The following is a 54,355-nucleotide window of genomic DNA, read 5'->3' as shown; positions in this document are numbered from 1 at the left end:
ACCAATCAAATGGCCGGAATATAATTAGGTGTTGTATAATGCATTTTACTATATAGTTTAACTCAAATATTATTTACAGGTAGAATATTACATACTTAACATATTGAACAATGAATGCCGTACTGCACTTTTAAACTGACATGTTCAATAATCGAATGTATCAATTACTTTCTCAAAAACAAAGAAGATATTTATTTATTTTGGAATATGCGAATTTCTTTTCCATTAATTCTGTTTGCTTCTTTATATTGCTTTTGAGAATAAGTGTTATTTTGTCATATAATCTGTAGCAAATCCGAATAAATGTTTGAAATTGATTGTTCACTTGAAATGAAAGATATCAATAAATGGAGAAATAAATATATGTATATATAGATATATATATATATATATATATGTAAGTGTGTATGTGTGTGTGTATGTGTGTGTATATGTATGTATATTAGATCCTCCTGCAGGCAGGAACTCGCGAAGAAGCCTCATTGGCTTATCAAAGCCGCAAGCCGACCGAAGTCAGTCTCTTACATTCATATTTAACGCCCATGATTATGAATTGTCCAGAACTTGACTGCTTGAATGATCCAGATCTTGACTGCAATCAACCGGGCAGTAAACAAATCAATGTTAAAAGACAATTAGTTTGTATTTTTGGTATATGCATATTATATGATATTTTTCTCAAAGTCGAAATTTCATCATGGCTATTGCCATGACAGCAGCCCTAATTATGGATGACTTACCTGATTATGATTGGTTTAACCAGTGCAGCTTCCAATATATATACTGAGACACTAACGTTGTGCTTTTAGGTTACTTAATTACAAAGATATGACATATTCTCAAATTCCAAGTTTTCATGAATGTGTTGCCATTGCAACAGCGCTGGTGGTCACACCAACTATTAATTTAATCGCAAACAAGCTGATTGTGATAACTGAGAGTCCTACCTAACCGAAAAACAACTAATGGGGTGAAATCCATAAGAAAAATATGGTTTGCGTGAAAATCGCTAAGGGATTCGCTTTTCTTTTCTTTTTCTTTTTTCATTTTATTTTTTGCGGGGGGGGGGGGGGGGTCATTTGCTGCGCAAGTTGCCCTATTTCGTGCTTCTGCATCAGTCCTCGCTTTTGCTACCGTATCTGTTTACTCCCTTGTTCTCCTGTTATTTTCTTGATGACAAGATATATTTGAGTCAAACTGTATGAAGTGAGCGTGACGCATTTGCAAGTTACCCAATGGTAATACCAGTTCTAAATCCAGGACGATACCATGGTTACATACGGTTACCCAATTTACCTAGCTACGTTTATACCTTTCATGCTTCAGCCTGACCTAATGCTTTACAGAGATTTTAGCTGCTGATAGAGTCGACCATGTCAGAGTGTTGACTTGTATTGCACATATAAAGCTATAAAAACATCCAAACCCCGTCCTCGCCACCGTCCCTTCCTCATTACCATTCAGTCTTTCAAAATGCAACAATTGTAAACAACGTTGGCTGACAATAGATCAAAATTTGATATTTATAAAGATGATTCTAATATTTGTATTAAACTAAACAAACACTTCGTATGTGTGGGAACACAGTCAATGCGGGGGGGGGGGGGGGGGCTTTACACGCAAATACCGCAGTTACAGAGGATAAATAAACAGATCTAGTCATTTGTGGACTAAACAAAGTCTTGTAGTTGACGAATTCCCGATCCCGGTGTTTCCCAAAATTACTTGAATAAACTCAAAACCCTATGAATTATGCTTCGGGTTTCGAATTACTGTGCTATTCCCAGTCATTCAGATCCCTATATAAGATTAGTCACATGTAGTTAACGTGTTTGATTTAATAAGTATTGTCCCTTCCTCATTCAAAAAGGTCTTGAAATGTGAATAGGTATTGTTTGTTGAAATTTCAGGCTTAATCCCAGTTCATGATCGCTTGCATAGAATGTAGTTGAAAAGGGAGACAGCTTAAAGCAAGAACTCTCTTGCGAGCATAATCGTAAGCGACCTTTTGTGAATAAGAAGATTTCACGGAATCCGTTTTTCTTTTACTGCTTGCTTCGAAGTCATCGATAGTATCGGGGCATAAGCCTATTGTACATTTACGTCTTGGAAGGAAGCGACATTCTTACTGCTTGCTACAATGTAAACAAACACAAGCGTGAGCTTCTTGTAAATAAAGATATTCAGATCCGTTGTTCTAATGAAAGTAAAACAGGATGAATAGAGATTTCGTTGAAGGCAGTGTCGTTCACTGTTACCAATAGATTGTATCCAACCAACAATACCAATTTAAGCTCGTAGAAAGTTAACTCGTCAAATGGTTCAGTGGGTAGAGCAGTGGACTGGTAACCTGATGAATTGAGTTCGACTCCATCAATGATTATACACGTTCAAAATTTCTTTTTCTCTTTCAGCAGTCCACGTTGAAGTCTTGATATATTAATTCAACCATTGAATTTACTAGCTGATGTGGTGGCCGATGCTGTTAAGAGGGTGACGAAAGACTCATTCCTCGTCGGTCGTGTAAATCGTGGCTAGGGTTCAAGACAGGCCTCTGGCGATAATACCTTTGGCTGTAGGTATGGTACTTTTTGTGGCCTAGGATCCCGTACCATGTCTCCCTTGTTGTCGCAAAAGAACCCGGGAGGATGCGCAGAAGGTCGGTCAAATCGACCAGAAGCGTACTAGGTGGCGTGCGTGAATCCTTGCCTTTGGCCAGAGGTGGTGACATCTCTGCGACCGGCATGCTTGCAGCCACCGTCCACTGAATACGTGGCCTGATGAGGCGCTATTCTCCTAAAAGTGAATCTACGGATGCCTTTAAGAGCCATATAACTATTTTATATTAAAAAAATACCCTGTTTCAAACTAGCGCCATCGAATTCCTTAAAAGCCGTGTTTTTCTTATCACTCTAAAGGTGGAATGATTTTTATTGTAATGGGTTATTTATGGTAAGCCAAGCAAAACATTCAAACAGTCATGAGGTTCACAAGGGTTTGCAGGAACTTAAAGAAACTCATTGTTTGACATAAATGTGTTCAACTTGGCAAAGATTTACACTACCTACACCAAAACAAGTATTATATTCGTTGCAATGCCAGAGACATGCAAGCCAGCAAGACCATAAGATAACATTTTAATATACATAGAATTCAATCTATATCACTTTAGCAAGAAAACCAAAGTAGACCAGTGTCAATATGGTCCCATTATAAGCAACAGTGTTGTAGCAAGTTCTCATACCGGATGTTAGATAGTTTCAGAAACTGAGTGATGCTTAAGAACTTTGTTTGAGATTCAAAAAAATACCCCCTGTATTCTGCTTTGATAACTTCAGGAACAAAGTTAGCTTTGATATGCCGTGGACCGTTAACAACCACTGCTCTCGGTCTAGCTAGGGTTGTATAGCACATTAATTTTTTGTTTGTTTTGGGGAATGACAGTTGAGGTTCACTAGTTTAAGTGACTGGACCTTTTATTTTAGTACACAGCTCATCAGAGTAGTTCCTCGGTTGCACCACTAAACTCAATGGGACAAAATAAGATTATATGGTCTCAGGTGACATGTTTATAATTTATTACAAATTTGTTGAGGACAAATGATGTTAAATGCCATCCAAGGGTGCTCTGTTGCTTATATGAAGATTAACGAATATATTTTGGTTGACTTCAATAACAACATATTAACATTAACTATAAGAACTGCAGTGAGGAGCCGACGTCACCATCAAGTTAGCCTATACGAATATTCCAGAAATTAAGTATATTTAACGATACATATCTTGAAAAATACTGGAACAGCTACAGAAATATTATTGGACTCAAAGTTGTCTGTTTTCTTTGTATTATAACATATCAAGACTAAAATTCTGCCTTATTCATTATTTAATTATTTAAGAGAGTTATCAAGTTACAGCAAAATATATCTGTCGATAGTTCTCCTATTGATTGAATACCGGGGATACTTTTTAAGAAAAGTCACACAGGAAAGAACCTGGGCACGAAAACCAAACTACCGAACGTCTGATCCGCTCTCAACCCCAGTCCCCTTGCATCGAGACTGTGACTGTGTGATCATCGCCAGGTGTGTATAACCATTCCCCCGAAAGGGAACATATACTACACATGATTTTCGGAGATGTCTTCAACTCTTCGGTCTATCTATTCGTTGTACACGTCTCAGGATAAAACTAGTTTGATCTCGGAAGAATATTATCCGATTCCTTGCTCTTTATTCTATTTGTTTTAAAAGTCAATGGACTACATTCTGATGAATAAAGAATAGAATGGAAGAAAACTGCCATGACTGGAATACCAAGTAGTCCCCGTTATGTCCAACACGTAACACACTAATGGACTTTATCGATACTCATTGACGAACCACATCTTCTTTATTCGAAACAAGTGTATAACAATAGATAGAGATTAATGCCATTCAAGTGGTGCATTAGCTTACATATTACTGAAACCTGTACGACAAGATGTTTACGCTATGTGAGCAGTCCAGAATTCACAGTGAACGTTTAGTGTTTTAATCGGTTTCCGGTAACACGTATCGAGCTTTCAATTGATGACAAGATAACGACGAAGAGGCATTAAGCACATTGACATTAATATCCTCCTACTTGAGGTACGTATGTGAGGCACCTTTGCATCCATTATTATCATTTCCTGTAAAATCAACTTTGCTAGCATTTTGTTTCGCAATCTGGGAAATCAAACTCGACCACTTCGAGGAAACTTAAGGTCCCTGAAAAAGCATCGTGTAATGGTATCCCCTCGGCAGGACCAGGGACAATTATATACGAACACCCCTTTCATGGGTTCCAAATGAGAAAATAGAAGACTATAAATTAAATTCGTTGACAATTCGTTACTTGTTAGTGGATAGATCCAGTTATGTTTTTGTATTACGTTTGTTTGGAAAAGTAACGCAAACCCGGTCACGATGTGGTTCCAAGCGGTACCATTATCTTCTACAGGTGTCTACGTGATAGAGATGAACGACTCCCCCCCCCCACCCCACAAAAGGTAAGAACATGTTTATTCCAACCTGTAGGGAGATAGCAACTTAAAAGTTCTTTGACAAAGGTGATAGCTTGAACAAATCAAAATATTACAGACCGATTCTCATTTGCATTGATTTTTATAGATTTATTATTTATTGCAGGACCTACTTTCCGTTATAAAGTTGGGCTTCACAAAATAATGGTGGATCGAACATTTTGAATTTATGAGCATTTACCTAATAAGTTATGCTTTCAATGTTTTCAGTGTCAAGTGTGTAAATTCAGCTTGAAAATGGAAAAAAAAGGAAAAATTAACAGAAAAAAATAGAAAAAAAGAAAAAGAAAAATTAAAATACCTCCTGGCAACACTTTGTCATCATGACCTGACAAAATGACACACTCATGACACAAATTTCAGTCCTGATATCTCACAAATATTTCGATTTATTCCTTGAAATTGTAACGTTTTAAAAGTTCAACAGACTATTTTAATCTCAAAATATCAACTTTCTTGAAACCTCGGGATTATGATATAATTAGGTGATACTCAATAAAGTAGGAGAGTGCATGGGGGTATGTCCAATAAACTGTTCAATGATTTCGGTGTTTCGACCTTTTATAGAAGTTTTAAGGAAAATGCCAAAATTTCAACGGACTTTGGTAGAACTATGACAAAACACAAAAAGGCCAAATTTGACGGTTAGCTAGTTGTCAATTTCCTCGTAGAAATGAAACCGGGCATCGCTTTTACGTCGGTATACCAAAGTGCAATGCAGTCATACTTAAGTTGACTCGAATTTTCAATGATTTCAGCAGCCTGGGTTATTATTACACATGTTTAGACATGGCAAAACAAAAAGTGACGGATAAATCCACACCTCAGCGCCCCCTTCTCCGTCGGTCATGTAGACGGTGAATAACCGGCCCAGCGTTTATAGTAGGCTATATAGCGGAGTGTTATGGAGTGTTGGCTCAGTGGTTAACGCCGGTGCCTTTCAATCATAAGGTTCCCGGTTCGAGTCACTCCCAGATTAATGTATGTCGTCCAGTTACAGAGTTGTTGACAATTATCAATTCATAATCATGGACGTTAAATATGAATGTAAGAGACTGACTTCGGTCGGCTTGCGGCTTTGATAAGCCAGTGAGGCTTCTTCGCGAGTTCCTGCTTGCAGGAGGATCTTATATACATATACATAAATATAGAGAATTGTTCAAACGGGTGCAGAAAAGTGTGATGCAAAGTCATTCCTATTAAACGGAAATGCTTCGAACGCTTGAGCTTTTGTCATGGATGTTATGTTTTCATGTAACGCTGAACCTTCGTGGTTCACGACCCACACGCTTATGGTTGTCTGAATAATTCTTGCGTCAAATTGTGGTTCATTCTCCTCCTTTAGTTTCGACCTCTAACGACTGTGTTTAGTACGTTAGCTTTAGACAGATCGCCAATACACACGCTCTGTCTTTATTATTGATTACTTGCAGTGAGTTTATATATACCTTACACACACATGCCTCATCGATGATAGATACCATTCATTTTATCCCGACGATTTGAGCAAACAACACATAGGCAGTGTCTGTCTGTAACGTTACCACCCACCTCATGTTTATTAACTTAACCAAAAAAAATAAAAAAAAATAAAAAACCGCCGAGCTATTAGTCGATCTCATTTCCATTGTATAACAGACTTCTAGCTGAAGTTAAAGGTTAAAGATCAGGTTGTAAATGCTGTCAACGTTTGCCTAAACAAAATCCCGCAAAGCATGGTTATATTAAAATTTAGACGAGTATTTTGTACAAAAAAGGGAAATGTAGAGGCTCCGACACTATTCCGCAAATCTCAAAAACCTGCAGATGATTTTCGAATCAGTTTGATATAGTACAGCGGTTAAAGACACTGGCTGCTGACACAATTGACCAATCATGGTTGCAACAAGAAGGCAATCAATGCAGTTGAAAATCCCAATATTTGCATGATGATAACTGCAAATGCATATATATCTTATCTATAAAATTATTCGAGGTTGCCAAAATTCAATTTCATAAAAAAGTGGGGTAAAAGTTATGAAGTTGTATGTGAAGATTTGTATATGAAGTCTCGAAAACAAGAAGATATAAACAACATTGATACGGTAAAACTCCCACTGAAAACTCCCACTTTTCATAATCCACTGCACATGTATTTATGTGATATACAGGTTTTTGTTTGTAACATTTGATATGAACTGGGATCATAATGAACATATTAGTATTTGTTTTTATTTAGGTTTAGTCAGGCAGGAATGAAGAACTCTTCTTTTCATTTGATCTTTTGTTTTTGTGTCTTATTATTGTTATTGGATCGTCTTCCTTATTGAATTCAATTTTTGTTTCCTTTTCTATTTATTTTATTCAACTGCAACCCTTAAGCAGTTGACGTTCATCAGTTAAAGTGACTGGACTATGTAGTCTAACACACCGACTGATGGATCAGTTCCATCAGATGTAACACTAAACTCAACGGGGAAAAATAAGACACAGGATGGCCCTCACATGACATGTTTACAATGAAAATGTGTCAAGCACAGATGGTGCTCAATGTCATCCAACGATGCTCTCTGTTGTTTATATGATATTATAAGAACATTATGTTTTTGGCTGATTCATTAAAATTGATAGAAGAGTTGATTAACCTCAACCTTGAGATATGCAATGAGGAAGTGACGTCATCGTCAATGTTATTGCCTCCAGATACCTATCCAGAGATTTAGCATATTTTAATGCTTAAGATCTTGAAAACCGGAGTAGCTATATATTGAAACACCATCAGCACTCTCTTTTTCTTTTATGATCAAAACAAAAAATTCTCCATACAGTTGTCTTTCAAGGTCTTAAAGACGATCCCTTTATATCATCTTACGGTATCCTGAATCTTCCCAACGGACAGTCAAGATGGATATACCCAGTGACGTCGGGAACAGAATTGTCCGTTGTTTAAGACATCGACCCGGTTAAAGCTGTCCGTAGTTAAATCAGCCCTTTGAGTAAATGGTGATAGTTATTGCCAATGTTGCTTCTCCCTCGTATCCTCAAACCAACCCCCTGCCCCACTCACTCTACCCCATCCCACCCCTGCTCATAGCGATTTCAAATATAGGAGAGAAATTGATGGTTGATGAATATTTCATCAACCTCCCAACACCCAAAGGTAATGTTCGGCCCCCTTAAGTAACCCATGCTGAACTTTACTCCGCAATTCGATAGCATATTTCTATAGTATGGAAATATGATGCGCGGGGTGATCTACTATATATAAAATACCAAACCCTCACACCATTTGCTTTTACTGCCTACGCTTTTGTCAGTTGTGTATTCACGCGATGTTCTGATACGTCCTATGAAAAAACATTTACATAAGTACGTAGGGACTAAGTATATCAGCTGCTGATATACCATTTGCTGTTTTTTATCAACTCGGTGAAAGTATTGGAATTATGACCAGTTCCCTAGGGTGGATAAGTACTAATATCCATGTCTGAGTTCGTAAACAAGTACTTTTCTGAGCAGAAGTAGGGGCCAGAATGATATAAGCTGTCGTTACATCTCAGAGGAAACAGCCAACCAACAACAACCATATTTCCGTTAGTTTGCCTACTGACACGAAGAGTTGTACAGAGAGAGGAGATAAGGAGGGGTAGGGGTGTAGAAGGGGGGTGGGGGAGGAGATATTAGAGAATGTCTGCCAAACTCACCTCTCCCAACTGTTATTCAAAAACGTTAGTATGTTATTGAGATGCTTTTTAGCAAATAACTTGAAGATGACTCGATCTCCTTCGTAGAGAATCTATCTATAACCGCTTCGAAATGTACAGCCTGGTTAGTTAAGTAACGAATTATGTCAATTATAAACCAAGATATGAAAACTGATTTTCGGATTAAAAAAGTTTACAATTATATTGGCTTTGACAGAAAGTGAAATAATCTGGTAACATTTATGTCATATTGTTCAATCACATGGGGTAATGTGAAAACTGCTTTTTTTTGCGTTGAATTCTAAACACCCCGACAGAAACACATTGAAAGGTTACTGTAAAATGGGGTGGGTATATGATAACAATTTAATGCGTGACATCACTCAGTGAAACGTCGGGCAGATTGAAACGAGACAGTTATGTATATGTGATCTTCCCGCAAGCAGGAACTCGCGAAAGAAGCCATGGAGGCTTGTAGACTCGCAAGCTGACCGAAGCCAATCTCTCGGCACACGTCCATTTAACGTCCATGTCGGGAAGTTGTTATTGAACAACACCTTTGCCAGACGACACACATTGCTGTCGGCGGGGAGTTATATTTACAAATCTGTACCCATTCAAACAGTAAAGAAACCCATTAAAATCGTTATTCACGAATGATTTGTTTGCATGTGCTTGAACCGACACATCAAGCAGGGGACTTGTGTTTGAACACACACCTAGAACGGGGGAGGGGGGGGGGCAATCTTTTTTAATATGGGGACATCTAGGTGTACTGTAATTGAGGTGTGTATCCAAACAGTGTGTTTTGTGATATCTGAAACACAAAACACACTAATATTGGTGTATAACATAATATAATAGTGCCCTAAAAAAAGGTTGCAGTTGAGGGTGTGTATTCAGATTACTGCTAATTTGTGCATTTTTGGGGTTGACGAAGGGTGTGGTTAGCTGGGGCGTGCCTACGCTGTGGCCGTCAAACTATAGTTTAGTTTTATTTGATCATCATTTTAGTATCTTTCACATGCATGAAACTTTGGTCATTGTGTATCCCGACTGCGCTGCAATCACTGCACTGTCCAATACAGGCCATGCTAGATATTGGGAATTAAAGCCCCGTTTAAGTTAACAAGACTCTACCGATACCCACCAGTCTAGCTATACGTATTTTAGTGTAATGTTCTGCACTGGATTAAGCCATCAAAAGCAACATTTCATCCCACCATGAAGACAAATGTACTCCCACCATTCTTGGTGATAACGTTTCCCCTGATACCAAGAAGGAGCTCGCCAAAACCACTACAAACTTCAGTGCCATGTCATATCCAGCATGAATCATATTGCACTTTCTTCATCCCCACATGATCCAACCCATTTTAGAAACAGATTGGTGAGGCACCACTGAATGTTGTCAAGCATTTGAGACAAGAGAACATGGGGGTGATTAAAGCACTCCTGTATGCTTCAAATGTATCCTTAGACTATGGTATATGGGGCTTGAATTTTACATAACTACATGAGCATATGATGAAACAATACTGGTATACTTATGATTATACATTCCCACAAGGATATAATTGGTATTACCAGTGACTGACAGAAAGTTCCATTACGAAATTACCTTGCTTTTAAGCTGGCGGGCAAGCACAATAAGATGTCAACCTTCAACATGATCAAGGATTAAAACATTGTTACATATCAATTATAAGTGGTGCAGTTGAGAAATAAAGACAGCTAGGGCGAGAAAGTACATATATGAATGGGATTATATGGAATGCACCATAATATCGCATTCATTTAACTATTCATTTTATCTAGTAATACATGTTTGTGGGTGAGTAGGTGTCAGTTTATGCAGGAGCTGCAGATCTATAATTCTATAATTTAAAGTAAAACATATCATCACTAATTTTAACTGGTTGCTGTATAGTTGTTTTTGATTGATAAAATATCCTCCTTGCTCCATCATCCGAGGTCTGCAGCTGACTCAACAATTGGCATCGTAAGAGAATCAGTTAGGAGTTTAAAATCATACTCTTCTTAATGTTTCTGTACAAGAAGTATTTTAGTATGCTAAATATACAAGTGCCATTATACTTTGTGAATAACTTCGAATGTGTGAAATGGTGCTGGTGGGCAAACTGATTTCTCAGTAATCTGCAGCTGGTCATCAACAGTATGAGAAGACTTAGCAGTTCCACGTGTAGCTGATGGGTAAGTTATTTTAACAGTTAGAAATATCCATTAAGTTATCAGGTAAAAGTCGCTCCTATGTTATGAATATCCTTTACTAGAATAGCCTTTAAAGCTTGATAATAAATTTAAGTAGCAAAACAATCTGATCAAGTGGCTGAAAAACAAATAACTCAGAGTTCGTCACATTAAAGAAAGTCAACATTGCTACCAAGTTGTGTTCAATAGGATGCTAATGGCATGCCTTCACTACCATACTAAGTTGCCATTGTTCACTGTGGTAACGTTGACTAGTATTTCCACATCTTTCCTTTTTGGCCCATACGAATACTTGAGAAGGTCAATCAATGTTTATAGTTTGATATCACCCCCTGTTATAAGTAGCATTTAGGGTGTGCCAGCTTTTAACATTTCCAATGACATTTATTATTAAACTGATTTTTATTTCATTTTCTCAAGGCCCCCCAAAAAGTATTACAAGCTGTGGATATTGCCTGTATTTTCTTATTTTGCAAAACTTAATTAAGCTGAATGTTTGAAAGTTTAAAAGTAATTACTATTTTAAGGTAACCTTGAGTATTTTATTTCCAGTGTAGATTACAACTTAATCCATAAGATTACAATTATCCTCATTCTAAAAAAATATTGAATAATCTTCATCATTATAGGAATTTAAAGAGAGTAAATTCTCCATTTTCTGATCACAGTGTCATGCAAGGTATGAGGACTCATCTTCATTTTTTCAGGAAATGAGCACATAACTGACGGGTAAGTTATATATCTTTTAATTATCCAATATATATAAGGGGATAGCTCTGCAGGCTTAATATATTCATTGAACATTTATGTGTACTCTGCTAGCTCTCTCTGATATGAATCCAAAACCCTGTATATACTTTACATAGAGGCATGACCACTGATTGTCAATATTGAACCTCTGACTATACATACTCTCCTTCCCACTCAGAAGTATGAAAATAACAGGCATTTTAGAATGAGTGGTTCTGAAATTGATTTTTTTTTACTAATACACTTTCAGCTTCCCAAAATTCCCTTCAACTGAAAATAGAAACACTAAGGTATTTAGTTTGGAATTTCATCCTGGTAGATTTACTTTATAAATGTTCATTGGTAATTTACTATCCTTGTTTAATATCAATCAAATATTCACAAACAAGGACTCCAAAGTTAAATCAATACTCCAAAATATAGTTAGTACTCCCGCACTGTACTGTATACAAAGAATTATGTAAGATGTGCACCTATTGGAGCTCAGACATAGAAATTAACTTGAGTTGCAACTTCAAATAGTCACGAACAATTACTCCAAAGTTAAAATAGTACTCCAAAATAAAAATCAATACACCACACTGTACTGTATACCAAGAATTATGTAAGTTTTACTAGTTTCTTGTCTGAAATATGAGGTTAAAGTTGGAAAATTTTAATTCAAGGATTTGTTTTCTATGAAAAGCACAAATTTGAGCTAAGACATAGACATTAACTTGCGTTGCAACTTCAAATAGTCACGAACATGGACTCGAAAGTTAAAACAGTACTCCAAGATGAAAATCAGTACCCCCACACTGTACTGTATACCAATAATTATGTAAGGTTTCCTAGTTTCTTGTCTGAAATATGAGGTAAAACTTGAAAAATTTTAATTCAAGGATTTGTTTTCTATGAAAAGCGCATATTTGAGCTCAGAAATTAACTTCGGTTGCAACTTCTAATAGTCACACAGAAGGACTCCAAATTTAAAACAATACTCTGATGATTGTTTGAACCAACACCTTCATTTGGGCACTATGTAGTCCCAAAATAATGTTCTCAATCTATTTCTTTGAATATTTTTTTCAAGCCCACGAGAATCATTGATTATTGCCTATCCTCAGTTCACTACCCACATCCTGACCCCCTCCCTACAGTAATCAAACGCTAGATTCACTGCAGTTGTATAAAAGTCCCTTTAAAGTATATCTGCAGAGATGTACAGTGAGTATCATGTAGGTGTAATCATCATTTGAACCAACACCTTAATTTGGGTACTATGTTGTCCCCAAATAATGTTTTAGATCCATTCATTAGAATCATTTTTCGTGCCCATGAGAATCATTGATAATTGCCTATCCTCAATTCCCTACCCACATACTGACCCCCTCCCTAAAGAAATCACACTCTAGATTAACTGCACGCTAAGCTCCTAGGAAGATATTTATGTAGAGATGTACAGTGCTTAATGTATGTATAATCATTGTTTGAACCGACACCTTAATTTGGATACTATGTAGTCCCCAAAAAATGTTCCAAATCCATTCACTTGAATAACTGTACAGATTTCCATAGTAAAACAATGTGATATAACTAAAGTACCTATTAACAACTATTTAAAATGGAATTTCAGATACACATGGATGCCTATTTATATGCTGAATATTTAATTGCAATTATTGCTCCTCTACACAGTGTAATATACATGATTATGAAAGATCTTCCAGGGCTGAATCCCAACTGTCTCCTTTACTTTCCATTGAGTTGCCATGGAGAGAGCAAAGCTTTGATGCAGAGAAATTAATGTTAACAAATCTTATATAAATTACTAAGCATAAGTGTCCTTTATTAATCACTATTGCTCCTCTATGTAGTCGTTACTTCCTCTCGCCTCTTCCAATTCTTCCAGAACTTTGCAGGTGAAATTGTATTAGTTTCTCATAATTGTAAAGTATAGTGAAACCTAAAAATAATCGGCCAGTGGAGGCGCATCAGAATCATTGATTATTGCTCAGTTCCCAACCCACACCCTGACCCCCTCCCTAAAGTAATCAAACTTTAGATTCACTGTACGCTAAGCTCTTAGGAAGCTTTTTATGTAGAGATGTACAATGATTATAATGTAGGTATAATCAATGTTTGAACCGACACCTTAATTTGGGTACCATGTAGTCCCCACATTATGTTCTAGACTGAACCATTCATTCGAATAATTTGTCAGATTCCCATATTGGAATAACATGGAACGTGAAATGGTATTAGTTACCGTACCCATAATTGTAAAGTAAAGTGACACCCAAAATCGGTCAGTGAAGGCGCATCAGAATCATTGATTATTTCCTATTCCTCAGTTCCCTACACACACCCTGTACCCCTCCCGAAAGTCATTAACTCTAAATTCACTGGATATGTATACAAGTCCTATAAAAGTTTATATGTAGAGACGTACTGTGAGTACCATGTACGTATATATAATCATTATTTGAACCATGACACCTTAATTTGGGTACTAGGTAGTCCCCATATAATGTTCTAGATTCATTCATCATTCATTCAAATACATGAATATGAAAAATCTTCCAGTACTGAATCCCAATGGTATTCTTTACTTTCCATTGAGTTGCCTCAGAATGTGTTCTATATTGTCCTTAAATAATGTTCTAGATTCATTCATTATTATATAATTTTACATTCCCATAGTGACACTACAGCTACTCTGCTGATTTCAGCTGAACATAGTAGACTGATCATATTGATATAGACCTTATTACTATTATTAAATAGGTTTTTACACCACATAGATTGATGAGAATGCTGTTACAAACAGTATGGCTTATAACCCCCCAAAAATCTGATTAGGTTATGTTTTGTTTACTCAGAAGTAAGAGAAAAATCCATTAATTCTAAGCAAATCAGGTGGATTATAAACAGGTGCCACATGACTGCCCTTCTAAACCTTACTGGAGAAAATTGTTTTGCCTATGTAGTCTCATTTGTTTCAATCAATGTCTCATTTGAAAGAAATATTACAGACTGGCTCTCTCCAACCAAACTATGAATAGCTGACAGTTCTCAAAACCTGTTTACAATAATTTATACTTTTAATGTCAATGAAGAATGTCATATTGTTGATGTATCATGCGAAATAAAATAAAAGTAAAAATAGCACAACAGGATTTACACTACAGACAACATATAGGTGCAGATCGGAAACAAAAACTGTCCAACCTGTGAGTAATTATACAGCCTGTTCCCTCCACGTTCATCTGCTAAACCTGCATATTTACTATGTTACTATGTTTTTGTCCGTCATCATTCCCAAAGTTACAAAATGTTACCTAGTAAAGTGGCTTCAAAGGATCCGGTAGTGCTGTCCCACACCTGGGGTATCGGTGTGTTAACCCTTCGGAAGTTCCTGATACTTCAAGTCCAATTACATAAAAAAATATATATATAAGTTTGATATTTTCTCACCATGGTTAAATGTATAAGGAGCACTACGTGGTCCAGAACTAAAGTTTTTAACTATATAAGTGATGTGTAGGATTGCCTACAAACTTCAGTATTAAGTTATGTTGTAATTTTGTTATTAAATTTCTCATTTACAACAATAACAAAAACATTGTATGAAATTTGTTGTTCCAACTAAGGCAAGCATCGAACAACACAAGCGGATTTGTGAGAGAAAATGAGAGGATCAGCCATCCTTACTATGATGTGTGGAACCATATTTCAATGTGTTTCTTCCTTGGTCCCTTAGTTTGTCCAAAGATACAAATCTGTACCCCAACTATAGGTTTAAAATGTACCAAGAGTGGTGTCCCAACACTGAGGTGTCTGTATGTGTGCGTGTATGTATGTTTGTATGTATATGGTATATATATATATATATATATATATATATATATATATATATATATATATATATATATATATGTAAATATATATATTTCCCAAAATAATGCAATATGTAAAATGCAATATCCCAAAATAATTAAATATCTTTCTTGTTTTTTGAGTAAGTAATTGATATATATATATATATATATATATATATATATATATATATATATATATATATATATATATATATATATATATATATATATATATATATATATATATATATATATATATATATATATATATATATATATACATATATATATATTTATATATATATATATATATATTATATATATATATATAAATATGTATATATATTTATATATTTATATATATATATATATATATATATATATATACATATACAACAAACAATATTAGTATATATAACGATTTACATATAAAGTATCGGTTCTATATAAATCTATGCAACAGCAGTTAACGGTGAACTATATTTTTTACATGTACACTATATGCTTGGTTACCTGTTACCCTACATCCGCCTATACAAGGTAGACGGTATCACCTTTTCCTGCTAATTGTGTATACAGCCTACTTTAATAGTTGGTTATCGGAAGTCCGTTATTTCTGGTTCAGTACGGTCAATACCAGAAAACCCCAATCACGTGGTGATTTAAAACGTCATCACTGAGGAAAGGAATAACAGAAGCTGTCATCGATTAGAAATAACAGATGCTGCCATACATTAGGGTTATATTTGCAGCGTCAACACTGAAAGGAGGAAATAGTACAAAGCCCTTCCGACATCTCAGATTTGATATAGGTCAGCAGTGATATAACCATTCGTTGTCCATTTAAGGGTAGGCCTACTAAACTCATGATAAATATCGTGCATTACGCCATATTATACATATCAGTTGCTGCTGATTATACGTGTGCGCCCCTATATATCTATTTCGTGGCAACGCGAAATTAAGTTTCGCGGTCAACAAGTTTGTCAGGAAAGTGTCTATTGACATTCGACGAAGATAAATCTTGTCATCATTGTGTACATAGGACAAACAATTAGAGCACCGCGACGAATGGGTTTGGTAAGGTTGTGAAAAATCGCTAATGACGAATATAGCACTAAGAACATAATATATCTCGACTAGAGGACTTAAAAAAACTTTCAGAGAGGTTTCCGAAAAGGTTTAAATGTGTTGAGTGTAAACAACTTGGTGTGGATTAGCAGGCTTCTCGATTGATATATGATCCATCCATGACAGTAACTGGAAGAGAAAATACATCATTGCTCGCACACATGCAGGTATGAATGATATACGCTAATGGATAGGTATTAGGCCTGTTCCTAGTGCACTTGAACTCGAAGATGGTTAGATCAAAACGTTATCAACTTATTGTTATAAGTGATGTATTTTCGAGGAATACACCTATATCCCGTGGATTATTTCTAGATGCTAAAAGTGTTTCATCTCGGATCTTTGTTGTTTTTTCCTTCTGATTTTGGGTTTTCTTTCGGGACGTCGTTTTTGCAATAATTTCTCTTCCAAGTGCTATTTGTAATAGGCTTACATTTATCACGAACACGGAGTACTTCAAGTGGATTAATTACTTATTCCTTTTAGGTCGGGCTCGATAACAATTCATCTCAGTTTTAAACATGGCGGAATGGGTATGGTTATCTCAGGAAAATTCTTCCCTTAATTCCGGTAATATGACTGAAGGAAATAATGACATATGGGGAAGAGGAGTCTCATTATTTTTGTCTATAGTTTTATCGTTAATTATAGTTGTAAGTGCTACTGGTAATTCCCTCGTTCTATTTGTTATATTAGGATCAAAGAGAATGAGAACGAAAACTAACACTTTCATTGCGAATCTAGCGGTCGCCGATTTGGGAGTTACCGTGCTCTGCATGCCGTTCTCTTTGGTTACGCTACTCGTCGGGGACTATAAGTTTGGCATGGTTGTTTGTAATATAAACGCTTTCTGCGACGCACTGTTTCTGGTTGCGTCCATCCATGGGCTAACGGGAATCAGCTTACAGAAGTACTTTGCTCTTGTAAGGCCATTAAGCAGAGTAATAACGCGAAGACGCATCAAGTATATGATAGCGATGGCGTGGCTAACTGCCACCGTCTCTGCGATCGGTCCGTTAATTGGATGGTCCGAAAACACCTACAAACCGGGATCTTCTCAATGCGGGCCAAAATATCCCGAGACTATTGGCGAATATTTACATGGTTATTATAACCTGGTAGTCGCATTGGTGATTCCACTTTTGGTATGTCTATTTGTTTATATATCAGTGTTCAACGCTTCTCGACAATACAGTAAAAGATTGCAACGGAACACCACGTTTGATGTCGAGAGAATATTTAAGCAACAGATACAAATCGTGAAAACTATCTTTGTCATTGTAATCACGTTTTTCTTTTGCTGGACGCCATATTTCATATATGCCGCTTGGGTACTTTGGGGAGACCATAATAATATTCCATTTTGGTTTAATACGGTTGCCTATATGAGCGGTTTTGCCAACTCGGCACTAAACCCAATTATTTATGCACTTAGAACGGTTTCATTCAAACGGGAGTTAAGAAAGATGTTTGGATTTGCCAAGTCCGGATCGCCTGACAGTAGTGGTAGGTCGATTTTTGTTTTACTTAAATATTAAGAAAAAAATTAGACTATAATATAGTCCAGAAGAATAATATGTTTGGACTGGTAACATGGGAACATAATATAACATCGTGGGGAAATTCCTTTCCTATATTCGATTTAGTTCCTATTTGTCATTTACGAGGTATTAATAGCTTAAGTTGTCGCTATGATTTCTTTTTAGCAAAAATGAACGTGTAGCAAAACTGGTACAATGTCAAAGATGTACATTGAAGAAAGAATAACAAAACAATGGTTTGTTTTGATTTACTTAATCTATCCTTTTCACACTTTACTTCCACGAGTAAAGCAAATTAGATTCAATCTCCTTAAAACACATATTACTGAAAATGTTGTCAGAAACAAACTACCCTGCATGATACTAGCCAATTAACACCCTTGGAAAAACGGTTAATGTATTTGTCTAACTAAAAGGATGTTGACTTTCTCACAAATTAAGTTAGCTATCACCACCTTAATGGTGTTCTCACGCGATGATAAATCGATTGAACATGCATCCATCGACGGACGAAACATGATAAATGCTTGTTTTGATGTCGATTCAGTTACATCATACGGCTCAGAAAAGATCAGAAACAAAGTATCAACGATATGAACACACGTCGAAACATGTTTGATAACATTTTCATGCAGGGGCAAAACCACATTTGTTTTAGTACGATGGTGGCTTATTTTTTGTGTCGTCCAGGGGATATGTCTTACAGGAGGGGTGGTCCCTCCCCCTTTGAGAAGTTTTTTTTTTTGTTAAACTGGAGAATGATATAAAGAAATGTGTTTGTATTTTTCTTCATCACTTACATTTGTCGCAAGTGAGAAGGGCCTATATATTATCCAAAGCACTAATGCAATTGATCAAAATAAGACACTCTTCCGGGATTGGTTTCAGGAAATAGAGCCACATCCTTTTGACTAATAGAAACCCTTTTTGTGTTTTTAAATTCAACAAAAGTAGCCTACCGACGAAACCACTACGAATACGTCAGAGCTCTAATAATAAATGTTGTCTTGGTATTTCATTTTGTGACGAGCTTCCTTTGAAATGTGTATCTAAGCAACGTTATGCTAGGCAGGTACATGACATCATGAGGCTGTCGGCAAACTTGTTAACTGCACGAAAATGGCAATTCATGCTTTATAATCCGTGACAAAAAATTACCATGATATTGTGGCTCGTAACCATATCGTCCGATACCTTGTGCCTGCTCCCTCTTCTGACGTCACATACACATGCTCTAGTACGTACCGCATATGAGTGTAAATCCCCAAATTACGTGATTTGAGTATTTGATATTACAAACTTTTATGTGACGTCACATTTTTCTCCTTTTTTCCCCCCTTTTTTTTTTGCCTAACAGAAATTCGTATATGTTGTGATTAACCAACCGTTAAAAGGTCACCATCAGTACTGGCCCAAATTGTGTCACCCTAAAAGTTTCTAGCAGTTTTCAAAAGTGCTTTCCTAGAGGTCATGATCCGCGAACAAAATCGTTCCCAGCCATTAAGGAGTAAATTTCAAATAGACATATCTTATTTTAGTAAAAGTAACTACTTCTTCAGTGGGCAATAAAATGCTTAGTAAAATTTGATCATGGGTGACCATTATTGATATTCTAGCACATTTGGGGGCAATACTGATAACCTTAAATGAAACGCGTTATTCAGTTATGTTTTTTATTAAAAATCATCACTTTTGCCAAACGTTTAAAATAATATTGAATACGACATAGATTGTTCTTCTAAACCAGGGGTTCCCTAGCTGGGGTGCAGAAACCCACAGGGGGTGGGTAAGTTTATCCCAGGGGGGTTGTGAGACGTTTCTGAAAGTGAAAACTAGAGTGCTTTTCTTCTCGTTCCATACGCATATGTTGCCATAGTAGTACCGTACCGTGCATGTGATACTTGATCTTTTACGAAGCACTGTTATGCTTATTATAGTATAAAAATGACTCAGATCGTGTCTCGAAAAGTTTGGTGTTCTTAGACAACTCTGATATCCACAGGGGGTTCGTGGGAGGGATAAAGTTAGGGAAACCCTGTTTTAAACTATAGTTCATATTGCAACCCAGGGTGTTTCATATATATTTTTTTAATTCTATTCATTCCAGAGATCAGAAGCCAAGTTAATTCAACAGCTCATCTGACAAATCAAGCCTTCAAATCTCTAACGCAAAGAGCAGCAACAGGCAAACTTAAGCCAGCCTACAGTGCTGAAAGCTTCCAGTTCATAAACATTTTAATACAGCATGACGCAATCTCTGTGAAGGACCAACGCTTCCTGGAAGTTTATAGAAACTCGAAAAATGCCACAACTAGTGAAATAAACATCCACCAAGAAGTCTGGAAGGATCTCTCGTCCGAGCTGAGACAGGGGACTTCAGAGGAAAGACTGACAAAGAAGGAGAGAATATTTAGTGATGGCTACAAAGATGAACTAGAGAAACGCCACTTTGATGTCGAAGATAAATTACCTAAACTTTTATCTTACAAATCTTGTCCCACATGAGTTAGTGATGAAATTATTGTCTAATACGTCAGTTAATTGTACGTTGTCTTGACTGTTTAAATATATATTGATATATATATATATATATATATATATATATATATATATATATATATATATATATATATATGTATATTGATATATATATAAATATATAAATATAAAATTATATATATATATATTTTAATATTTCTATATCATATATATATATTTATATATAGCTATTCTGCCTTCATGTCGTGACGTCACAGTGAGTACTTTATACTTGACCAGAATGACAAACATGTAGTTTTCGGGGCGCGTTTTTAACTCTGTATTCACGATATGGGCCCGGGATCCTTCACAAATTACCATTGCATTGAGGTCCGGCCTTCTATTGGCGAACTTTATATTTTTCCTAGCCTTCTGCCTACTGTGCCTAACCTAGGCCTGGTCAGTAACTTAGGCTATGCTTAATTACCAGTCTGTTCCTTCGAGGAGTGTTCGCACACACTATGCACTCAATGTACGTAGCATAAACGTACGGATCGTCGGGCCAGAGTCCTCAGTACAGAGACGATAAAGAAACAGGGTCGTCATTTTTTTTTACTACGTTCCCCTTTCAGAAGCTGTGTAACTTATTTTGTTCCAACATTCTTCGTTTGCTGGGGAACCATTTTGTAGGCCTACCACTTACAAAGCAGTAGCAATATTCACATCTTACAATTTTTTGTGACATTTTAGCAGTTTTCTTTCGACACCTCTTCTGTTATGCCCAGTTGTAAGAGGGTCGTAGTTTTCATTGGTTCCCATATGTTTTTTTTTTTAGAATAATGGATTTGAAGCATTATGAGACCTTGGTGCATATAACGGACTAAACGAACAAATGGGAGTTACACAACAACATATATTTCAAGGAAAAATCATTAACTGATATCAGGCAACTAAATAGTTGGAATTGTTATTTTATTTTTTGACCGATGAAGTTCCCTCAGTGTTACGTTACAAACTATATACATTAAATCCATTTTATTTGTCTATTTTCTTATTTAAAAACATTTGACCATTTTATATTCAATTTTTGTTGTATTCTTAATATTTAACAGGTTTTACTATAGGGACGAAATCAGCTGGTTATTATTGTTGTAAGATTTCAAGTATTGTAATATGTGGGTAGCACGTGACAGTTATACATATCTATACTTCAGATACTTACTTCGAAGCTTTCTCAATGAGTACGGGAACTTGATGGCAGTATTATATCAGTAATAATAAAATAAAAATCACAAGTTATGTCCGAACGGTTCCCATATTGGAACGCAGGCCTGACGAGAGGGAGGTCGGAAGACTGCCCGGAAAAAATGGCCTGGAATATCTGGGATATATAAACGAGTGCAAGAAGGGGGGGGGTGACGTTATTATCCTCGGGGTACGTCCTGGCTCTCGGTGGGTCTATCGGGACTATTAAAACTATTGCAATGAGATAGATAGGAAAGGAGATTAACGTTTACTTCTAAGGGAAGACTTAACAGTGAACGACGAATTTGAAAATTGTTGAAGATAATAATTAATTGAAAATAATAATAAATGGTTAACAGGGAAAGTTGGAAATTAAATGAGTCTAGATATATATGCAACGGTAACATTTAATCATATTTCATTGTTTTTTGTTTTGCGTTGTGATTTATTTGTCAGATGGTTTTCAGATGTACCCTGTGGCTGATACTCAGGGAGTGGGTCAGTACTGAGGGGTATGAGGAGGGTAGCACTCGCCAATGTATTATACTTCTCGTCAGGTCAAAGCGACGGCTTTGAGGACAATGTTGCGGTTGACTGGAAAATCATGACATTCTGTTTGAGAAAACATAGTCGGGAACTTCCAAACATCTGATCATGGCGATGATCCATCCAGGCTGTCTGGTATAGCCTACAATGATTATCGGCCGAGAACTACTGAATTCACGTAAGGGGCCACCAGTGGTGTCACTTTCTGGTGTGTGTTGGGGGGGGGGGGATGTAGCACTTCAAAATAACTTATTTAACGTTAGGCCAAACGACTGTCATCGGAAAGCTGGTGCGGTTTGTCTAGAAACTTATGACGTTTTTGGGGAAAGCATTTGTCGGGAACATGATCCACTTAAGCTGTAGAGTAGAATGATGGTCGCCCGGTTTGTCTGGAAGGAATTGGTATACTGTACGAGTACATGATGCATGATAAATGATGCATTCTGCATCATGATGCACGATGCATCATTTCAAAAGTATATAAAACGCGAGGTGCTGAAAGCCGTTCCGCTGACAAAAAGAACTTAATTTTTGTTGAAATTCGACTTTTTCAACTTGAAAATGTCGACGTTTCATTTCGAAATTTCGTCGTTTAAACTCAAAGTTTCGGCTTGTCGTTTCGAACTGGTTTACTCTTATGTGACATAATAGTTTGAAAAACGTTAGCCAAACATTGCGGCATATCTACTGTTGGAAACCATTTTAAATCTTAATATGCCTTAGATGCACCATTTCATGCCTTCCACTTTTTTTACTCGGGGAAGACCGCCAGACACCTCCAAAAGGGAATCAGCTTTAACGACCTCAGGACTACACCCCCATTTTTACACCCCAATTTTTAATATTCTGGATTCTCCACTGTTTGTTCATCATAGTGCGTTGCAAACATAAAATTAAAACGATTGAGCCAGGGGTATACGACTTATGGAACCTTCGACACGTTTTGTCGGGACAAATAGAGATTTATTGCCAGGCAAAACTGCCGACATTCCAAGTCGTCGAACCTTATAGTGAATCCCTTGCGGAAATTGTAATATTTACGGTAACTTGATAATGGTATGGAGCAAAAATGCTCCTTTAAAGAAGACCCGATTGACGAGCTCGCTGACTTTCCGTTATGGTTTAGTCTCATTTCAAAGACCGCTTGATCAAATTTCGTCAATTTGAGATCAATTTATTCTTCTTCATATCCAAAATTTTCGCAGAATGGTAGTAAAGTTAATACCATATACTGCTACGCCATCCCAGCCAAGCTTTTGAAATTTTCGACTGAGTTGCTATAAATAATAACTCCCTAAGCATAAGCCTGCATATAATATGTTAACTGAGTAGTAAACCAATCTTCCACACACACAAAAAAGAAGAAACCATTAAGTGTTACTATGTTTATAAAGTTTGCAGACTTCATCTTTATTGGCCCAAACGACATTTGACCACTACACAAAACCACTACACTCACATACGACGTATAATGTCATCCAAGCTGAACATCTAGAGTTACAATGTTTGCACTGTTCAGGCTGTGACCTCTTTTGACTTCAAATAAACTCCCACACCAAAGAGTACAACAATTGTTATGTACTACATCTAAACTTTTAATTACACTTATTCGTCAGTCTTTGCCTCTATTGACCTAGCATGACCTATACCCTCCACAAACATCATCGGGAATATGTGCTCACTATGATGAACCTACGTACTAAGCACGATCTTCAGCTAAGCTTAAACTTTGAGTTATCGTATTAACTAGGTTGTCAAATTTGGACGGTTTGACCTCAAATGACATTTCACCTTTTACAAAAAGAGAAACAGGTTTCTTGTATTAAGCATGGATGGGTTGTTCACGTAATACACATGACATTCAAGTAATATATGCTTGTTTTGTGTGTTAGCAGCCCGATTAGCATGTACATCTACACATACGCGCCCTCGCGCACAATACTAGCCAAGTTGACTACGTAGGTTACTCTTCCTTGTCTGAGGCGAGTAACAGAAAAAAAAGTTCAAAAAGACTCAATAATGTTGTCATTTTTACATAACTACATAGTTTCACTCTGTGACGTTTCCATCCTAGTTTCATTCTGTGACGTTAACTGACTCTTGGCTTTTCTTAATCCTTCTCTCACCTCTGGATTCTTGGCACAGAAGAAGATGAAGAAAACAACACCTTGGAGGGATGTGAAAATGCAGAATAATGCTACAAAGGCATTTATCTTCCTCTTTGGCAATATCGAGAGAAACCCAAAGATCCAGGAAAGGCCGAGGAGAATCCAGAACAAAACAAATTGTTGTATCCTCGAAATCACCTCTGCCTTCTTATTCCTCTGAGCGTTGGTCGACAGAAACTGCCGAAAAACAACTGTACGTACGACTGCGATAAACAGTGTTGTGTTGAAGATGACCAACAGAAATACCTCCAGGAGAAATCCAAAGTAGAGTGGTTTGCCCAGTGGTAGGAAGCAACTGAAGAAAAATAAAAACGTTATCATCATTTACTTTGGTTTTCGTGATGAGCTGATATTCACTGAAATAACTTATATAGCAGACGAAATTAATCGTGTTTGCTATTTTACGTAACACTTATATCTTCAAAATAATCGATAATACAGAAAGAGAGAGATAGAAAGCGAGCGGGGGGGGGGGTGGGGTGGAGGGGGAGGGGGGCGATTTCTTATTCGATGGTTCATGCAATCATTGAAGCAGTATGGAGATTCATTTAGATTAGCATTGCTAAACTAGTGTTTAGTTTAAGTAGCGTTTCGATTGGTTTTAGAACACTATTCTGTTAGTAACACTATTCGATACTTAACTACTATAGAAACAACTAACAGTACTTAATTCCCCATGAGTTTCGCTTCATTTTCTTTACAAACATTTTTAATGACAAAACTCGCAAAAGTGGAAATTTCTCGATTTGCATTTGTGATTAATATTTATTATGGAAAAGTATCTGGGCAACAGAACAGAATCAGCTCAAATTCTTCTCATACTCTCTATAATAAGTAACGTTCACAAGGAGGGAGAAAAAGCTATACTGTTTTCAATGGCAACCAGGTATTGCGTACAAAACTTCATAGCTTTGCTATAATTCACGGACTAACAAAAAATGCTCCTTTTTTCCCCTTTGGGTCTGTAACTTTGCGTCACTTGGGCCAAGCTTTGTAAGTATCCGCACCCTGTCGGATATCAGCACCAGATCTCTTTTAAATCGCATCAAGTTAATATCTATTTATGGAGGTTTATGATACAATGCAGAAATGCCAGGACCCGCACATTCTACGTCATCCTTTCTGAATCTGATAGGCAGGTTATTTCTTCATATATCTTCTCCTTTTTTGGGTTAATCTGGTTTATAGTTTAGAGGGGCATTATAAAAGGAAGTAGGATGTCTTTATAGGGGCGTTGAAGTCGACTCCCTTGTAGGAGATGTGGGGTACTCCCCCACCCCCATAGATTTAAGCTAACTTGTGTGCCTTCAAGAATGAAGCCATATCCAAGAATGTAACCGAGATTGTATAATGGTTGGAATTAATATCTACAACTGAACCAGGCCTATACTTATTCTTATCGAATTGAAATTTGAAGCACCCAGTCGGACCAATGTACTTTTGTAGACTTTTCTTTCATGTCCTACTTCAAATGTGTACATTTACTGGCAGCATATCAGTATCACTACACTGTCTCTATCAGAAAATAGGTTAGGAACTGTTCGTACTATCAGTACGGGTGCTTTGAAGTATCACATGAGAGGACAGTATAAAGTGGTATTATAGCACTGGGGACTTGTCCCAACTGACTGTTTGGAGGTATCTTACTGTGCATATTCGTCAGGCCTTGGTAGGAAATATACAGTCAACACGGGAATGAGCGGGAGCCCTGTTGATAAACCAGCATACAAAGAGTTTTTCAAACAGATGAAGACTAAGCAGAGTTGACTTTATTACACGTTGACATATCGGTCTTCTTCCGCACCAACTCATTATCTTGCTACGAACCGAGATGAACTTATGTCATATTATATGTTCCGAAGACGTCAATATAATGAAGGAAAAGTCATTCTTGATTCTTGAACATATATTTCACGTAACGTAAATAACCATAAACAATGACGTGTAGGTATACGTATATCCGTAAAGAGTAGCAGCAAGCATGGAGAGTGATAATACAGTAGCGTGTATGAGTATTTATACTTACAAACTTAATGAGATAACATGGGATGTAATTGGCTAACCAGCATCTTATCTGATTGGCCTATAATATAACAGTGTGATTGGTTATATGACAATTAGACTTATGACGTCACATCACACTTTACCATATACTATGACACAAGCAAGCATGCTTCTCTAACTTATGTGCATTTGCGTGCGACTAAAACAGAATAATGTTGAATATCACCCAGGAGAAATACTTCCAAAAGAAACAATCATAATTCCCTTACCGTATGCTAAGACACAAGCGATTGGTACAAAGTGGCGAATAGTCGACCTTTCGTATTTCACGAATAGAAAGTACATGTTTACTGCCTCGACGGACATCCAGCAAACTGTCGTCAGGCCAAAGTAATGTACAGTTGATGCAAGGTTCTTACAGATGAGGGTATCATGGGAGAACAGATCCCCAGCCAGGAATGTAATGTAGAACGCGACCAAGGACAGGAATAGATTAATGTGGATCTTACTCGCTTGTTTTGCTCGAAGCGACCTGTCGACGAGACAAAGTGAAAATATATATATATTTTTTTAAAGCTACATATAGTACAGAATATTCTTTGTTCAACTTTATTCCGAAATTTTATGTATCAAAAATATCAATCACTTGATATTCTATATATTATTTTAAGTAACATATATTTATTCATATTTGACCTTTTCTCTTTCTTAGAGGTTGCCAACAAAAGACAAAACAGAAACCCGCAAAGAACTGGAAGTTAAGGACTCATCAAAGCAGCAATATCCTTCATTAATATGTTTAGGTATGGTCCTGAAGCCTTCATACCATTTCCCATCTCAATGGCAGTTTAGGTTACCTAACAGCCCCATACTAAGATGCAATAACGAATCTCGTGTGAAATGTTTGGTAATTATCGCCACTGACTGTTTCACGAGTTATTTTGTTACTTAAAATGAAAGAAAATGAAAGAAAACAACCTACTTGACACCAACCAGCAGAAGAGTACAAGCAAGCAGACCTATTACTGAGAGAAGTGAGCCTACCCAGGTTATCACGGTCAAGAAAACATCGGCAGCGGTTGGAATATTGCCAATGCCCTGCAATGGAAAACCGAGAAATATAAACTATTGTCCTGATCTCATTAAAATTATAGTAAAATGTCATCTGTATTTATCACTCGTGTAATTGCGAAGGATTTTTTTTACGATTGAAGGTTTTATCCACTACAGTGTTTTAAGTATGATAAAGAAATGTAAGAGAACATTTGATCAGTAAACATGATGTCTTACGACTAGCACAGCAAAGCTCGTAAGATGATTGCATGTACATATCGTGTAGTTCATTTTCTCAGTTAGATTACAGCCTTCTTCAGACCAATACCCGTCATCAGTTCCCTCTGGCACAAACCAGAACACACACATCTTATGAAATACAAACTCCGTATCGTTAAGCAGCTGTAAAGTAGAATAGAGAAAGGCCAAATATGTAATCAAAGTATATGACAGTTACGTTATTTATCTTCTAAGGTACAACCTTTTGGGACATGTGCATGGGCCTAAGTTAAGCAAGTACATGTTCAGAGGAAGTAACATAAGATATCAGCAACCAAGCAAGGACTTTTTAACGCCAATAAAACCTATACAAACAGCAACTTCCCAAAGGTTAAATTTTTTCATTGACTAAGTAAACGGCAGAAAGGGGAATACGAATGCTTTGTTTCAGATGAAATGTATTCTTGTGTGTGTGTGTGTTTCTGTAATTCTTATATGTCGTGGGTAGTGCAGTAAGTAGCCTAGCATACACGATAGTACCGGCATCTTACATAGGGTGTTTTTACACTCGAGGAAACCTACATATTCAATATGCAAAATATATTTTAGAATTAATTAAATGTGTTTAACTCTACTATGAATGATCGCTAGGATGACTTCATTTGGTGTTGAATGATTTGAACCTACTTCGGATGTAGTGTTCGGAAACGATGCAACAACAGCATATTCTGTTGGAAGATTCTTGACAACAGAACCCTCAATGTTTGCACCGATGACTTGACTGGCGACAGAGCTTCGCAATCTGCTGTTATGTGCTGCTCCATCCATACTTTGATTTACCGTTTGGAAGAAAAGACTGGAATCACTGTACAAGAAGAAGCTGGCAGGAACAGTTGAGTCAGTAGAATTTGATTTTTCTGTCGAGAGAAATGTTGTTGAAATCCACTAGTTTTTATGTATTTTTTTATTACGTGCGCATTATCTAGATATGCTTGTAGGACTATATTAACAATATTTCATTTGAAAAAAAAACGTAACATTTAAGAAGAACATGCAAATAAATATAATTGATTAAATAAAATTGGAACTTTATAATTTAATCAAGAAATGTTGACCACTTTGATAAATAAATCTGTATCTCATAAACAATTGTTGGTAACCATGCTTAAATTCCATCAACGTAAATATCTTAATATACTGTTTATGCGTTATTTAGGGTTCATCAAATGTTCGTCGTGCGTTTATCACAGGATGAAGTAAAGAACAATTGTTGGTATTTCCCTTTTTATACTTTCTATTAAACTATAACATTCTGAGACGATGTTTATTTAGTGTTTTGTAGGAATGAACAGGGTTAACCAACGGTGTTTACCGGGCGTTTATCGCAGGGTAATTGACCCACAGAGGTATGTGCGCCCGTGCGTGCATAATCCTGCGATAAACGCACGGTAGACCGTTTATGAACCCCATTATTAACATTATATAGAATATGATATCCACCTTCCATGGCTGTTTGTAAAACATCCCCGTGAATAAAAATGGACGTTCTGTTTGCCCTGGGTGATGTATTAATTGTGTTCATCAAATGTAGTTCACCATCGGTTACACTTCCTCCCTCTTCATCGGGCTCGTGAAAGAATGTTATGGAGTCTGCTAGCTGTGGATCCAGTTTTACTGCTACAACAGCAAGGTTATCTTGCACTTCTGTGAAGTTTTCTTGGTCTTGTTGAACGAGAGATATCTGCTGTTCCAGCAATGATATGATCTTGTTGGATGATGTTGTCTGGAGGCTTTCTGCTTCAAAGTTCATAAGGTTGTTAACAGTTCCCATGAAGGCATCCGTGACCTATGCAGTTAATGTTTAAAAGAATATCAGTCGTGCCTTTAGTAGCATCTAATGTTATGGATTGATTGGTTGATAAAACTCAATTTTTAGTTTTTTTTATACCTATATTGGTATTCAACAGCCTCGTCGATCATATATATATATGTATATATATATATATATATATATATATATATATATATATATGTATCTATCTATATGTATATGTATATATATATATATTAATCATCCTTAATTCACTTTACTAAAACCTAATGTATCAGTTGACAATGATGATGGTACAGACGGCAACAGATAATTATTGCATTTATCAATATCAAATTTTATAAATAATTGAACTGTCATAGCAGCAAGTTGTAACGAAATATGGTATATCTCAAACAGTTCAATAGGTAGGATCCAGCCATCGGCTGGCGTAAACCTACTGGCGTCATCCATAGCCCACTTGCGATGAAACAATATACATAACATGTGGTTTAGAAGTACTCACCTCGGGTGAGGAAGTATTTGTGTCGACAATTGATTCTAAAGATTCTGCTACCTTGCCGACAACTGTTTCATCCGAATCTTCAAGTTGAAATGTGACCACCACTAAATCCTTAGCTACCTGCTCGACGTTTTCTTCTGTAACAGTCGTCTGTAAATGTAGTAAAATATCATCGTATAACCTTACTTCTTGATACATGCCAATCACGATAGAAGGAGATAATATAACGTGATAAATAAAGCTATGCAATAGAAAAGGAAATGTCCTTCAAACGTTAACGTGAACCCTAACACTAGATAAAACAACCACTTTGGTTAACTCACTGTTTAACTTAGATCATACACTGTCTAGGGAAGGGGATAACCTATGTACTCTTCTTATTCTTTTCCTTTTTGTCAAAATGTCCATTTCATGAGCTACAACTATTCCACTTTTGATTTTTCATTTCTGCTTATCAATATACGATCAGTTATCGTCTATTAAATATTGCTTTCTGATAACACACATTCCAATAAATGTATACTTTAGAGTATTACTTATCACAGTCGTACTGTGTGGCACAGTAGAAATTTAATGTTTGACTTCAGTTGCTTAATCGACATTAAAAAGGAATGCCACGGTAAGGGCGTGCAGACTTGGCTTAGGTTTATTCATTGAAATATTTATTCATTTTTGGTCACTAGCTTTTGTTTATAATATTAGCTTTAATAATAAATGGTTTGTACATACACCTGCTATCCTCTGTATTTCCGTGAGTGCGTCCTCGGGAGAAAAACACGTGTTCAATTGAGGTTCCATCCACGACGAACCTTGGCCGCAATCTCGGTGTGCTAATGGTAAGTCAGCTACAAAAAAGTTAAAGACGTTAAGAGTAGAATAAAAAATACAACGACATATGGAAGCAAAGAAACCTACAAGACTTTTCAGCATGAAATTGCAGCAGTTATGTAACGTTCTTCATAAGGCTACTATGTGTATTATTTATTAAAAATAACTATACTTTGTGTAATGTCCTCCAAGTTACTTCAAGGATTTGGGCTACAGTATGTGAAACTAAGAGTTTTTTTTGCTACTTAAAAGAATCCAACTGCATGATCTATGCAGTGCACCCCTTATGAGAAATGAAGTAGAATGAAGAGAAGTAAAAACTTAATCAGCAAAAGCCTATACAAAAACCATAAAATTTGAATGTTTCTTCATTTTAACTGGAATGGTTTTCAACAGAACTGGATCAGATGAATCGTTGCATCGAGAGAAACTAAGAGTTTTTTTTTGCTACTTAAAAGAATCCAACTGCATGATCTATGCAGTGCACCCCTTATGAGAAATGAAGTAGAATGAAGAGAAGTAAAAACTTAATCAGCAAAAGCCTATACAAAAAACCATAAAATTTGAATGTTTCTTCATTTTAACTGGAATGGTTTTCAACAGAACTGGATCAGATGAATCGTTGCATCGAAACATCGAACAAACTATGGAGAAACAAGACGTGAAGAAATGATAAGAAATTAATGAAATCTTGTACTAACCGTTGGTTGAACCATTCCCACACATCTCCATGGAAACATAATTGTTTCCTATAATACCTTCAGGGAAAGTCAACTGAAGTCCATGGAAAGAGAGCATTTCATAGAGACACCTACCATTTTGAGTAGTCGCTAAAATAAGGAAACCAAACTTGTAAATGCATATCATTAAAACAGGGTATTGTAATTCAGTTACGTTCGTAATACATACATCACTGTCATGGCCGCGTAAAGCAATGGTTTACAAAGTGTATCTTACCATACCAACTTTCGAAATCGGTAGTAATAAAGTTCGATATAACTCTCGCATCCGCACATTCGACCGCACATGGTTGAAGAAGCCGAAAACACCGACGCCAATATTACAATCTTACGAATACAATGTACAGCTACTATATGCAATTTGCTGGTTCCACTTGGTATACATGGTAAATTATATATATATATATATATATATATATATATATATATATATATATATACACACATGTATATATATATATATATATATATATATACACACATGTATATATATATATATATATATATATTGCAGGAGAGAGCAGATAATTTACGAAGCATTTGACTCAATGGTGGTGGACACCGCAATGGTAAAGTACCTCTCACTGTTAAGTTGTACACTGCTAAGACATTCCCGAGTTCTGAACAACTGTACACGCCTTCGTCAACAACTCTAACAGGATATATTATGATGGAATAGTTGTTTGATGAGATGACTATGTTGTCCAGATCAAGACTCCTGACCGACCGTAGTCCTGTAAATAGCACACCAGCTGAATGATCACCATGCTTCTCCCATAATGCACTATTAGTGTCGGTGGCGTCGCAATCTAGTTCTGCTTTTTCCCAGATGTGTTTCTCGATCTTTTCGGATTTTACCTCTCCTGCTTCTGCATGCAGATGAAGAAATCGGCATTGGTTTTTCCAACATTATGTATATTAATCAGCAATCAGTGATGTATGTTAAAGTCTCAATACGTGTTTGCTGATGAATCTCGGAAAACAAACTTTCTGAAGTAGATTCAATGTTTCTTATTCTAAATGCACTCTGACCAGGTGGGTTTAATAGAGAAATGCTGTCGCAATCTAAGAAAAAAATTAACTTTTTTTTGCCCATATGACGCAAACGATTTACCGTAAAATTACTGCGACCGCCCATGTCAGCATGTTCATTACACAAATAAAAAAATTAGTCTACACATGCGGCCCGATCAAGATTTTAACGCAGTCCTATACTAATATCATCAACTTTTTACAATTCCACGGAGGAAACGTCTGAAAACACCTGTTTATTCATTACGATGGAAGGAAATGACACAATTTCGCAAGCTACGTCGGTAAGACTGAGAGAAAGATACAAAAGCAGCGACTTAAGACAGGCTAGCCACGAAAGTAAAAGTAAGCCTAGACCTAACGGTCGTAAACAAAAAAGAGAGAGATTTGATTGGCGCATGATCTGTTAGGCGGGGCTTACAAATTTTGAATGAAGTTTGTAGAATCTACTGACTCGTTAATAAATCTGGTGAATTTTATTCATCTGAAATCTTTTAACGACAGATAACTCAATAAAAATAGTTAATACTGATATGAAAATTGAATAAAACGGTATCATTTTTACTAAACTGTTGGAAAGGTCGAAATTTAAATTTGGCAAACACGTACTGAGACTTTAATCATTCCAGCGCAATGTATTTTCAACAAAAACAACAGCAATGAAGCAGAGATCATTGTAATGAGGCGAAAGACAGCTCAGGGTGTCTTACCGGCATCACACTTTCTTTCTCCTCCTTTAGTTGTGTCAAAGAGATTAATAAGTATCGTAAATTCCTTTTAAATTTCCCTTAAATTAAAGAAAACTTACAGTAGGTTTCGCAGCTTTGCAGCAACTAAAGAAATTGAACGCTTAGAAAACTTGAAGAACATGCTTGGATAAATATTGTTCGAGTATTCCCAAGTAAAGTTAAAAGGCCCATATTAAAGCTCGTTTATGCTAGGTCTGTATCTTGTAAAAGATAATGTAGTCGGTTAACCGGAATTGAAATTTAACTTGCACAAGATTTTAGTTTCCATTTTCACGGTAAATTTGGAACCATAGCTGTGAGAGATGTTCCAGTTTTAGTTTCCTTTATGCCAGTATGAACAGCATAAGATACAATATATAAACATGAGAGTATCAAAAGTTATGATGCATAAATGGCAATAAAAAGAACAAACTAAACTAAATATAACAGGACACCCACAAAACGAAATGTAAAAAATGCTGTGTAAGACAGGTCAGGTAAAACTAGAACACAGGTTATGTAAGCATCAGCTAAGTTAAGTTACATAACCTTTTAGTTTCAACAGCTACTACTTTGTATATAAATCTTTTCTCTTACATAATGTAAGTAAAATAGGACCATCTTTGCCGCATATTACACAACTAAGATATATACCCATTGTTACTACACTGGGAATCGGTAAAATGCCTTACTTATTGATTGATGTAAAAGTATCAGGGCCGCGTGGCTCATGCCCATGCAGCTTGGAACAAGTTCGCAAAATCATATGTCCTTAACACTTTCCGATATTCCCCCCCCCCCCCACCCCACGAAGATGATACCTGAGTTAGTCTAACATAAGTATGTGCGTTAGCTAGGCCTAGGCAATATACATTTATTATGGTACTAGGTTACACTTAAATTAGTTGCTGAGTGTTACCCCAATTGTCATATATATAGGCCTACCCGACTGAGAATGAGGCCAATATTAACTAGACCACTGCTAAGCCTGAGTAAAGCATATACTGGTTATTACCACTAACATACAGTTCAATATATATTTTCATCTCTGAATATTGAATACCAATACTGATTCTGTCAGTCATTCTCATTGCATGAACCTCAGATATTTGGTACAGCATGCACTATCAAATAATCCCCAGACACAAGATATGCACTCATTAAATAGTGATTTTAAAATCTGCTAACAGTCATTAGCTGATATTGACCACTTTCATTCTTGTTTCATATGGTAGAATTTTAGATTTTCATATTTTCCGGAACAGAGTGAAAATATGTCTGCAATCCCTTAATTGGGCTCGCGTTACGCGCGAAAACCCATCCCATTGTATGTGAGTGTATATAATGAACTGTTGCTTGTTTGGTGTGTTTTTTTTAAACAGGACCTGAGAAACCAACCAGTATAGAAAATTGAGTGGCTGAAACAAACACACACTGGAAGACAATCCTGGGCAGTTACAGTGATATATATGCTTAAGATGGCAGAATTTAGGTCACACTGGATGAATGATGGTGGGAGAAAAGAAATGCCAGACATTTTAGCAGAATTTCCACGCATGCGAAGTCCAGAAATTCGCCATTCATGAATATCACATATTTAAATTTCTAGTACCAAGTTGCTGTTTTCACATACAATAATGTAAACAGATCTCTTCCCATGATTTGTGACTTACTATTTTGACACTTTAATGTACACAGCCATGATACTAGAAACTCCTTTAAGCTCCATTTTGATAAATCTGACACCAACATTGTCCATAAAACTCTACTTTCTACATGCATATTTATTCGAAACATCCCTCAAGACTCAATAGTAGATGATAGAACAATTTTATCTTTCAAAAGATTACTAAAAATGATTTTATCATGAGTTATGGCTACTGGTTTTTGTACCTTCCTTCTTTCTGTATTGTTTAATTGTTGTATTTTTTGTAAAGGGGGACCGCAAGTACAAGTTTCTTGCTTTCCTAGTCTCTCTTCATTTCTTTGACTTTCATTTGTCTGTAAATCCCACTTTTCAATCGAAAATGAAAGTACAACCAAACTCAATGCACCGCCATTGGTTTCATGTAACTATACATTGTTTGAATAAATCACTTGTGCAAGAACTGACACAACACAAATTTCTTAATTTGCAGCATTAGTTACTTTTGAGTGTACAATTATCCTTCGTTTAACTCCTGAACCATCGTCTCGTTCTATTTCCCAATCTCTGTGTCACCACTGACTGGATTTCACCATTTCAAAAAGTGTATTGCATAAGGAGAGATATTAGCAATATAAATCATAACTGAATTTGAATGTCAATCAAGAAGGGATAATATCTCCAGGTTACCTTTCTGGGCCCCTGTTTCTTTATTGTAAGGGAGGGATGATATTACAAATATACTTACATGAGGTAGAAATTTATATAATGATAGGAAACTAAAACAACGATGTTTTAAAATCGCTGACCCATCTTGAGCATAATTTAGTTGCTGTGGGCATAATAGTGCTTCTTTGCTGTTTATATGAGAAGACGCATTGAAGTACTAGTAGTTTCCTTCCATATGTCATTTACATGTTTAGTATTTTTTTCTTCTGTTTATCTGTTGTCTTAACAGATTGAGAAATATTTCGATGTCCTTCATCCCTCACGTGGATGACGCTTATACTCATAGTGGACACTTGTGAGCAGTCAGATACTGAACTTTTCGAAGTGGGTTCTTCTTGATAAAGAATGAGAAATCTAAGGCAAAAGCGTTAATGATTTGTTTGCAGGTAAATGTAAATGCTGCCAACCAGTTTGTAGGAGTATGTTTTTTAGTTGTGGAAACAACTGATTTCCCTTGAAGAACAAAAAGTCCTATGAGTAGATAGTGCTAAATGTATTGGTTCCTTAACACAGCCTCCAACTAGCCCTTTTCTCCTTTTGTATCCACTATTTTTAATCATTCTAATCTTCAACATCAAAATATGATTCAAATGTAGAGAGGAAATTTGCAATACTGGAAAGTCCAAGTGTCGCTTTTGACTTGGTGTCACCAATTCAACTTAGGAACAAGGAATGGTTCCCTAGTTATTGCATTCTTTCTTTCGAGGACTATTAGCTGCTTTCAAACTGTCTGTAAAATCAAGTTAGCTCTATAATATTTTACTAAACTGCCCTGCTGACAAACGTTTCAATAAGGGTGTAAGTCTATTTATGTCATTTCCATGCAAGTTCCCAGTAATTTTCAACGATGTCATTCGTTTTCCCCAGAAAACATAACCTCTGATATGCTCCATGCAAGTGGAATGTAAATGGCGTTTTAGTTGAGTCTGGTTGAAGCGGGAAGGGGGGGGGGGGGTGTCCGCATCAATGAACAACTGTTGGACATTAGGGACAGATTGTATCCGAACATCTACATTGGCTAACATAGTACCTAACTTTATTTTCATTTTTACTCTAGGAGAGCATCATTTTGGAACATTACCTGAAAAACATATACATTCATCGTGCACATCCGTACGTTCATGTCATATGAGGTACACGAATCTCTCCACAACAAGTTTTCGTGATGATTTACCAAAACGCGTTAAGTCAAACACCTCTCCTGAAATCACTTGATGTTTGTTGCAAGGCAAAATATATTGGAGTGTGTAATGAACGGAATGTGAGTCATAACAAACGAAAGCACCCCATGTGCTTCTAATAACTGAAATCAACCAGTACGCACTGGCTATTCTACAGAGTGTATAGCCTTGTGAAGCATGGTGTAAAAACAGTATGATATGTAAAGTTAATTTTTCTGTTAACTTAGTCATATTCAGTTCAGTTACACCTCATTGCAATAACACTAGAAGCATTATGTTGTTTGTTTTTTTGCCAGTCTTGATGTTGTGTTGTTCTATTGTTATCAACATGGTACGTTCAATTGTCCAGAGTTACCAGTGGTTAGCATTTGTAAAGACGCATGCCTCCTTGTCAGTTGGTTATACGACTTCATATAGCACTACTTTTAAACGGACTGTAAGCTCCAAGGTGATATTCATTACATTAGAGCTATAACCACATTTCATTCTTGAATACGCTTTATACTGTATGTGTATTGGACCATTTGCATAATGCATTTCAAAAATATTCGTGAGTAGGTATAGTGATAAATGTATTGGTTCCTTAACACAGCCTTCCAACAGTAACCTTTCCCTTCCAACCTTTTCTCCTTTGTATCCACTATTTTCAATAATTCAAGGCTTCAACATCAAAATATGATTCAAATGAAGAGAGGTAATTTGTAATACTGGAAAGTTCAAGTGTCGCTTTTGACTTGGTGCCATCATTTGCAACTCAGGAACAAGGAATGTTTCCCTAGTTGATGCATTCTTTGTTTCGAGGACTATTAGCTGCTTTCAAACTGTCTGTGAAATTAAGTTAGCTCTCTAATATTTTACTAATCTGCCCTGTTGACAAAAGTTTCAATAAGGGCGTAAATCTATTTATTTCCTTTCCATGCTCTTCCCAGTAATTTTCTACGATGTCATTCGTTAGTGGTTGTTTTGATCTATAAAGATGACGTTGCTAATTTGGGTGTTGGAAAATTGGTCCAAGGAATGAGCATTATTGGTCTAAACAGTTTCTTAAGTGGCTTAACAAACAAATTTATCTAATGTCTGTGCAAACTGGTAAAATGTTACAAAAAAAAACGGGTTGTTTATTGTGTGCAATGTTAAGCTATTAAGTGTATGGAATTGTGATATTGAAGTCAAACCAGAGAACTAAAAAGTGTTGACACTTCTTGCAATTGGGGCTGTTTGTTCATCATGCATATGTGCAACTATGGATTCAGCTTCATGCATTTGAATAATAAGTCTGAAATCTTAAAGGGTTAAAGGAGATTATCATTTCTTTGGTTGGAACTCTGAGCTTACACTTTTCATCTTTTTATTCATTTACAAGATCAGAAGAATGCTGCCTACATCTTCCCCCTGTTATTTTATCTGGACGAAGAAAGGGTAATGCAGGAAGATTGTCCAGTGTGGAGGCTTGCGTTTGTAGATTTTCAGTACGTAAGATGTTAGATATTTTTAAAGTAGCGCATGTTTTCAAAGCCAAGCTAGTCCGTCACCCAGTATGCTTTGATAGATTGATGACAATTTAATGTTGTTTAGAATAAGATTCTTGGTAAAAATAAAACAAAGATTTCTTTTCCAAATTACCTTACTGAAGGCATAAACTACACTGCAAGGAATTCCTGGAAGCAGTCTTGCTACAGCTGATAGCTTATTGAAAGTTGTGAGTGCATGTTATTATGTTCAAAATTAACTTGCAGTTTACCGGAAGTGTTACAACAAGCTTCTTTTAATATTTATGAGTATTATTGCCAGTTATTTGCCAGTGTGTAAATTGACAATGATTGCTACAAATTAATATGTCTGAATTTCTTCAGGCGAAATTTCTGCATTGGCTGTTTTCAAGCTGGTCCAGGACCTGTCTGTTAAGAGGAAGGTATGTGCTTCCCTGCACATTGCACATAACCTTTTATGTTTAATCACCATTGTAACTATCCCATAAAACATAACCTCTAATATACTCCATGCAAGTGGAATCTAAATTGCATTTTACTTGTGTCTGGTTGAAAGGGGATTGGGTTGGAGGGGGGGGGGGGGGGTTGTCTTCATCAATAAATAACTGTGGGAGTTTATGGGACAGATTAAATCTAACTATTTTTTAATTTTTACTCTAGGAGAGCATCAGTTTGGAACATTTCCTGAAAGGCATATACATTCATTGTGCACAGCCGTTCGAATTTGTCATATGAGGTACACGGATCTCTCCATAACAAATTTTCGCGATAATTTAACAAAAGGCGTTAAGTCAAACACCTCTCCTGAAAGCACATGATGTTTGTTTCAAGGCAAATTTTATCTTTTACCTGGAATATCAAAATCAGCGCAAGACGCATGTAAAGACGCATACCACCTACCTTGTCAGTTGGTTATACGACTGTGTTTATTGGAACATTTCTACAATGCATTTCACCAGAAGAATCATTTGCTCTGCTTGTATATTTTCCTTGCAAGTCAATTCTGGTAAATCAACGAAGTTAATATTAGTTAACTGTCTCTTATGTGAAACAACTTTGTTCTGAAGTAACATCAAATATAAAAGTTAATGTAGCGTTCATATAATATATGGCTCAACGTTTTACTTTCCACTGAATTGTGAATTTTAAAGTTTGACGCTTGATCATGATTTGATACTAATAATTAAAAAAAGGCAGCAAGTATTAACGTACACTTGTAAAGGATTTTCCTTAATGGTTATATATCTCAAGCAGACATTATAGACATTTATAGAATCCCTTCAGTTATAATCTGTATTCAAATCTAATATATTCCATACAAGACAGTGAGGTAATGATTTGTTACGTTTTGTATCGACTGCCTACTGTAACGCCATCACACTGTGGAAAGTAACTTACCTGTTGATTGGCAGCCTATGGTTAGCACCACGATAATGCAAACAACCAGGAGATGATTAGTCTCCATTTGATCCGGTAGCGTAGGTTGTAACAGAACTTGCTTCAAGATGAGATAAGTTATTATGATCGATCTAGCAACGCCACAGTAATTAACTTCCCTTGTATTTTCGAACAAAAAGGATGAAAATTATTAAAACATACTAACATGCGTTCGTGCCATTTGATTGACATCAATGACATTTGTCCTAAATCTTTTCAGGTAGTTTTGAAATGTAATATAATGTTATATTGTATTTATCTCGCACAAACCTATGCGAAATAAATTTGAAATTGAAAGTGATATATATCCGAGTAATAACATTTGTAGAATGAAACTGATAGGCGCTACTTGTATCTTTTCGTTGCAAATCTATTCAGGTAAATCAACGAAGTTAATATATGTAAACTGTCTCTAATGTGAAACAACTTTGTTCTGAAGTAATATATAAAAGTTAATGGAGCGTCCATTTATTATATAGCTTAACGTTTTACTTTTACTGAATTGTGAATTTTAAAGTTTGACGTTGAGTTTAAGTATAGTTTTGAAATATCATATAATGTAACATTAAATTTATCTTGTACAAACATATAAGAAATCTATTTGAAATTGAAATTGAAATTGAAAAATCAACAACAGTTCAGTTAGAGAATGAAACTGATAGGTTATTGAAGCTTATCGCGATAAGCTTATCGAGACAACTGGGAAAATGAGAAAAAGTTCACAATTTCCTGAAAATATTTGATAAGGACTCACTTTCGTTATAATGTATATATATATAAGAGTTAAAAGTGTTCTTAACGAGGCGTGTACAGTTGTTTAAATCTCGAACATATATAAATATATATATATAAATATATATATATATATATATACATATATATATATATATATATATATATATATATATATATATATATATATATATATATATATATATATATATATATATATATATATATATATATATATAGGAAAAACGGAAAAACAACTATGCTGCATTTAGAGAAAGGCTGGATCTCGAGTGAGATACAATAATTGAATTAGGTAAATGATTGGAAGTAAAACAGCCAATGTTTGGTTTTTGCAGAGCTTTCGAGCAAAACTAGCTCTTCTTCAGTGCATGATCACCGAAAGTGACAAGGAGTAGCAGGAATTGAAACTGTTTTATGGAGAAGATGTCGGCATGGTTGTAAAGGCAAAGCGACTTACTGATTTCTGCTGAATAGAGCAGAAGTTTTAGAAATTCGGATTATTTTAATCCGCGTCGGATTATTTTAATCCGATTCCGTCGTAATTGTAAAGGAATTGTTTTGGTTTATCTGGGACGGCAAATCGTTTCTGATGTTTAAAATATATATATATATATATATATATATATATATATATATATATATATATATATATATATATATATATATATATATATATATATATATATATATATATATATATATATATATATATATATATATATATATATATAGGAATAACGGAAAAACTGTTAAACAACTATGCTGCACTTAGAGAAAGGCTGGATCTCGAGTGAGATACAATAATTAAATAAGGTAAGTGATTGGAAGTAAAACTGCCAATGTTTGGTTTTTGCAGAGCTTTCGAGCAAAACTAGCTCTTCTTCAGTGCATGATCACCGAAAGTGACAAGGAGTAGCAGGAATTGAAACTATTTTATAGAGAAGATTTTCGGCATGGTTGTAAAGGCAAAGCGACTTACTGATTTCTGGTGAATTGAGCAGAAGTTTTAGAAATTCGGATTATTTTAATCCGCGCCGGATTATTTTAATCCGATTCCGTCGTAATTGCAAAGGAATTGTGTTGGTTTATCTGGGACTGCAATATATATATATATATATATATATATATATATATATATATAAAACATAAAGTCTGTTCAAAGGATCTCTTTCGAGATCCAGCTTTAGGAATCACAAGTGATTTCGAGTTGGCTTCGTTACAAATGCACTTGTTCCGATCCCCTACAATTTCGTAGTCAATCAACCACCCTAATAGGTCACTTTCTTGATTGTAATTAGCCCTACAAATTATTTACGAGAACCCTTAATAAGGTCTGTAGAATTTCCAGGGAAAAACTGCTTCAAAATCAACATAGCGAGTTGAAAGAGAAGCGTATTTCATTTGTCGTTACGAACAGCGATCAGGTCGATCCATTCAGTAGGCTGGTCAAAAATGAATGGAACACGTTGAACTTGGGAGACGATATGGGTGACAATTTTATTAACCCCCCTGTAGTTACTAGGAGACAACCTCCCAGCCTACGCAGCATCCTTGTTAGGAGTCGTTTACCCTCCACCGAAACTTCCCAACCCAAGGGGAATATTAAATGTGGTAAACCCCGGTGTAAGGTCTGTCATCATATGATCACGGACCCTGACATTCAGCTCTCTCCTTCAGGGGTGTGTTTACATCCAGGTCCAATCAGTTGTGACACTCCCTTTGTGATATATCTTATCACTTGTGTTCTCTGTCCTAATATACAATACATTGGCCAAACCTCCACTCCCTTTCTTCTACGACTTAATAATCACAAAAGCACAATCAGACTCAACAAAACCAGTTTTCCAGTGGCTGAACATTTTAATCTTCCACAACACAATATCGACTGTCTTAAGTTTGCCATAATCCTGGGTAATCTGTCTGACCACAATAAAAGAAACTTGAAGGAAGTCGAATTGATCCTTAAAGTACGTTCACACTGTCATGGTCTCAATAGCGATATGGCTTTTCTTTCCGGGTTCAAGCACTTTGAACAGTCTGGGGCTTACGGTAGACTAACGTGATTTCAATCACTCTTTTTACACCTGACGAAGGACCAGGGTGTCCGAAATTTGTCTAGCGTGTAGTTATATCTATTCTAAATATTATGTTGGATTTAAAAGCATTACATGTTGTCCTTATCTTTTCTATATTTTGTGTTTTTCCACTGATACTCGTTACAATAATAAATTGTATACACTTGTTAAGCATTTTTTACAGATCAATAAAGACAAAAGATAATTTTTGATCGATATTTTATTCATTAGTATTGTTGAAAGTACAATTCTAATTATTTTAGGGATTGGCAACTATTTCTTCTTGAAATATGCCAAGTGGGTCGCTTTCGTCACGGTACATCCGGGAACTGACTCAATTCAAACAAAATGGCGCGACACATGAACTACATTCAAATCGTTTTTTCATCTCAAAGAATGGATTTTTATGCTTTTCTATTGCTAGAAAGACCATCTGCCAAAACGTAAGAATGGATGCAAAAATAGCTAGGGTTTATTTCTCCTTAAAATTAGCGAACACAATGTTTTTGCACTGGATGAAGCGGCTCATGAAAAGCCTACTCAGTAGGAGCAACCGAATAATTGTCACTTAGATGTCTTGATTTGGACGGTTGCTATCTTATTATGTGAATATTATACTTGGTCAGAATGCGATAAAGATCCAACACATAGGTAAATACAGCTGTAAAGTAATCGATGAATCCGTAAACGATTATTTCCCGGTGATTACATCAATCAATTCCTTGAAAACAAATGATAATGCTTTGATTCTTTAGCTGTCTCTCATTTGATCAAATTCTTATGGACACAAATTTACTGTTCTGGTGTATCTTATTCATACATCAAAGATTTCGTAAAGTAGTGTATTGTTGTAAGCATTTTCTTGCAGTTTCTATTGCCATCATCTTCTACACTTCATGTCAAAGTTCAAAGGAAGAACTAAAGTTTCCCGCGACCATGTTTATTCTTACAGAGCCATTATCGTGGACCTGTGACAACATACAGTATGTACAATTCGGGCACGGTGCTACGGTGTCATGTACATTTCCCAGTTGACTTTCGTGGAGTGTACTGGTACGACTCACCCGCCGATTCAACTAATTTAATCATTCGAAGGGAACTACAGGAGAATGGTGAATATAAAACATCAGGGGTGGGCTACACCAACGAGAGTTATGATGTTTTCCAAAATGGAACACTAATGATAGCAAACGTCTCCAGCGCACATGATCGTGTGTTTTTGGTAACTCTGGTAGACAGTGGAAGAATTTCCAAGAACTTTGAAGTTAACGTTGTAACAATAGATAAGTATATATTTGTTATATTCCTCATTGCTTCATAGTTCAGTGAAAACTAAATGATTCTCTGCCTATATACTTTTTTCTAATGTTGGTTAGCTCGTCCAACGCAGATTGATAGTATATCTCTCACAGGAATCCTTTAGTCAAAGGATGGTCGCTTCCTAGTTTTCAACAGCTTCATGTATGAACCCACTGAATCCTCACACACCTGTTCCCATAAATCGATTATGTTAAGGATATTAAAAACAGAGAAGTAGAAATGTGTTTGTAGGATTAACTGTGAGTGTAAGTTAGGAAATTTATAATAGCGTGAATACTCTTCCTGCTACTCCCGCTGTCACTTCACATTTAGTAATGCAACTATTACAGGTTAATGGGATGGTACAATGTAACAAATAATTGTGCCGGCATAGAAACTTTCTTCCACAGACATGATTTTTTTGTAACCCTATAAAATCTGGTGTTCCTGCACAAATGACGGTTTTACTGTAACTTTACAACATTTAATCTTTCTAAACACAACTTATGTTGTAGGTCTACATATTGTATTGCCTTGTAGTGCTTGTTTTCATACACAGAACAAATGTTAATAAATTTTGTAATTATAAAGAAAATGTTGTTTGTGCATAATTTAAGATATTACATAATTAATTGTAAATTCACGACAATTGTATTTATATAAACACAACTCTGGTTGTAGGTTAACAGCTTGTCTTGCTCGGTATAAATTTACAGGAACATTTTCTCGAACATTATTTATCTGTAACGATAAAGAAATATTGTTCCTACACAAGGAATGATTTCACACAGTTATTTGTAAATAAACAAAAATTATACTTATATATATATTCCTTTTGTAAATCAACAATCGTATCCTACCGCATATTACCTATGCAATCCCAGTTGGTATAACTTTATACACGTTAAGACGAAAAGAGAATTTAACAGTTTCCTAAAATATTGTGGTAATATATTTTCCTTAGATTATGATATTCTTGAAATTAAGGTTAATGTGTCGCCAAAAGCGACTTTGTTAGACTAAAAATATACTTACATGTAAAGATCATCCTCAGATGTGATTTGACTTCCTTGTGAAAGTCAAACTACAATTTACGAGATCCTTTAACTCAAATTAAACTTTATTTATATATCTTAATATATCTTATATATAATTTAGGGCTAGATTCATTAAAAATAAGGGTTGATTGGAAAGGGAGTTTTAAGAGGTAGGTTTAAGGACAGACATAGAACTCGATGATTATCGTTACATGCACTCTCGCTCCATTGTTTCCTCACCTCCCTCCCCCCCCCCCTCTCTCTCTCTCGCTCCACTTACCCCTCTCTTTTGTAGTATGTCTCTCTCAAAGACACACACGCACACACACAAACTATCCTGCTATTGAAACATTATAAACCATGCTCTCTTTCACAGTTAATGCTGGTCAACTTCATCCCGACTTTAGTGCTTGTCCTAACACCAGCCTCTGTCTTGTAAACACCTTGGATGCAGATACATTAAGTTGCAGTTACAGCCATGTTAGACCAGCCATAACACTTTCTTGGGAATTCAGTCCTCGTGAAAAAGAAATGGAAATCGATGGATTCAGTACATCCAGTGGAGGATTCACGTATTCTTCATATTCTATGTTAAATATAACGAATCATTTGCAAAAGCCATTAACAGCGGTAAGCTGTTCAGCAAGTGGTCCAGCGTTAGGTTTCAAGAGTACGGGAAGCACCGTGGTCTTTGATATCAGTAATCCAACTGAAATGGTTTGGCAAGAAATGGAAGCAATGGAAAATATCGCTGCCGCACATACACGATTGGACATTAAATGTGCTCATGACATAGAAACAATGGCCCTTCTCTGAAAAGTTGGCGACATAACTAGCTCTGAAATATTAATGTTTTTATCTGATGGACAGATGCGGCAAAATCAGAGAGTTAAATCATTTATCAAGTTTTCCGTAGATGGGACTATGACTTTCACAGATGTGACCATTCACGCTGAAGGAATATATACCTGTGTATATACTGATGGGGAGACATATTACTCCCAGACTGCAAAGGTTATCCAGGCGCGTATCCAGGATTTTCTAACCCGGGGGGTGCGAATTACTATCTAAGCAGAGCGCCACCATCGGTTGGCGTGGAGCGTACAAGAAAATTTCTGGTTTTGATACCCCCCAGATCACCGGAAATGGCACTTCTCGGGCTTGAAAATGACCAACCAGATGTGCACTTTTGCCTGAGAATCAAGTATTTCCCAAAAGTTTTTTTCCATCCATAACCTTTTTGAAGATTGTCACCAGTCACACATCATGTTCGACCTCATTGCATGTCCTATGGATGATTGCTTTTGTAGGTAATTCTACGTCACGGCCCACAATATCCGAAAGCCCCACTTTTCAAGGTTTTAAGCCCATTATTTGTTGAGAATTTGAAAATTCAGATTTCACGTGAATAAAATCACTTTTAAACATACCCATAATGTTGCACAAAATTCAATCTATGGACAACCAATATAGAAAAACCTCCTGGAACCCCTAACAGACAGGTCAAAATTGCACGAGTAGAGGAAAGTATGATGAAGAATGTTGGTGAGGAAATTGTCGAAAATTCAGACACAGTTAATTTATTGGTGTATAAATATTGCAACCTCTTATAATGGCTATTATAAAACTTGGTTGAAGGGAATGAAAAATAGCAGATATTTCCGATATCAGGTATATCGAACCGAACACTACACACATAGGCGTAGGTCCCGTAGGAGGCGGGGGCTGCAGCCCCCCCCCCCGCAACCATTTTTTCGGGCACCTACTGAAAGAAAAATAAATAGCTTAAAAATTATCTCATTGGTAATTAAATTAAAGTTCTAAGCTTGGCCGACTAATTCGCCATTACTACTGTAAAAGAGAGTTTTGACATAAATGGATCTGTATGCTTTTTCTCCATCTACATAAGACATTTGGTTGTTTACATTAGCATCCGGCGGTATACTGTGCAACTTTCACGGACCGTACGGTAAACGATGCCATGCAATGTAATGACCCATGCTTGCTTATATGATATTGGCATCGATATGTTGAACGCGCGCTTAGCGCGCGAAAAATTTTGGCTTTTTTTCGGGCAAGTCATTACAGCCCCCAAATCCAATTGGGCTCCTACGCCTTTGACTACACACAAAGACAGTTTTTGAGGCTGTTCATCGTGGAACATGCATTCAATGCTCACTGATATGATGTTATATCTGCTCTTTGCTTTACAAATTCGAACAGGCGTGTAGCGAGTAATTGCCAAGAGAGGGGTGAAGCCTGTAGGCAAACTATCTAAGCGAAGCGCCACCATGTGTTGGCGCGAAGCGTTCAATAAAAAATTTGGCCGAAAATGCCTCCCAGATCGCTGGAAATGAGACTTCCCAGGCCTTGTAAGTTGCATCTAAGCATTGTCTATTTTGAAATTACTAGCGATGTCATAAAGAAAATTTGCTCGGGGGGGGGGGGCGGTCGCCCCCTTCCCGAAATGCGTCATGTTCCCGACGACTCGGTCGAGTTCAAGAACAGCCACAGTTGGTTCCATATAGCACAACTGTACAATTGTTTAAGGCGTCCATACACACACACACTTTATGATAGACCATATATAGTATTTATATAGATACATTAGTGAGAGAGGAAAAATGGAAACGACAAAAATGGAGTTGTCGGTGTAAGGGGTAGGGTGAGGCGCAAACCCCCTCCGTAATCCTCGATCTGTCACTGGCTACCATGTGTATATAATAGGGATCAGCGCTTTAACTATGACTGTTCCTCTTTCTCTTCCCGAGGTCTTGGCTATCTTCTACTCCCTCCTTTTCTCCTTTTTCTCTCTTTTTTCTTTTTCTTTTCCCTTCCTTCCTCTCCTCCTTTTCTTTTTTCCCCCTCCTTTTCCCTTTTTTCTTCTCTTTTTTCTCTCCTCTTTTCCTTACCCGGGGGGCGCGCGCCCCCAACGCCCCCCCTGGATACGCACCTGTATATATTAAGTAAAATACTTCTTTGGTAATGTGCACTTAGTCGTCCGATTATTCCAACAGCTTTTGCGAACTCTGTAGAAATTTGAGACACTTGGTTTTGCCATTCTAGTTTTAAAACGATAATACCTAGGTATTTCACATAATCTAAGTTGCTGGTGTGCTTTTGGTTTATGTTTATATTAAAGCTATCGTCATTACACGTCGGAAGGGAGAACCCATGTATATAGTTGGTTATACTGACATTCATTGACATTTCGTTCAAGCATACAAATCATAGTAGAACTCATTTTGCTAGAGAGACTTAGACCTGTCGGCAATCTATGCTCTCATAAGAAGAGCTAATTTTAAGTTTGGTCTACTAACATAAATCGTTATCGGATCAAGATACTGTTTTATAGCTCGAACCAGAAGTGGTGAGCAGTTTAACATGACATCTGAGCCATTTCGTTCATAAAACATGGTAAAAAAGCACACAAACATTGTCAACAACTGGTATCATGAGCTAAACATGTAACTTGTGTATAAAATAGTGAGCAATATATCTTCCATTGTCCCTGCTACTTGTGGCTTTAATGATGTTATAAGGCGACTCTGATATATTTGACAAACGATTTTTATATCATTTTTAACATCAAATATCGGATTAAAAGAACTGTCTATTTAGATTTCATTTTAATTTTGTTAGTTAATTACTAACAGTTAATTCTCTTAGAATCGTGTTCAATATTTGCATTTCGTCAGCTACTTCGCTGACGGCCCGAGAAAACTCCCCCTTTTTGTCTGCATGTACACCAATTAAAGCATTTGTAAGGAAAGCAACGTCAACTAAAATTCCAAGCGAGCCCAGCAGAACTCCGGCAACTGAAACTCCTCTTGCAATTTTATAGACGCTACTTCCAACTGCAACTAAGTCTTCTCCTACCTGAAAAAACAAAGTATAAGGCAAGTGGTCTAAAAACTTATATGCAAAATTAACTGAATGTCTGACAGACTTCAATCAACCATGAAAATTGGAATCGCAATATGAAGCAATAAGAATCAACCCAGAAGTATATGTTAATCACATTAATATACATTCCGTCAATCCACACAAGGAAGAAAACACTAACATTGGCAACATTTACTGCTGTACGGCCAAACAGTAGTCCCCCTTGAGCAAGCTCCATTTGTAAATTTGCCTTTCCTGGATTTGTAACATCACCTGTAGGATTATGATGAGAAATACCTTGCCCGGGATAATACAATAGCTTAATAAGTGTGAGGAATGTAACCCCTTTCGACTTATCACTATTAACCAAATTCTTAATGGAATCAGGAAGGTCCCCCAAAGGATTCTCTTTTGCCTTCTTGCGCTTTTCTTCCCACTCACGAGCGAGCGTATCAGTCAGACGATGCCGCATTGGAAATAAAATCAAGAAGAGCAACAGTCCCATCATGTATATGAGACAGTGCTTCCTGCAAGGTGCCTATTTCTAAGTTGCTTTTCCCTTTTAAATCCTGTATGCATCTTTCTATTTCTTGTACTTGGTCTGCATCTAAACAGCTAGTGACATTTGTGGAGTGAATGACATCGCACGTCAAGTTAAGGAAAACGGTGACTTCTGCCAACTGTCTCTGAATTTCGATGAATGTTTCTAATGGAATCTGTACGCAAAGAACCTGCCGAGTGTCTTTCTTTAGTTTGTCCCACGTTGCAGCAATGCTAACTCCTGCTCCTGCAGCGCCAAATGCTGCTCCTGCAGCCATTAGAAAAGCTGCTCCAGCTGGGGTAAAGAGTGCTGCGGCTAAGGCAATAGTTCCCCCGATAATCCCGACAGCAGATCCAGCTGCTATTCTCTTATTTTCCGTTCGTCTGTTTTCATCAATTTCATTGCTGACGTTACGGAGTGTTTCAATTATTTCCTGATCAAATATGTCGGTAGTTGACAGTTTATATAATGGCCAATACTGCAGAAATTATTGTAATTTTGTTGAATATATAACATATAACATACAACAAACAACACATAATATACAACATACAACAGAGACCATACCACGTGCAACGTACAACGTGCAACGTACACCGTAAAACGCAAAACGTGGAACGTATAACGTATGATATATGGTGTATGATATCTAATACATAATATCTGATATCTGATATCTGATATCTAAGATCTAAGATCTAACATATAAGATGTAAGATGATGAAAGATGAGGTAAGATGTAAGATGTAATATATGTCAGATATAATATATAATACATATCTCTCGTCTGTCTGTCCGCGCTTCAATCAGTCCGTCCATCCATCCATCTAGCTATTTGTCTTTCTGTTAAAGTATCTATACGTCCATGTATTCATCTTTCAATGTATCCATCTGCCTATCCATCTATCCATTCAACCATGCATCCAACCATTTAACCAATTATCCATTCTACCGTCTATTCAACCTTGAAACCATCGATCCATCCATAAATTCGTCCATGCGTCCATCCATCGTTCCACCTCTCTATTTACCTCTTTATCTACATTCATATCTATCTATCTATCTATCTATCTATCTATCTATCTATCTATCTATCTATCTATCTATCTATCTATCTATCTATCTATCTATCTATCTATCTATCTATCTATCTATCTATCTATCTATCTATCTATCTATCTATCTATCTATCTATCTATCTATCTATCTATCTATCTATCTATCTATCTATCTATCTATCTATCTATCTATCTATCTATCTATCTATCTATCTATCTATCTATCTATCTATCTATCTATCTATCTATCTATCTATCTATCTATCTATCTATCTATCTATCTATCTATCTATCTATCTATCTATCTATCTATCTATCTATCTATCTATCTATCTATCTATCTATCTATCTATCTATCTATCTATCTATCTATCTATCTATCTATCTATCTATCTATCTATCTATCTATCTATCTATCTATCTATCTATCTATCTATCTATCTATCTATCTATCTATCTATCTATCTATCTATCTATCTATCTATCTATCTATCTATCTATCTATCTATCTATCTATCTATCTATCTATCTATCTATCTATCTATCTATCTATCTATCTGTCTGTCTGTCTGTCTGTCTGTCTGTCTGTCTGTCTGTCTGTCTGTCTGTCTGTCTATCTATCTATCTATCTATCTATCTATCTATCTATCTATCTATCTATCTATCTATCTATCTATCTATCTATCTATCTATCTATCTATCTATCTATCTATCTATCTATCTATCTATCTATCTATCTATCTATCTATCTATCTATCTATCTATCTATCTATCTATCTATCTATCTATCTATCTATCTATCTATCTATCTATCTATCTATCTATCTATCTATCTATCTATCTATCTATCTATCTATCTATCTATCTATCTATCTATCTATCTATCTATCTATCTATCTATCTATCTATCTATCTATCTATCTATCTATCTATCTATCTATCTATCTATCTATCTATCTATCTATCTATCTATCTATCTATCTATCTATCTATCTATCTATCTATCTATCTATCTATCTATCTATCTATCTATCTATCTATCTATCTATCTATCTATCTATCTATCTATCTATCTATCTATCTATCTATCTATCTATCTATCTATCTATCTATCTATCTATCTATCTATCTATCTATCTATCTATCTATCTATCTATCTATCTATCTATCTATCTATCTATCTATCTATCTATCTATCTATCTATCTATCAATATATATTTATATATGGCTATTCTGCCTTCATTTCGTGACGTCACAGTGAGTACTTTATACTTGACCAGAATGACAAACATGTAGTTTTCGGGGCGCGTTTTTAACTCTGTATTCACGATATGGGCCCGGGATCCTTCACAAATTACCATTGCATTGAGGTCCCGCCTTCTATTGGCGAACTTTATATTTTTTCCTAGCCTTCTGCCTACTGTGCCTAACCTAGGCCTAGTCAGTAACTTAGGCTATGCTAAATTACCAGTCTGTTCCTTCGAGGAGTGTTCGCACACACTATGCACTCAATGTACGTGTAGCTTAAACGTACGGTTCGTCGGGCCACAGTCCTCAGTACAGATACGGTAAAGAAACAGGGACGTCATTTTGTTTACTACGTTCCCCTTTCAGAAGCTGTGTAACTTATTTTGTTCCAACATTCTTCGTTTGCTGGGGAACCATTTTGTAGGCCTACCACTTACAAAGCAATAGTAATATTCACATCTTACAATTTTTTTGTGACATTTTAGCAGTTTTCTTTCGACACCTTTTCTGTTATGCCCAGTTGTAAGAGAGCCGTAGTTTTCATTGGTCCCCATGTGTTTTTTTTTTAGAATAATGGATTTGAAGCATTATGAGACCTTGGTGCATATAACGGACTAAACGAATAAATGGGAGTTACACAACAACATATATTTCAAGGAAAAATCATTAACTGATATCAGGCAACTAAATAGTTGGAATTGTTATTTTTATTTTTTTGACAGATGAAGTTCCCTCAGTGTTAAGTTACAAACTACATACATTAAATCCATTTTATTTGCCTATTTTCTTTCTTGAAAACATTTGACCATTTTATATTCAATTTTTGTTGTATTCTTAATATTTAACAGGTTTTACTATAGGGACGAAATCAGCTGGTTATTAATACCAAATTGATATTTTATATGTTGTAAGATTTCAAGTATTGTAATATGTGAGTAGCACGTGACAGTTATACATATCTATACTTCAGATACTTACTTTGAAGCTTTCTCGTTGAGTACGGGAACTCGATAGCAGTATTATATCAGTAACAATAAAATAAAAAAAATCACAAGTTATGTCCGAACGGTTCCCATATTGGAACGCAGGCCTGGCGAGAATGAGGTCGGAAGACTTCGAGGTTTGGGGACACTTAGGCTGCCCGGAAAAAAAGTGGCCTGGAATATCTGGGATATATAAACGAGTGCAAGAAGGGGGGGGGGAGTGACGTTATTATCCTCGGGGTACGTCCTGGCTCTCGGTGGGTCTATCGGGACCATTAAAACTATTGCAATTAGATAGATAGGAAAGGAGATTAACGTTTACTTCTAAGGGAAGACTTAACAGTGAACGACGAATTTGAAAATTGTTGAAGATAATAATTAATTGAAAATAATAATAAATGGTTAACAGGGAAAGTTGGAAATTAAATGAGTCTAGATATATATGCAACGGTAACATTTAATCATATTTCATTGTTTTTTGTTTGTGTTGTGATTTATTTGTCTGATGGTTTTCAGATGTACCCTGTGGCTGATACTCAGGGAGTGGGTAAGTACTGAGGGGTATGAGGAGGGTAACACTCGCCAATGTATTATACTTCTCGTCAGGTCAAAGCGACGGCTTTGAGGACAATGTTGCGGTAAAATCATGACATTCTGTTTGAGAAAACATAGTCGGGAACTTCCAAACATCTGATCAGGGAGATGATCCATCCAGGCTATCTGGTATAGCCTACAATGATTATCGGCCGAGAACTACTGAATTCACGTAAGGGGCCACCAGGGGTGTCACTTTCTGGTGTGTGTTGGGGGGGGGGGATGTAGCACTCCAAAAGAACTTATTTAACGTTAGGCCAAACGACTGTCATCGGGAAGCTGGTGCGGTTTGTCTAGAAACTTATGACGTTTTTGGGGAAAGCATTTGTCGGGAACATGATCCACTTAAGCTGTAGAGTAGAATGATGGTAGCCCGGTTTGTCTGTAAGGAATTGGTATACTGTACGAGTACATGATGCATGATGAATGATGCATGATGATGCACGATGCATCATTTCAAAAGTATATAAAACGCGAGGTGCTGAAAGCCGTTCCACTGACAAAAAGAACTTAATTTTTGTTGAAATTCGACTTTTTCAACTTGAAAATGTCGACGTTTCATTTCGAAATTTCGTCGTTTAAACTCAAAGTTTCGGCTTGTCGTTTCGAACTGGTTTACTCTTATGTGACATAATAGTTTGAAAAACGTTAGCAAAACATTGCGGCATATCTACTGTTGGAAACCATTTTAAATCATAATATGCCTTAGATGCACCATTTCATGCCTTCCACTTTTTTTACTCGGGGAAGACCGCCAGACACC

At 36.3% G+C, this 54,355-nt stretch overlaps 2 protein-coding genes across 2 annotated transcripts; one reads left to right on the top strand and one right to left on the bottom strand.

Moving 5' to 3' along the window:
• Window positions 1-16,069: 16,069 nt before the first annotated feature.
• On the top strand, window positions 16,070-21,302 carry LOC139980739 (histamine H2 receptor-like). The gene is made up of 2 exons (XM_071992624.1): window positions 16,070-18,227; window positions 20,370-21,302. Exons 1-2 carry the CDS (start codon window positions 17,243-17,245, stop codon window positions 20,765-20,767), a joined length of 1,383 nt encoding a protein of 460 aa, XP_071848725.1. The 5' UTR covers window positions 16,070-17,242; the 3' UTR covers window positions 20,768-21,302.
• A 2,606-nt stretch (window positions 21,303-23,908) lies between these two features.
• Window positions 23,909-40,357, bottom strand: LOC139980736 (adhesion G-protein coupled receptor G4-like). Its single transcript, XM_071992616.1, has 12 exons — window positions 40,080-40,357; window positions 32,455-32,745; window positions 31,838-31,966; window positions 31,038-31,153; window positions 30,312-30,458; window positions 29,476-29,821; window positions 28,663-28,892; window positions 27,994-28,158; window positions 27,686-27,801; window positions 26,973-27,235; window positions 26,347-26,407; window positions 23,909-24,994 (listed from the first exon to the last, which is right to left on the bottom strand). The coding sequence occupies exons 1-12, from the start codon at window positions 40,144-40,146 to the stop codon at window positions 24,571-24,573; spliced, it is 2,355 nt and encodes a 784-aa protein (XP_071848717.1). The 5' UTR covers window positions 40,147-40,357; the 3' UTR covers window positions 23,909-24,570.
• Window positions 40,358-54,355: the final 13,998 nt, after the last annotated feature.

This window comes from Apostichopus japonicus, chromosome 15, assembly GCF_037975245.1.
Source record: "Apostichopus japonicus isolate 1M-3 chromosome 15, ASM3797524v1, whole genome shotgun sequence".
NCBI classification, from domain to species: Eukaryota; Metazoa; Echinodermata; class Holothuroidea; order Aspidochirotida; family Stichopodidae; genus Apostichopus; species Apostichopus japonicus.
Note: the sequence above shows the minus strand (reverse complement) of the source record. Positions and strands in the feature narration are given on the sequence as shown.

Coding starts and splice junctions, on each gene's coding strand:
- LOC139980736 (XM_071992616.1), bottom strand. CDS start 40,146: ATGGAGACTAATCATCTCCTGGTTGTTTGCATTATCGTGGTGCTAACC. Junction 28,159..28,662: donor TTCCGAACACTACATCCGAA/GTAGGTTCAAAT, acceptor TCTACTTTACAG/CTGCTTAACGATACGGAGTT. Junction 27,802..27,993: donor CGAGCTTTGCTGTGCTAGTC/GTAAGACATCAT, acceptor TTTCCATTGCAG/GGCATTGGCAATATTCCAAC.
- LOC139980739 (XM_071992624.1), top strand. CDS start 17,243: ATGGCGGAATGGGTATGGTTATCTCAGGAAAATTCTTCCCTTAATTCC. Junction 18,228..20,369: donor CGGATCGCCTGACAGTAGTG/GTAGGTCGATTT, acceptor TATTCATTCCAG/AGATCAGAAGCCAAGTTAAT.